General features: G+C 45.1%; 1 long non-coding RNA gene across 1 annotated transcript; it reads left to right on the top strand.

The window, feature by feature from the left end:
- The first annotated feature begins 42,151 nt into the window (after positions 1–42,151).
- On the top strand, positions 42,152–60,419 carry LOC147755248 (uncharacterized). The gene is made up of 4 exons (XR_015328948.1): positions 42,152–44,064; positions 44,304–44,356; positions 56,855–58,165; positions 59,237–60,419. It is a non-coding gene; the product is annotated as an uncharacterized LOC147755248 (long non-coding RNA).
- Positions 60,420–72,089: the final 11,670 nt, after the last annotated feature.

The raw sequence follows: 72,089 nt of genomic DNA, 5'->3' as shown, positions 1-72,089 counted from the left end.
GGGAATGTGCTTGGCGGAAAGCTTTCCTATAGCCTGGAGCTTATTTGATAAGAAAGCTATCAATATTTGAAAGCGATGCATCAAGCCATACTTTGTTAGGATACTATAGTGACTTCGGTCGACTGGATATCGGAGGATGTAGTTTGTCCTTTTGTAGACCTGCTGCATTTGGCCGTGTGTGTGATGTTTCAAAGAGTAAAAACACTGACAGATAAAAACGCTCGAGTGCTATTTGGGAAACGGGAACGTGTTCTTTTGCAGAAAGAAAACTAGTACCGCGTATTATATTTTTCTTAATTATGAACTAATGCCGTATTTGGCTGTTATTATATGTTAACAAGGAAATATTGTGTTTTCATTCACCTTTTTGATCGTATACAGCCGTGTCCAAGCAGCCTCAGAGCAGTTCAAAGATTCACGCAAGCTAGAATGACCTTGTTGTCGAACACGCCTATTATGCAGGATGAGGCCGAGCTTTGTTAGCAGATTGAACAAGGTCTCGTGTCAATTGGATAGTCTTTATCTTACATCGGTTGAAGTAACAAGAGGTATACAGATTATTGCAATAGAGACTGGACTCAACTGTACGACATGTAAAATACAGAGGTAACTTAACTACATTTTCACGTTCCTATCACACCATGGTGCCTAAAGTGCAGCATCTACAACAATAAAGACTGATTGATATAACCCAGTATAATTAAAGTATAGAGATGGTATCCGGGTGTCGCAGTTACGCAGTCTGACACGCGCATCTCTTGCTCTTCTAACTGGTGTCAAACGAATACTGCGCAAAAATGTCTGTCTCACTCTGTATATATAAAGTATTCGGGAAAAAAAAAAAAAAAAAAAACTGCTGCTATCAGTAAGCTACTCTTTGTTCTACTAGGACTTCAAAGTAGACGTTCTTGTTGTACATTTTATCAAATGCATTTTGCTAACGATCTTAAAGTGGCAATCTATTGCAGCCTCGAAGCTTGGTGGTTATCTCAATTATTAGTCAACGATTCCGTATCTGTCAACGTCTACGGCAAAATGTAATGTGCCATCGATAATTCTCTTTCATAACTTTTTTTCTTACCTGGACTACCCGTTCATTCGTTGAGACTTCCGCCATCTTCTTTAGTTCGCACCACCTCATCAAGACATCATCACCGTTCGTTACCACGTCGCCGCCAGCATCGACGACAACGAACCGCTACGGTAATGACTATCACCGGTCACCGTTGGTTTTGAGTCCGCTGTTTCTTCATATTCGCGTAGCCTCGAGAGCTCCTATGTGACAGCCCGTTTTCTAGGACGTGTACCTGCTCCAACCTCCGTAGATGCGTCCTTGCCGTGGACCTGCTTGACGCGACCCAACAATATCAAATCATTTCATCTCCATTTCGCTTTGAAGTGAAACGCTACGGGGTGTGCATGGGTCACGAGCTCGTGAGCACGAGCTTTGGGTTATGTTTGAGCAGATAGTCCCTCATAGATGGTCCAAACAAGCCGACCAAGCCGTTTCTTCCTAACAGCTTTTTTTTCTATGCGACGGTTCCGTTAGATGCGACGCCAGTGCTGTACGTCGTCCAAATCCATCGCGGTCAAATGATGCACGTATGATTCAGCAGGTCGTTTGCCAGGCCGCCGGCACTCTGGGCGACAGCGAGTCCTGCGCAGGACGTGAGCGGAAGAGTGAGTGATACTGGTCAGCGACTCACATGCGATAAAAGTGGTGACATGGCAGCGGACCTGGGCGACAGCGAGTCCTGCGCAGGACGTGAGCGGAAGAGTGAGTGATACTGGTCAGCGACTCACATGCGATAAAAGTGGTGACATGGCAGCGGACCTGCCGGACGCCTGCTTTGAGGCAATTTTAAAATCAAACCGGGGGGCGGTTCTTAGCGCTCTGAAAGGCGTTGCAACAACACCGATTCGACTTTTTTCTTTTCTTCTCAAATAGCGTCTGCGTGGGCTTACAAATCAGTCCCTGCAAGCCGACTAGTTTTAGGGTTGAAAATCTGGGCGGCCAGGGGCGGCTTTTTCTCGGCGTAGCAGTCCAGAGGGCAAGTAAGAGAAGCAGATAGAATTGGGGGCGGTGGCGGAAAATTTAAATCTTTGGTCGAGTGCCACGCTGTAACGTTATCCGTGATTGATTCTCGCGGGTGGAGTAAGTGCAGCTCAGGCTTACTGGCGTCGGACAGATCCGGATTACCTGGCAGCGCACGACGGTGTCGGCGATGGCCGACGACTCACGGAAGTATCAGCGTCAAAACGAGATCCATTGGCTTCTTCATTCGTATTAGTCGGCTGGCTATTACGCATCATGCTCTTTATTTATTCTACTACTCTAAAAATCAACTCAGTCTACCAGTGCGTTATATGGTAATTTTGGAACAGTTCAGTAAAATTCATTCTTTTTTTGATAAATACAACAAAACAAATTTTTAATAAATACTTGGTATTTATTTAGCATTGTTTCTATGGGAAAAAAATCTTAATAGAAAACAAACTATTGGATCTTTATTGAATGATTAGATCTCCTAATAGAATGCAAACATTTTAAGTCGGCTTACGGCTTACACCGAGGCTAACGAACTTCATCCAATTCTTGAATGGAAACAAACTTAAAACACTCGTATAAACAGCTTTAGTGTGCATAGACTTTACGATATTTAAGACGCACGATATCAGGTAGGATATACAAACGCAAACAGAAAATATATGTATATAAAGATTTACTCTCGGAGGAGTACGATTTGATCATTTCTGTCCATATTGATCAACTTGATATACAAAACTTGAGAGAAGTTTTGTATATCAAGTTCCGTTACTAAGAATTGTTCGCGCTTTAAGATTTTTAGCGGAAAACACTTTAACGCTTACTTATTAGTCGTGGCCGGCTGTCGTCCGTTAACCGTTGCGTGTTCTAATTGCAGGCCACTTACCCGCAACGATTAATACGAATATCATATTTATATGGTGAAACTAGCTTATACCCAAACATACTGATCCACACAATTACATAAAAAGGAACAAGCGTCCTGGCACCGATGATATGTACTTCTGTTTAAGAGAGAAGAACTCTTCTCCATCTGCTTGAGCTTTTATGATTTCGTGACGCTTTCAAGGTATCGTTTGTGAAAGTCTGATAAAGTAACTTTTCAATGCTAGAGCTTACTAACAAAAGGATCATAGAAAGCACCGCGACGATAAGCATCAATAGAAGTAGATGTAACCAGACGACGATCGTTAAATCAAAATAGTGATGAAAATCTATCTAGAACGGCAACGTCACCGAACAACTACAACTACAACCTTATGAACGGATAGTAATAGTGCGACGCCACGACGCACAACAGAAGCCTAAACACGCCCGTGCGTCGAAAAAGCCGCGTGAACAACATTATATATAAAATGTTTGTCTTTTTCTGTTCAACGTCGTAGGTACGTGGCTGAGCCTAACGCGATATTAAACGAAAGAAAAGGCGAAATTAGCGGACGCCACAATAGGCCCGCATCAGATGTACTCATTTAGCATAAAAAGCCATAGCTATTCTCCCTGTTCACTCCTTACCTATCTCTTAAACAAACTATTGCTCGTGCAGGTATTACAGAGAGAAGTTATCGTAGAGCGAACGCTGTCCAACGTTGTGGTAATAGGACAGGGCGTTGGACTTAAGATATAGGTGGCTGACTAATGCTGGACAACATTGCACGAACCGTATTGCCATTGGAGACACACCGACTCTACGGAACACCCATATGCGATGTTCTATACATCAGCATAACGCAGAATCGTCATCGCGATCAGCAGTGTTAGCGGTACATGGTGAGCGTTCTGCTTAGTTTATCCATCAGTTATACTAATCCTATTGCCTACATAGGATCCTAGTCAATATAATTGGTTGCAGAAGGCCAAGCGGCCTGTCTTCGATGTTTGTCACGTTGTGTATGGCTGTGCGTGACGTCATTTTCGGATTTAGCCTTTTTTGCCAGCCGCCCGTTCAATCCAACATTTGATTTTCATGGTCGCTGATTGGTTCACCTCGTGTTTGCTTCAAGTTGTCGCTGCTATTGTAGTCAAGCGTCGACGCTCGATGGAACGACGCTACGCTGACTGCTGCCATCTTGACAGAGCCACCGGCGAAGCTATTACATCACAGCCGTCGAGTTTGCCAGCGATGATGTTTACAATTATTCTGATAACGAAGGTAGTTTGAAAATAACATAATATTTTTATGGTTGATGAACCACAAAACCTCATAGCTCCATGTTTAGACGCCTGCTGGTGAATGCTAAGCGGTGCGACGCATTTTAGTTGGACTAACTTCAAGTTAGATTATTCGATAACTTGTTTGCAATAACAAGTAGAGTTTGCAATAATAATATTGTACCAGGGTATGATGGCTGCTGCTAGCGCTCCTGCTACAGATTACGTCAAGACTGTGCCTTATCTATTAGCGCGCTACAAGTATAAACAGACAAGGCATACTCAAGTTAAACGGCTCGTTTATATCTTCGTGAGAGGAATACTCACGTAGCGCAGGTTCTCAAGTGTCAAGTCTAGGGTGAATTAACAAGTATTTGTCCCTGGCATTTGACTTTTAATCGACACAGACAGTAGGTTGTTTTTATCGCTTCGACCCGATTCGATAACCCGGTCTGCCGGTACAAAAAATCCCCGAAAGTATCAAAAGACCCCCACGATATTCTTTCCACATTCAGGCGAAAATATGCCTTCCTGCCAGCTGGTGTCTTTCTAATTGGCGGACGCCTTCCAGCGCACTGTGGCTTCATTTCAGCAACAGGGAACTGCCTGCCTCAGGGCAGAAGGCCCTTAGTTCTAAGGCAAGCGACTTGTGCCACACCGGATGCGAGGGAGGAAGTCACCAAGGAAACAAGGCAGAACGGGCAGCGGTAAGACACTTGTGAATCGAAACATGATCTTTCATTCAGATCCCGCCCGTTTCCCAACGCGAAATTTCTCTACTAGTGTGTCCCATTAGGCATGTGTACTTTTGCACGATCCGCGATCAGCGCTGCTCTGAATCAACATCACCCTGGATTGCCGGTTTCCGCCAAACTCAGCGGTCGTCAGTGTGACAACGCCAAAATATATTAAATATACCACATCGTAGACACGTCTTTGGGCCGAATTAACGAAATCTCTTACAACGTAATCTGTCAAGCTCAAATAGCTAGAAAATTGGTCGGCTACGTCCATAAGAGAGCTGGCCGATAATAGGGTACATTGATTCGTGCTTCTCAATGATTGGTATCTCGTCAGAACTTCAAGACTCGGAAGGAATCACTCGTTGAGGCTGCTACGCTATCTTCCACTAGCGAAATTAACTTTAGACAGCTGGATGCTAAGTTACGCCGAAGAAAAGCTGTGTAATAAGAAGGCGTATTTCTAAAATGCGGACACGGCATTTTTTGACGCCAACATACGAAAACATTATTTGACATTTCGGCTCCAACCAAAAGCAATACGTCTACGCAGTTGCTCAATATCACTCTACGTTATCCGTATCGTAAAGAAATGAACTTTCGTATCCATTGGATGTAAAAATAGTTACGCATTAGGTAAATATTTTGTCTTTGAGCTATAAACATTTACACTGCTACGAGCTGCTAGTCGTTGATATATTAGAGGAAAAACTGGTCGATTAGCAGCTTCATATCGTAGGGTGATGATTTCTAATCTAGAAAGTGTCTGTGTAAACTATATCTACTACAGAGTCTACGAAACAGAAGCCGACTCAAGGAGACACACGACGACGCGTGGTTTGCAAAGAAGGATCCACACATCAACTCTCAGTGGGGTTCCATTGTGAAGACTGCTTAATAGGGAAACCCCGGGGTGTCTGACGCTCAGTAGCACCTTAGTTTAGCACGCGTAGCGGTTGGTTTCCTTCCTGCTTTCGTCCATAAAGAAAGGTAGCCAGCACCTTTTTACAAGCGCTTAGCCGTTTCATCGCCGAGCGGCGATGCTAACACGTCTATATGACGACCAGCCCTGACTGACCTCTGATGTATAATCACATGTTTCCGTGCAATGATTTGCCCTGCCACAATGGGTTTTCTCTTGCTTTTTGTGGCCTGTATAAAAATATGTGGGTGATGATGATAGCCATTAAGCATTGCAAAAACGCATAGAGGAAATATGATAATACAAGGTGTGTGCCAGCGGATTACCGAACTGCGCGGCAGAGTTCATTTATTGTGATCACGAAATGAGTAATATTGCAACAATATTCAGAGGCAAAATTCTATAAAATATTTGCTATTTTTTAAAAAATTGGGTCGAAAATTTCCCATGTGGAAGTAATTACTATAAACTTTATTCTCTCACAGGGACGCTGTATGACAAGGGGGAGTGATTCCAGCAGCTCACGGAAGAGAAAAACTAACTAGAACATAGTATTATATTGGATGATGATCGATTGTATAATTTAGAGCGTGTAATGATACAAGGTCAGACGAATATATCAGACAAAACTGTGCAGCAAATCTAACAAATACGACGGCTGTACTATTCAGCTTAAACAGGCTTGTGCCCATTTTTTAAAGCTGAAGTAATCTAGCGTTCTTCTTCCAACACGTAAAGCTTGAGATACTTTAGAATCGTCATAATCGCCTACGAAGATAGTATTCCATTGTTATGCAACGATAGAGATATAAAAGGTAAACAGCAGCTATTATTTTTTGAGGATTTGAGCTATCTTTACATTAGCCTAACCGATCACTGTCGAAAACGTTTTCCTTATGAAAGAGGATGCATCACTTCCACATTGTACTGCAAATGTATGTATGCACCCTCTATTATATCATACCTAAATTGTATAATATATACCCTCCCTTTGTACCAATGTGAACTAATGTCACATTATATTTATCACTGGATAGGGAACGTATCCCTATGCTGGTGCTTTTGGATGTATATTCGTATGGGGCTTCTGCCCAGCTGCATGCGTAGGCATATATTCAGCAGCAGAGGCGGCGGCGGCGGCGGCGGCAGAGGTATATAGTCTGCCCTTTCCTGTCTGACTGACCCCCGAGCCCCTACCTTGTTCGTTCGTTGCTCGCTCGGTCCCATATTCAAAGTCCCATTGCTTCGGGCTCGCGTTTTCGCTCAATTTAGCTCCGAGTCAACTGAGTGTCGCTTATTGCCTTAGCCCGATTTGGCCGGCCTAGCTTTTCTCTTCTGAGGTACGCAGCAGATTCGAGGTTGAACGGAACTCTGAGCTTAAACAGCTCCTGAGTCGCCTGGGGCAGTGAGTCGTCTTTTCCCCATTCTGCGCTTTCAAGCACTCATCCGCTACCCACCTCCACGTTTACTCCTCATACCGGTACCCGCCGGGGTGCCGGCAATGCCTTTCCTCGATAGTGAAAGCATGGACCGAGAATTTAGGACACTTGGACTCGCTGGCCAATTTCTAAATTGAACCTATTTACGAATGTGTTTACCGGAAGAGGATTGACATGAGCTTGTTCATCTGCCGTGAACGGCTGATCCGGAAGAGACGACAGAAGAAAAAAGCTGATAGTGTCACTGACCAATACCAGATACGTTCGTCGTGACACCAATCGCTACCTAGTAGCTGTATTGGCGCTATCTATTGAGCAGCGGTGTAATAGTGTGCAGTGCTGGTGGCGATATAGACGACGTCGTATCTTATGCTCAGTTCGTATTCGCGTCCATCCACTCGGCTTCAATGTCCTAGGGGTTCGGTGACGCACGCCAGGAACCCTGTGACGCTGCGGACTACGTCGACCTTTGCTCGTAATTCGAGCTGACTGATCCCATCGCAAAGAAGGGCCTAGGATTAGGAGGCTACGAGAGACGAATCAGAGGACTCAGTACCAATACATTCCAGTCAACAGACAAGCAAACAGGAAAACAGAAGGCAGCAATCATCACAGATTGAACCGTCGGTCGACGTAGAATATCTCGGGGGCTTTTAGGTGCATGTCGCTTCAGGTGGTGTTCGAGAAGTTTTTCTTATACTTCTATTGTCGTAAGAACTTTTAATAGTAGAGTAGATACATAAATCGACGGTGTGTGTCAATCCGATCGCAGTGAACGAACCTTGCAAAACGGGATAAAAAGACTTGTACAAGCATCTACCATTTGGTGGTTTAGGCATATTGCTCCACTCTTTTTTAATATAGAAGGAAGCTAGAGCTAACGCACGAAGGAATATGATAGTTGAGATACGATATTCGTTTGCCCTGATGGACAATGTGCATTTTTCGAGCATATAGTCACAAAAGTGACCAGTTCATCCGGATATCTGCGTCTTTCGGCGATACGGTGAACAGGAAAAATAGCAGTACCGCTGTGGCTATCATTTTTGCCTTTGCATTTGAAAATAATAAATAATTTGTACTTTTCTAATAAAGTACTAGCCAGTTTGTTGGACTATACAGCTAAATAACAAGCGCGAACCCTGCACCTCTCTCAAGATTCATCTATCAACCAACGTCCCTGTTAATATATAGTTACCTACTTTTTCCCTACACACATATTCCTCAGTCTTCATAGTTCTCATAGTTTCTTAAATCATAAATGCTCTATTCAGTTCAAATGGCGTACCTACCGACTTCACATGTAGACAACACATATACAATAGAACCCGCGTCATACGTTTGTCGCGAAAGTTCAATCGGCATAAGTGGAAGCAGGATAAACAACGAATACACCGAAAGAGAAACAGAATAGGAAAACGTGAAACAGCAGTTGCAGCAGCTATAGTGTTAGAAGCGGCAGTCAATTGAAGAAGCAAAATGGAGGTGGATAGAAACTGCAGGAACAGGACGATGATGATGCCAGGAAGGATCGCCTGATCGCCGTCATCGGGTGGCTCTTTTGGGTCTCCTTCATGCGCGTCAATGGTGTCATGATTGACAGCGCGCTGATGCATATAATAAGCTTATAGTCGAACAGCATCTATACACGGGTGCTGAGTGTCCCTGCGCATTTATGCCAAGCTAAGTACATGTGCTGTACAGCATATGCTCAGTTCGTGCCAAGATGTCCTTCTTATACACACAGTTGCGCTGCTTCGCCATTGTGCGTGAAGCCTGGGATGGGTTCCTGCTGGCCGGCCACCCTTCGTAGAGTTGGCGGTTCTCATAGTGCTGCTGCTGCTGGTTCATCGCAAGGTTGTGGTGATCGTCGCTCGTTCTACCAAACTGTGTTTGCCTGCTCCGATAACTCTGAAGTTGGAACAGCTTCTGAAAGCAGTTGTATCCAACTCTACTTAAACAGTTTTCGGAATTGTGGCGCTTCGCCAAGCCGGCCGGGACGCGTCCGCCCGTCGCTATTACTCTCTACCGACGGTCTTTGATTTCCCTGTTTGCCTATTCTGTTTTGGCCTAAACGAAAGCGAAAAATGTCTACACGTCCATTCTGTCCGCACGCATCTAGTCGTCAACAACAACAGCATTAACTCAGCGTAAAAGTAAAGGCCACAGAATGTATAGATGATATCGTGGCTGTTAAGACCGTTTGAATGTGTGTGTCGATTACTATATCAATGCGTATGTGTGGGATGTGAGCAACCTTTGAGTCACATCTACCTCGATACATAAAGACCCTGCGACCTCGTCAACAAAACGTTCGCTGGAATGCATCCTAATATCAATTTTTTCCTCTGCTCCAATGTGTATGCATGTGTCTCTAGGTCTGCGCGTAGGTGTGTGTCTGCCAACCAATACCAGAGATGCGTCCTGCACTGCAGTATACCTTCGTTGCTTTTACAGAAACAATAGCTCTACGGTTGGCGTTTACCGAATAGTAAACAGGTGAACGTTGGGCGAACATTCGGACAACACGTACGCACAGACACGCTCCCATACATATACACATGCTAGAGCGTCAAGTTTATTTATTTTTGGTACGTCACTCGCCTTTATGGTGGCTGGTCGAAATGATGGTGCTGATGTCGCTGGTGCTTGTGAACGACAGACAAGATGCTTGTGCTAAGAAGATGCATGCGCTCTTCTTTCTATACCATCTATCCATCCATGGCGCGCCTTGCATCTGTCTTGAAGCAGTCGGCCTTTCGACTCGAGCAGGCTTTGTTGTTGGCCAAACGACCAGCGACGAATGGCCAGAGGTCGCCATGAATGACATGCTTGACACCGCACCACCCTCTAATGCTGCTAGCATTCAGAGGTACAATAATTTCACGCTGATCAGCACACAGTAGGGACTCGAGACGGGCAGGCAGTTTGGATAGACCAACATAAGTTGATATGGAAAACGCATAGGACCCATCATAAATATGTTGAAAAACTTTCGCCCCTGCATATTTACATACTGTATTTATTATATTTCATGCAAGAAATGAGCCCACAGAGGTTCTCATTCATCAGCAGGTACAATTATTCATTTCGCCTATTTGAAGTCTGGGCGATTAAGACGTTGAGAAAAAATGCATTTTTTAAAAAATATAACCGAACCACATTCGAAGGATCGTACACGCGACATATTATCCGAATAGAGAGATTATCAAGTTCACGGTGCGCGATGCCTGTTGTAAGACAACTATAGCAATAACAAACCCGGGCATGCACACGTCACTCGTCAACACCAGTGCAGGAGATATTCTCTTTTTTAAGAAACTCTAATTTTGAAATTAAATTATTGTCCAGCATGATCACTCAATATAATTGCGCGATCGGCCGTTACGGTACGGGTCTATACTCTGTGCAGAGACCTGCCGCTAAGTACCTTGTTAGATAACTTCGACACGCTAAAGCAGCATGAGCGTCGCATCGCTTTACGCGACCCACTCATCCTAGACCATATTCGAACAATTCGACGAGTGGTCCCGATATTTGCAAATAAGACTACTCTTTCCTGCACATACATATGTACCATATCGCTGGTGGTGCATGTACACTCCATCGTTGAACTCCCCTCTCGCCCCGTGCCCCACATAACAATCAAGTACGGCTACATACATACACATACACACCTACACTGATGGCAACATATGATGCATTGCGTGCCACTGAAACCGCTCTTCCTTGTTTACTTGTGGAAAGCGTGACGTCCAAATGACCAATGAGTCCAATTTATTTCCCATTTGATCAAAAGAAAACAACACCAAAGACAGAACATGGTCTGTGTTGAATAACACGACGCTAAAAAAGCAGCTTAGAAGAGCCTTTAATTCTGAGGTGAGTTCCTTCATATAGACATATATATATATATAAGTAGGGGAGCGCTGGGTGCGATATGTGCTTTGTTATAGTTTTTGGCGACATAACACAGGACGCTGATAGTCAGGAGGTAGTCGTTCAATAGTTACGGTTAGCAAGATCCCATCATTCTTCATGCAAGTATCAGTCGATGAGCCAAACTGGTTATCAAAGAGCAAAGGACGGGCAACGAATGGAACGAAGGCAAGGGAATAGGGTGGACTAGGCAAATGAAACGATACGTCCTGAAACGTTCTGCGTCTTTGCAGCCCAATCAATACGCAAAACGTTGTTCGACTTAGTATGCAATAGCATATGCGACGTAGCATTCGTACATACAAATACATACTATTATATATTTAACCTGTCGAAGTAATATAAATTTGGTTCTCATGTCGTATGTGAAGTCGCTGAAAAACTTGATCCACTGAATTCGCAAAGGCCAACAGTCTACGTTGTTCTTTGAGACGATGCCTAGATTTACATTATTTGGCCTGATGATATTTAACTAGAAGCAACAGTTGTGATTCGGCTGTATCATCATAACATCAGTAGTCGAGTAATCTTTCTTTTTCTTCGATTCTTTGTTCTGCCAATGTGACGCACGTCCAGCGGCACATTCATATCTTTCGGACTAGCTACCGTAGCTGAAGCTTATCTTTTGTTCTTTTACATCGATTTCATACACGTCGTGCAGTGTATTCTGCTACTTAGGGACATTTTGCTCTGGCTCCAGCAAACCCAGCCAAATCGAGCCTGTATAGCAGACATATGAGTATGACGACGTTTTGCTTAGAGTGCATCGCTGATTTATTTAAGTAAATGATTATTCTTATCAGCTTCGTGCCTGTAAACCTGAACTGAGGGATGAGCGGAAAGGAGTGGGTCTGAGGCGGGGGCATCGACATCAGCAAGCATATTCAGGCTGCTGTTGCTGTTACACAAACAGAGCAACATAAAAGCCACGAAAGTTACACGTTGCAGAAAGGAAAAAATCTATGTCCGCTAGGCCATCAATGCCTGTAGATGTTCCAGCATACAATTGTGCAATATAATAATGGTACCATTATAATTCATTCTATTATTGTTATTATCGTGGCAACAAAAAAGCAGCATTTCCGAGGGGGAAGGCCGGTCTGGATGAGGGCGCATAAAGCAGCAGCACTGGCTACGAAGGAAAACAGGGAAGGGAAGCTGTCGCCGCTAGCAACCGACGAAGGATCGTGGGTGTATAAATAATTCATATATAGTGACGAAGATCGAAGAAGTAAACCAGCAAAGGCTCATACTGCTTGGTGTTATTCAAGGTTCTACAGAAATATAGGCCTAGGCATACCAACTGGCAGCGACTGCGCTCCTGCCTTTGAGATCGTGCAACTTCTGCTCAAAGCGCTTCGTTAACTCAAGCAAATGGAAGTCTCCATGAGGGCGCTCGATTTTTATCAATTGATAGGCAGTCAGATAATCGCACAAACAGTATATTCTCTTATTTGTAGTGTCTGTGTTTTACGCGCTAAGTCACTGACTTTACTATTTTTCACTGCAGTGGACTACGGTAGCAATTCTTGTACGGGCTCATTCGAGCACAGGCGGAACACAATGGTAGAGCTTGGCTAACTTCGTCACGCCACAGTCGATAACGTGTACTTGCCCACGACTTAGCGTACTGTAGCCCCTCAGGGGCTGCAGTACTTCCAAGACTTTAAAAGCACTTTCGTTCGTCTCTTGTTGGCGTAGCGTCTACCAACAACTCGAAGGAACCTGTCTTACCTCAGCGTCAGCGAGGTGACAGCGAGACCCATCGTATAGCACTTTATCTAGATTTGCACGTTTATCACGCCCCCATTTGGCCATTTGAGAACAGGAATTGACTCGGTAAAACGACTTTAAGGACGTCCTCATGTAATATAATGGAGTCGTTGTATTCTTCGAGGACATATACAAAATGTAGAAAAGCAAAATGTGCTTGTGTACACTATGTTCTTCCACGTGTGTCATCTATCTTCAGAGCATTTCTACATGATAATTGCTTAACAACAATTAGCTTCAATAGGTATTATTGCAGTGGGATTTGCTTGTAGGGTTAGCAAATAGATGCTCGTCTCTAACGCTGGACTGGCTTACTTGGATGCAATATCACAATACATATATAAATACCTAACGGTATTCGTAGTCTTATCTCCTTGCCAGTGCAGGACAAATGTAGGTATAAAGGTTAATCTGTGACTTGGATTGTATTTACTAAGGCAAGCATACATAGATGGCACATTATCTACTGTCCTGATTTGTTCGCTACGCCGTTTCCGTAGCAGCACTAAGGCGTTGCACGCAAAGCAAGCGATACGTTGCACTACGAGATCGATCCTGGTGTTCGTTCTCCTTATGGGCGGGTTTATCCTTTAGATTTATGGTGTTCCACAGGATTCTATCCTTACAGGCCGTACCAAGCGGTGCGCGTACACTGCCAAAACGATTTCAGGCAGTTCTCGCGATGTTCAATTCAATCTTTTTTGGAGGGCTCTAGGGAAACGTTGATACCGAGTTCCGCGATTCGATCACAGTCCGATCGAGGTGCAGGCCACAGTAGGTCTATTGCGAATTCGAGTAGTTCGCCGAAAAGAGCGAAAAGTGATTGCTTTCGTCGGCTATCGTCCAAATATTGTATTAGGCCAAAAGACTATTTTGACAATATGCTGCTGGCACGCTTGTGTAGATATTTACCCATAGCGCAATTCAGTCTTCGAGCCTTTCCGCTGAACAACAAATACACATCTAATTACCACGCAGTGAATCCTGTATCATAGATTGGGGCTGTTCGTTGCTACCCCTTCATTGCTCCAAATGCTATTCAACTAAGAAAACGGAGTAATTATTTTCGATTGTGCCTTCAATCGGGTCGATCGGTTGTCCTTAACAACTGTCGGCTTATAGATAAAATATAGGTCGCTTTAGTTTTTTTCGCCTTACTTTAAATCGTTAGTACCTATATTCGACTGGCTATTTTATTGCCAGGCCAGATGCATGTCATATGGTAATAGCTATTGTATGGACATTAAGTATATTTTTAATTTAGGAATGAAGTCTGTCTAGATGTACATGCAGGACCAAGATGTTGTTCGCCTAATGTTAAGGAAGAACACAGCTGACTCCTCTCAATGTAACCTATACGAAATGGAGTCTTAAATAGTATATCGTATAAGATACACGCCATAGAGTTCAGTACAATAACTTTTGCCTGCTGTCCTTACACGCGCACCTACGCAACAATGGAAAGCAATATTGCAAAAGGAGCTGCCGTAGGCTAAGCGAAGAGCTCTAGTCCAGTAAATGTAATCATGTTATCATCAGCATCGACATAATCAGCATCCTCATCTCCGTCGCCATAAGTGAAGGTGTAGGAGAACCTAGTAAACTTATAAGGAATAACTGGAGGTGAGGGGACATGCTGCGTGTGTGCGACTGCGGTGGTCCGCAAGGCAGAGATCTGCTGACATCAGTACATAGAGATGATGCGGCAACGAAATGAACAGAGCGGCCTAGTAGGGGGTAAAGGCTGTGGTGGGGATGGTCGCGTGCCGTGAGTGAAATGGGCTTGGGGCTTGCGGAGGTCGCTTAAAGCAGGCCAGGATAGGTATCGTCGTTTTATTCGTTGGGGACAGCTATACCCACCCATAAGGTTTGGTGAGAGTTCAAGGGGGCAGAATGGAGAGAAGCGGAGAGCGTTATTAAGTTTTTGGGGGCTGGACCGTGGGGGTCCCAGCCGGCGCGTGTGTCGCCCGTTCACGTGCACACCACTCGCGCGCGCTCTGCCTGCTTCTGCTACTGCTGGCGCCACCACCGCTGCCGCTAGGCGCGAGAACTTAGCACAAGATATCTGCGCGCCTGTCCCCCTCTATACAGAGTGATAAGAAGGGCGATCTGTGAGAAGAGTGCGGTCGGAAGGGGACCACGGCTGAGCGGGAGGAACAGGGTAAGGGGAAGTCACTCCCATCCAATAAGTAAATCCGAAACATTCAAATTCACCCTCAACTTAGCGAGGGTGTTTCAAGGGATTTCGCTACCGATTTAACTTGAGCTGCTACTACTACAAGTATTCTACTTATAGAACATTCGGACGCAACTTTTATATAAAGAACTAGCATAACTGATGATCCGTTAACTATACGGTGGTTGAAATAATGATTTCAGTTTTTGTGGAAGAGAGATAACAATCAGCACTTTGATGCATTAGCAAACGCGATTTGTTTGTATAAGTGTTCCTTAGTGAAATGCCGGCCTGAAGGACAAGTTGTCTTTTCCGAGCACTAAAAAACACCATATATCACAAAACGCGTATAACCGATCACTAAGCTATTTTGTGCGAATTAATCAATATCCTTAGTTTAAATTTCTGTCATTTAAAATCTGTCAAACTCAAACCATTTTATCATTAAGTTAAATCACCTACTTAGGGATAAACGACTACGTTCGTTTTTCCTGTTTACGTCCTGTTTTCGTCGAGGACGTCCTCTATGTTAACAGCACACACCTAAAAATATATGGAGGCGATGGGAACTCATACAACTAAGAACTATTCGTCAAGCCTAGACCGAGCGAAATCAAGTTCAGGAGCCCCTATAATATTTCTTCAGCAACTGTACAAATATGCTTTATTTATGCCAGAAACATATATGTTTCTGAGGTAAATACGAATGATTTTAGAAGCATTTGTGTGTGTATTCTGTATTATCAAGTGACAATAGCATATTGAGTATCTTTTTCTTTGTCTGCTAGCGAAAAGCAGCTAAGCGTTATGTTTGAAATGTACCTTCGAAATTCGATAAAATTGGTTTCATGGTAATTTTACATAAGAGTGCCATATACAAAAGGACACTCAAATCACCACCTCCATTTTCCCTATGGGCTTCAACAATTAAAGCGAAACGCTTCACAGTGTTCGGTGAGTTGTTGTCTTCTTATTTAAAACGTTTGAAGCTCAACCTTATTGTTCTTCACAGTTAAGAATTTCATTTCAAGCACCAAAACGTAAGAAGGACTTGGTTGATGTTGTTGGCCTGTTGATTGCAAAAATAATAATCGGCTCTTCCTTATCTTTCAAGTTGACAATCACTGCACCATGGACAGGATTGCACTCAGGTCGTGGCCGGAGGCACGGGCGGATGAAGACGAGGCGCACGCACCCTCTTACCGGCGCCGACCTCTGATCCTTTCAGATACCGCGAGCAAGCAAATAGATAGCTAGCTAGCTAAGTAGATAGGTGGTAGCTCCGGTCGTGTCGCTTTCGTCCAACTCCGCTCCTTTACCTACTCCCCGGTCTTGCCACAGTCGGTTGTGGGCCTTGGCTGGTATACTATCACTTCTACAGCAAGAACTCGTACAACGCTGATCCAGCTTCTACGACAACAGCCTGTTACCTCTGCTTATCTCAAGGGTCACGTGGATAGCGATTGCGTCGACAATGAACACCCAGTTACTAGACTCCTCCGCTTCAGTCATAGCATAAAGAGGGAAGGGATCATCTAATTCTCATACAGGCTATCGAGGAGGAAAGCAGAAGGAAACCTTGATGTACCAACAACTCGCTACGGCGCTATAGGTATTCACTCGGGACTTCATCCGATCAGGTGTGCGTGTTTGCTTGCGGGAGATGTGCGTACATGTCGGTGTGCTTCTATCTGTCTGTGTGACTGTGCTGCATGACGTCAGTGACTGGCAGCCTTTCGTGGGACGACTCGTTACAAGTAGCATCGTTTCGTCACAAGACCCACATCATACAGCGACACCTATGTATATATACGCTTAAGAATACACATGTGCGACACACTCCACTCCAATGTCGCAGTCAGACGCTAACGAAACGATCCAAGGGGTCCATCAAGATCAAGCCCTCGTCGTTGACAGCGATGATTGCCATCACTGCCACTGTGAACGAGCCTGGAATCTCTGAATGTCGTTTGCGATAGCGAAACATTGGCATTGCGGCAATCTATCTCTCCTCCTTACTCAAAGAAAAAGCCAACAGGCTCGAGCGAACCGGCCTAGCTTTGGTGGGCCTACACATCATATCCAGCTGGCTTTGTGTCCTCGATTCCGTCGAACAAGAAGATTCGGGGTTTACGAAAAGGTATCGCTGGAGATGATATCATAAAGCTTTTGTTATTGATTAAATTTGTTCCGGGCTGGCTTACGCGTCTCAGTGTATGGAATGCAAAAAAGGCGCTGACTAATAGTTTTTTTTCTATAACTTTAACATGATATTAAATGCAGACATCTCAGATATCATAGGTATCATCGCTAGAAAGTGTTGCTTTGCCTGTATTTTCGATTTTTCTCTCCCAGGACCACCCGGGTTGTTTTTATAGACGGTGTCCCTTGTTGTTGGTTTGTATGTTCGTGGTCTGAGCTTTTAGATTGGTTCCTAATTGAAGTTTATTGGTACGTTCGTTCGACATGTGTAGTAGCAATTGGCTAACCTTAACAAACCTAGCCTGACGTGCAACCGCGCGTGGTTAGGTGTTGTAACCTCGGAGCCGTTACATGCAGAGTATAAATATCCCGAACAATATTAAGAATAAATGTAACTCGATTGGGATGTTGTTGACATTGGGTGATGGGGTAGGCTATGTTAGTGCACTTTGCATACCATTCGTCGGCATTCCTTGCATACACGCGATGCTATCTTCCGTCCCATTGACTCCATAGATATAACTCGTCTCCTGAGCGCTTGTTACACTTCTTGCTTCGGCTGTTCATTTCTCGTACAGGTTAATGTCCAATGCTCGTCTGTGCGACCTCCCGTACTGCGCTTCGCTGGGTGGTCGCTCTCTAATAGGCTTCACAATAGTACAAGCGCATAGGTGCGTGTAAGTGGAGTACGGAACTTTGCCGAATCGCCTGTGCCTGTATCGGCCTCAACGTCCTCACGGTCATAGCTTGATCTAGTTGGCGCAGCAGCGGAAGCTGGCTGACACGAATCCGAGCTAGGGTCAAACTTACCCGTTGACTTGTCAAGAGTAACTTTAGTGCATATATATAATTATTGATGTACATAGAGTTTGTATAGTGTAAGGGTTTCTGGCGCAACGCATCAGTGCTCACCTACATATCTCAGCTTATTAGTACCGAAAGTGGGGAAACACGCTGCGTAAAAAGGCTGTACAGTTATTGTGGCCATGAGAATTCGGATCCCCTGGTCAGAGCGAATAGGTAAGGCTTTAGGCCATGCAGTCAAGCAAAATGTTGGTGTGCATATGATGGAGCTAATAGATTCCGGTTGAGTGTTAACTAGATATGTGTGTGTGTGTATATATATATATATTTACAGGCATCCACAGTGTAGGCTGTTCGTTAAATACTCCATGTACTGGTATTATTCAGGTGGCCTTCTTAGGTTTGATACGGTCCTTGAAAGCATCGCTTCTCTTGCTCGGACGTAGGCAAATATACTGATTATGCACAGCGACAGGGTGCGGTATCGTTTGGCTTGGAAATTGTGCTACCCCAAATTTGGCGTAGGTACCTTTTACTACCGTCAAATTCATCGTGTCTAATTACCGCATCGAATTTTTGACCTGCTACCCAGCATCATTCTCGTTTTCTGCAATAATAAATGTAAAATTCAGAAGATGCGCTGTTTTTTAGATTTTAGGAGTATGCACTCATGTATAAGGATTGAAATCTCAGAGCAGAGCCCCTTAATGCATCCGAATTCCCTAGTAGCTTGAGCTTCCCTTTGATAGCATTGTTCGCCTTACTTAAATGAAGAGGGTAATTCTTCAAACACGATCCTGTAGCTAATGTTGCCTCTTCCGGGGCAGAATTTTGCAATATAAAGCGAAACATCTTTACTGTCAGGCAGTGGCGGAAAGTTGGGGGCACTTGGGGTCTGCTGTGTGTCGAATCTCGTGCTGGGATCGTTATATCCCTGCCATCGACATACACTGCGTAACATGTGCGATTAAATAAAGCAAGTTTAAAAAGCTTTACCGTGCCACTAGCTTTGCTGGATGTAGGGGCTTGCCATATAGTCGTGTTCGTAGCTGCTGTTAGGTGTGCCTGATCGATGCAAAACAACAGTGGCATATCAGTGAAATGCAGTAGATGACGCAACCATTCTTCTCTTTCAGACAAAGGCAGGCAGAGGCCCATTCACTTGGCGGATTGGAAGTGTGTCCCAACCCGACAGCCATCTCTGTCTCGTAGCTCCTCCCCCGCCTACCCGATCTAGAAAGAGTCAGACGAGTCTGTAAACCCCGTTGCACGCACGCCTCTCTAACCGTCTCTTACTCTGCCCTTCTCACGCCACTGGAGCTAATGCGTTTTTCATTAGGCGCAATTAGCGACAAATAACAGCTCTGTCGCTAGTGGTGCCTGACTGACTCGAGCGTTCCACGGAGTGGTCTGGCAAAAACACATTTTCTTCAAGCGCTGTCCTGCTTTACTTCGTTGAGCGACAAGTCCCTCAAGTGGCGGCCATAACGATGATAGTTTTGACGATGACGATGCTGATGATGACAGAGTGCTTCTGGAGCGCGTGGAAAAAGGTGAAGACGGAGGAGGCGCAGAAACTCGATGGTAGATGTTGAATCCTGGGAAGGTGGTACTGGCAGAACAGCTTCTTCTATAAACCTCCACTAGCGACCAAGAAACCAGGACCATTTGGCCATTTTGAATGGACTATGAAACAACGACATTTTGAAATGGTGTTGTCGTACCACATCAGAGTGCACCGGCACAAACGATCCAAATCGAACAGTGTCTGTTGGATGTACTTCGAGTCAAAAAATTGTGCTTACCATGTAAAAAGGACAGAAAAGCACGTTCCATACCTTTCCGTATATATTTATACTCTCTTGTTGTATGTTTATGTTCGCATGGCACCTCTGAAGTATTATGGATTCTATACTTCAGTATTTTCTAGACTGGTTCAGCTTGCAAACGCACCACCGAGCAAACTGGCGTCTCTCAACTGCGTTCTTCGATGTGTTCCATAGCGGTAACCTGGACGGCCTTTGTTGCAGAAATAGGATATTTTCTGTCATTTAGTCTTTCATATGATTATCATAGTTTAGAGGATAGAAAAGTGGCGTTACCATATCGTTTATAACTTAGAAGATGATGATATCTATCTACTAAGGTGTTTCCAGAATACTTGTACACAACTGTGCAAACTACTTCAATATAGTGTTATACTCATTCGCAGCATGCACCCGCAACGTATTGTCTTGAAATTCATGTGTTGAAACACAGTTCCAATCAAACGCTTGGGTGTCCTCATGTATTACTACTTGCCTGCAGTGATCCACAAATAAACAAACACATAGATCTTTTACAATACATACACAATGTGTTAGATAGCTTATGGATCCGGATCAGATTCTGCGGCAGTATAGTGATATAGCTACCTACAGGTGTGTCCCGCCCAAGACCTCCCCCGTACTTGAATGACCACTGTTCTGCTCTGTGCTCTGCTACCCCATACGAAGCCAGAAGATCATGGATAAACAAGTGAGCGTGTGAGTAACTGGGTCTGCGTCTACATACTCCATGTGCCCGTATACACATGTGCACGGACAATAGAGACAGATAGACAGACAGAGAAAGAAGGACAGAATGACCGACAGACAGACAGACAGACAGACAGATACAAGCAATAAGGCAATAACAATTGCTTCTCATCGTGCGAATATCGTCTGCATAGTCACTGTCGTTATCGTAGAAGAAAAAAAGATGCAGGAAATGCGATCTGCGTTTACTTGCAAATATAGGCGCACACAGGCACGCAGGAAAAAGCGCATAGGCACCCGGTAGAGTACAGGCGTCCATAGACGTAACTGACAGACAAACCAGCCTCTCTCCGTCTGCGCACGTTGATAGTGTTTAGTTTGGTGTTCTTCGTGGAGGTCCAAGTAACAGCATACACACGCAGCAGTGCATGTGTGTTTGTATGAAATGGTTACGATACACCAGCGGCATTGAGTACAACTCTACCTGCATTACGTAGCAACAGTAGGAGTATGCTTTGACGCCCGGGGCCTCCGGAGTAAGCACAACAGTGCACACACATACATTGGCACGCAGTGTGGCAATGTCGCAGTGAAAAAGGGAGAGAAAACAGGACAACGCGTTTGTGTCCTGTATTGCTTCTTCTGCTGTTGCTACCGATGGTGCTACTAGCGTGCTGGGTGGCATTTCTCGTTCCATTGTTAAGACTCACTGTCCTCATCGCCTTGAAGCCGTACTACTTCGTCGACCGTAGCGACCGCCACTGCTGTTGTAAATATGTAAATAGATCTATGGAGAGAAGAGTGGAAAAAAGCTAGAAGGGATGTCGTTCGTCTATACATTACACTCGTACATAGTGGTAATACAGCGGAGTGCACATAGAAAGAATATAATGCATCACGATGCTCTGCGTTCAAATTAAATAAAGCAACAACAAGCCAAAATAAAGCGTATTCATTCACACCCAGTGTACGGTCGTTGCATCTTTTTGCCGTAGTTCCTACCGCCCGCTCGTTTCCTTTCAAACGCGTCGTCGCTTTCTGCTGTTTGCCGTGTATTTGTGTTGCCGTCATTGGCGTTGCTAGCAGGGATCCATCTAGCGATAACAGCGGCAGCTTATTTAGACGGGACTGGGCTACAGCGACTGCTGCTATAGCTACCGCCATTGTTCAGAATGACCGAGCTGCCTATCTATCTTCGCTTTCGTATCTTCAGCATCAGAAGCGTCATTATAAGGGTTAATACAGTAGTTATGTGTCTTCTATGTCCCATGTCGTATATGTAGCTGCGACGAGGTTTACATGCGTGTAGAACGGCCGTGTGCAACGTCAATAGCAGAACACCATTGCAGATGGAAAAACTGCAGCGGATATGTGAGCAGTACTATCATTCCAGACTTTTCCTCGTCTGTTGAAGGTACCCTTGCAGTATGCAACGGCAACAGGTAACTGAAAGGAGCCTGTTGCACTTTCCGGCATTTTGTTTATTAGGTTTGTGTATGTGCCTATTGGCCTCTATACGTTTCTGCCGAATTCAGTGATGCGAGCGAAGTTCAGAAAAACCTACGCAAGAGCTGTGCGGTCGGCAAACACTTTTTAAGTTACTGACACGTATTATGAAGTGTGGACGTCGAGGGTAACATAACTTATGGGTCTAGGTCTAGTATTAAGTAGTCGATAATAGCTGGCTTAATGCAGACATAATAACGAAAACGAGTGGGATAAAGTATGGCTGAAAAGGCAAGTGCTAATCGTTGATACTGATTTCAGTTGCAGCGTTTGAGGCTTGGAGCGATAATGCTCAGGATACGTAACACATGGCTACGTACTTTTAGACATATTGTTGTATCTCACCTATAACTTCCGCTTAAAAAATAGGTGCAAACTTTATTTGGGCACTACAGATAAACTTTTTTTGTTAAATTTAAACATTTTATTTCTTTTAGGAACACTTTGATGTTAGACAAAGATTATAGTGTTTGTTTGCTGATGACAATCTAATTTTAGAAGCCGACCTTAGATCTAAAGCGAGATTGGAGAAAACATTTATTTTGAGAATATTTACGGCGGAGGTCCTACTCGACATCCTAGGAAACATGGTTAGTTAAACCTTCAGCTTGATTACTTTCACCCGGTACAGTTTACGTTGTTGTAAAGGGTATAGGACACAAATTTTAAGGTATACTTAATTAACGGACATTGATACAGCTAACAGACACAAATAAACATTTGACAGAAGCTCTGGGCCAGACGCCCCTGATGCACCATAGAAAACGTACGTATTTTAACGGAAACGAAATATATTATTCACACCAGAGGAAAAAGCATAACTGGAATCTGCTATGACCAACTTTAAAATTGTCAATGATTTCTCTTATTCCTTATAACAATGTATGTTTAAGCTTGCCATTCCCCTATAGTCATACACATGTGTGTACATAGCTGACTCAGTTTAAAAAGAATGCTTGTTATTTTGGTTGATGACTGCAAGCTTATTTAGCCTGTAAGAAGTAAACAAGTTCAACGCGGTGCGATGTAACAACGTGCTCGTAGCTTCACTTATGTGACTTTTTTCATAGGGATCAGAATTGTGCTCTTGCAAGAACACCACGTGGGTTTACATATGTGCAACCACGGATCTGGTAATGAATCGTTGTTATATGTAAGGCTTCATACGATATATAGAAAACTTCGTCTCGTTAGAAACGGTTGAGGTCTTTCCCTGTTTACAAATATACCTCCCATATTACTTATTCTCAAATCGACCAGTGGACTGCTATCAATATGGGCCCGGCATCTGCAGGGCAGCCCACATTGTCGCAGAGTAACAGCAACCCCAGCCCTCAGTTCCTTTCTAAAGTTGAAAAGTCTAATCCTCGTCGAACGAGCGAGCGTCAAGCTAATACTATTGCATGAGCTAAGGGTCGTAAGGGAAAATCCTATGCAAACAGTGTTGATTGTTTGAGCTTTCGACCCTCCAACTCGCAGGCCCAGTCTCACAAACAGTTCGGCCTGGCTGCCAGGAAGTCAGTTAGCATCATGATTGGTTCGGAACGTGTCTACCAGGCTCATCGAAACAGCCGCTTAACTAATCCACTGTAAAAATTCTCCCATATAGATAGATTGCCTTCATAGTACCACACAGAGATTTAACCAAGAAGTACAATGACGGTAATAAATTAGAAAGGAAAGATTACTCGAAGGTCTTCTGAGGTCTTTCTAAGTCTATCTTGAATGATCAAATTCGGTGTCTTCAAGATGCACCACGCCTACCTCCTTCAGAACATGACTGAACACATTCCATGGGGACTTAACTTAGTCGTTGTTGTTACACTCGGGGGTTGTTGATCATCTAAGTAACAAGAATTGCGTCGTCCTTTAGCCTGGGTTACGCTGGTAAAATGCAGTGTATTTGTTGAAAGGTGAGAAAAGTCCAGAGAAGGTGGTGTTAACGAGAGTGACAATTCAACAATGCCCAGTGAAATTCGATTCATATGCAAAGACGACGGATCGCATAGTCAATACACTTTACGAGTATTTAGGTAGATATAGCATCTAAATAGTGCAGAAAAATTTCGCCCCGCGCAAATATGGTGTGCACGTTATTTACGGGCTAGCGCCATTCTAGGCTCCCCCGCAGCCAAGAAGTCGTGCTCGGAGTTGTGGTCAGTTCCTTTGTTGATTTTGGCGCAGCCGGATTATCCGACTTTAGCTTAAAGACAGGACTACCTTTTTCATATCAGTGAGGGGGGAGGGAGGGGGGGGGGGGGGTCAGCCAACTTCTAGCGCCAGTTGCAGCGTCTGCTCGTATTGGCTCTGCAGAACGCGAGTGGGGATGGTGATTTCCGGTTTGTCTGGCCACTACAGATCTCTCTGTGTCTCCACTTGGCCTGGCCTTTTAGCAAACACAATCTGTGGCCAACATGTGTCGTCCTTAATTTGGTTTGCTGCCATTCAGTACCTTCATCGCTCACTCTATTATTATACGTCTATGCGCCAATGTGAGAGTACCTTGGAATGTCCATCCTGCGCTTCCAGTTACCACTACGTCCACATGTTACCGCCACAACGAATGCAGCTGACAACGAGACTTTAACCCTTGCCCTGTGCCCAGCCTTCCCTTAAGCCTTTCTTATTGCAGTAACACATACACACCAAATATGGATGATCTGTAGGTATTTGAATGTATGTACCGCCGAGTGTATGGGCCTTCTGTATATCTTACTAGATGACGATTTCCTCTACCCGGAGAGAACACCTAATTCGAATACATTTTGCTTAACTCAATGGACACTGGGAACAACTAAGTAAGTCTCGAGAGCTCTTCAGGGTGCTGCGTGCAGAAGCACCAGCAGCATAAGAAAATACCTCACATGGTGGCACTGACGGAAGGACGAGGAACGGTGGAAGCGAAGTAACCGCATTAAGCACATGGCAGCACATTTCGAGATTGCTTAGACACCGTTGCTGCTGTTGCATAGATAGCAGTAGAGGCAGCCGTGCACACAAGATATAGACGCGCGCAGCCCTCGGGGGTACGGAGAAAGACGGAGTGTTTGGGTCAGGATCGCCGGCGAACCAAATACGAAGACAGCCGCTACCGTCTGGCTATAGTCCGTCCGGTTAAGGTCTGACCACTGACACTGCACCCAGCAGCAGATTACCACTATCAACTATCAGCTGTACGGGAAACAGAATAAGGCGCCAGAGGAGAAAGGGAAAGGGTGGGAAGAGATAACAGCGGCAGTTACTTCACAGCAGCTGGGGCTGGATGAGTGGTATTGTCGTTGTTTAATGATAACGCATTCACTCGGTCAGTCGGGTTTAGGCCCTATGTCCATATATGTATAGACTCAGCGGTTGCCATATCACTGCTGTTGTTCGTTCGGTACTTTCCTATTGGCTCCTGTTTAACATACAGAATGCGAGCGCGCGTGTGTCTCAAAGGCGCCACCTTGGATGCTTCGAAATGAATAGAGATTGCTGCGAGAGACTGATTCGCAACGAAGTGGTAATGCTTGATGACGATGGCTTGCAACGGACAACGAAGGGCAGAAGTAAACGATAACAGCAAGGACAATACGCCGCAGCACTGATAGTGGTGACGACCAGGATGGCGACAAACGCTTGTCTAAGGAAAGGCCTAGCCAATAACAGAGACGGAGACAAACCTACGAGGGTACAACCAACTATAATTGTAACTGTGAGGAAAGGCGCGACGCCGTGCAAGTGCACAAAGGGACAAAAACCAGGCCGATCTGATAGGAGAATACTGGCCAAGCGCTGTATGAGTCGCGTACGGCTTACGAAATAAGCAACTGTTTTACTTTGCTGGAACACTGACAACCTTCACTATTCCGTACGTATGTTATACAGCATATGGCGGAGTTCGAATTAATGACCTCTGGCCTTTTCCCAGATGATGGAGCCATATGATCCGAAGTCATATTTATATAGGAAAATACATTTGTCGAACAGAAATATCTTACGATGTCTCGTAGCCTTAATTAATTCTGGGCAGAACCCGCTTTTGCGTCGAATTGTGCTGATTCAATTGATTGGCTAACTGATGACTGTTTTTTTGTTCAATGAAGTAAAAGTTCTCCACTGATTTTCATAAGCTGCGTCTCTTGCGACATCTTTGAAAGCATGCGAACGTTATCAACTTTCGATGTGCAAAAAAGGCAGACAAACAAATGATTTCTAATACTTTGCAGTGAAATGCTCACCATCGGAGAAGTGGCTATAGTTTTCTTTTGAGAAGTAGTTGAAAGGGGTAGAGCACAAACGTATTTTCTCTGCGAGAGGCTGCAGTCAAAGCTCTCGATATTGATTGGAATTGTATAAAATAGACACACAAAAATTCATCAATTAATTGCATCAAAGCTTAATCGCTAGTGGAGCCACAGATCGTGTGATGATTGAGTCATTTTAAAAAATGACAGTTGAAGATGAAGCTTATTGTTAAAATGAGTGTTTTACAAAAAAAGAATGGGTGATTTTTAGGCGGAGCTAACGACGCAGACATCTGCCCATTTGTCAAATCTCAACGGTTGAACGAGCCACACGGGCTTAGTGAAACTTCAAGGGAAAAATAGGTATTTTTTTTTTAATATATTTATAATAGTGTACGGTTTCAGTGAGGATCGACAGGATCCCGAATCATCAATGGGATCAGTAAAGTTAGCAGAAGGGCTATGAGGGGCTGAGTGAATTATTTTAGGCTATTGAAGATAGGAAAAAGACTGTACAGTGTATTCTTTTGAGATTCCCACTTAAAATGCCCTCTGTTGCTTTCAGAGTCTATAAATATTGTAGAGCAAAGCCAATAGTTTAGACAGACGCCTCCTATTTGCGCTTTCAAAAACGTAACGGAAATCATTTAAATTGAAAAAGCCAACCAAACGTCGTAGATGAAATAGAAAAGCACGCTGGTATCACACACACATACATACATAATCGTATGAAGACGAAAAACAGACTGAGATAATATTGTCGTTGTTGGCCGTTGCTGTGCTTACAATTCGATTGGATTTAAAATGAAGATTACTGGTGGGCGTGTTGCTACTAAAATAAAGTTCAACTTTGAAATCTGATGTCATCTGATCTAAACGAATCTGATCCAGCCTTTCTATCGCTAGCTGCTCCTTCGTACCTGTAGTATTCTACAATTACAGAGGCAGGCACACAAAGGGCACTCATGCGCCGCTGCCGATCGCCGCTAGTTTCTCTGGCTTCGCTGCCTGGCTTCTGCTGCTCCTGCCGCCACCGCGATGCTCCACTGTTCAATAACGCGTGTCTAATGCGATCATTGTCAGCAATGCGTCTGTTGGCTGTCCTTCGGCTAGCGCTGCACTCTCTCGACGAAATTGGATAAATGAGTGGTGAGATAGGCTCTACTTAACTCAGGCATCACCACCGCTACCACTGGAGGTAGTAGACAGGCGCACAGAGATAGAGAGATACACATAGAAAAAGCGGACTAGCGTCGCCGAGGCCACGTAAGCTTGCGGGTGAATGACGACATCGCGCATCGAATGAGGATAGGCAGTGCTTGGTACACACGGCGTTCTTGGCGCTTGCGTGTGTCACCTCCAGGTGAAGATTTCCGCCATCTCTGTGGCTGTGTATGTCTAGGTGTGTTTGCGGGCAGCCGACATAACGGAGGAGAGGATTGTTCGGCCAGTAATGAAGGCAGCGCGAGCGAACAATGGGAGCTGAGCGTAGAAATAAAATAAAACAATTCCAAATGAGATTACTCATTTTTCGAGTTTAGAACTACGAAGCGCGTCAGCTTCGTGCCTTCGTTTTATAAGAGACAGAGCTCACCTCAGAACCTTGTGTTGTGTGACTCCGACCTCACATCCAGCTTCCTCGACTATCTCATCGCTGCGACTTCGCAAAGTCGGATAGTTGTGCCCACCCCGATTACTTTTTTCCCAGCCGACCCGGTCATTTGGGGGTTAGCCGCTAGCAGTTGGCGGCGCACATAACCACACATTCCACCATCACCACGTTCCGTATACAAAGAAATCGGTGGGGGCAGGCAAACATACCGACTCACTGAGACGCACAGGTCCTGGCCTCTGCTGCTAACACGTCTGCGGTGCCAGCTTTCCCCGCGTGATCCGCCATCATCCCAGTCATCATCAAAAGTAAATTCTGCGAAAAACTTGTCTCGAGGCTATTTGAAGTGAGTGCGGAGCCCTTTGCCCCATCGCTAAGCGCTTCCTCAGGCTTTTGTTCAGGAGATTCCTGAGCGATGTGTGTATGCGAAGATGTAGTAAAGCAATGAGTCAGCTGAACCTGTTCCACTCATGATCATCTCGTCTCACCACTTTTCTAGACACTTCTTTTTCTTCTATGTCATTCCAGCTCTTTCTCAATCTTCCGCCTTCTTTGCATGTGCTCCGCAACACTCTAATCACACTTCACGGTTCACCCACTTTCTTACACGTACTTTTCAACTTATCCTTTCTCTACCCACTTTTCCCGCCCTCTTGACATTGATCATATTCAGTCGCCCAACGACGAATTATAGCGTTGAGGAGCTCTAGCAGCGATGTAAAAGAGTCGACGAATGAACTATGGAGGGGAAGCTTAAGATGGGGAAATGTCAAGAGGAATATCACTCACTGCCAGTCCCTATCTATGCTTCCACCTCTGCAGTGACCTCTGGCTGACCTTCTCTTTATGGTCAGCTGCCCTGGCTTTTGCAGCGGCTTTAGCGACTAATGCGATTAGCAGCAAGCTGAGATAGAATGAGCGGGCTGAGGAGAACGTGGTCGAAATGGTGCCACCTCGAGATACTGGAGACGCAAGTAGTAATGCTGCAAATGCCGGCAGAATTAGGCGCAGCGGAACAGAGACGACCAGCAGCACAGGACAACACGATCCCGTTCCGATATTCTCTCAAAAGCTCTCGGATTGTTGAACGGGAATAAGAGGAAAAGCGCGCCAGGTCCTAAAGTTGTCAAAACAAGTATAGAAAACTAAAGAAGGGAAAAAAGAGGGACCTGTTAGACGAATTTGACAACGGCTTCGTATGCTCCTAGGCTCCATGGTGTGCAAAGAGACTTGAAACGCGTAGAAGAAGGTTAACTGCGACCACTACTGTTAGCGCCTTCATGAAGCTTCCATTGGGAAGAACCTGCCACCGAAGGCGGAGCAAAAGGTAGGATTTACTCAGCGGGGAGAGGCTCAGAGTTATCCTTCATAGTCCAGCCATTCACATGGGTACAGATGGCAGAACGTTGCCTCGGGGCGGCGGAACGAGCAAAGCTGCGAATGCTTTGGCAGTTCGAAGGATAATCCAAGAGAAGTGTTGTTTGCTGTCCGGCCCTATCTGTCGGTTGTAGATGGTACATAATGCTTAGATTGAGTTGATGCCGCTTCTTATCCTATCTTCGAAAATGACAAGAAAAATGCTTGCAAAAATCTCTTCATTCAGCCTGAAGCGTGCCCGAGGATGCTATCCGATGACAAGGCGGCGAAAAGGCGCTGCACTACTACATGTTAAACCGATCTGCTGATTTACAGAAGTTACTATACGTATGCGTATAAAGTACGAAAGCACTGAACGTTGCAATTTAAGGGTGGCTTGACGTGTACTTATTATTCTGGACTCTTCCTACCCATATATATATATATATATATATATATAAGTACCTGTGTTACTCATAAGGATTCATGAGGTAGCATGAGATTCAGAAATCAAGCACTACGTATTAATGACCTGGAAAATTTGCTTTTCTTTATATCTCTAAACCAAATATGAAGCTTACTTTATTATCTGTATGTCGTCGGCATCCTCCTAATAATTGTTGTTCTAAGACATATCCCATTTTAATCATACAGAGCCGCTGTGTAACCCTTCTCTGTGGGTTATGGGTTTCAAAAGTTAAATCCTTGCCGGCTTCGATCTACTAGATACCATTCCTAGTTCAGCTAAGCTTCGCCCCTCTAAGCGGTCATCCATTCTCAGCTCATTTTCGGGTCAGATCAGGAGAAGACCAGCTAGTATCGTAGCCAGGCCTCCAGCTTGCAGCGAAGGGTTCCGCTCAATCTCCTGTCCATTACCAAACGTCCGACTCTATAGCAAAGGCGAATACGTTTCATTCAAGGAGGATTCCCATAAACCCTCAGAAGGTAAGCTGTAGCTATTCGATCTTTACGCTTCTCTATTGCTTGGCGCTTCCTTGGTCGTGTCGATTTTATCTAGCCCACGTAGATGAACGAGGACTTCATGGGAAAGCCAGGACTAGATGGTCAGCGTCCATCTGTAGCGTCACCAACCGTAGTTTCGTTGTTACAAGAACCACCCGGATAGCCGACTAGTCAAATCGCAGAGGAGTATGTATAACTGACCCGATTCCCGCTCGTTGGAAAGCCCCCTGCGAAAGAACAGTAAGGTGAAAAGCACTCACGGAGGGTGCTCAATCCCCTAAAGTACGGGGCATCTTGGCTTCGGGGCCTTCAAGGACCACGTCGCCGGCCGTAATTCACAACTTCATCTATTCGCCGGGGGCGGGGGGGAGGGCTTTTACATCGTTGTGCGTTTCTCATCTGTTCTTCGTTTTCCTCTTCTTCTTTTCCCCCCTTCGTCCTGCTCGTGCTTCTCCCCGATGCCGCTGCTGCTTTTAAAGCTGTCCGGTCGTACTTTGTGCGCTCAATTCAGCTCGTTCTCCTCCGCTTAAATACGAAGTGACTTAATTGTCGCTTATTTTGCATGAGTGCAGTGACTCCATCCACCGTGAGAGTTAACTTGACACTCCCTGTTCCAACGTTCATTCCCGGCTGGGGGTAGTGGCGGTGTGCTCAGATTGTCGGGAAGGACCGAATGAGGCGGGGTGGGGTGGGTAAAGAACCTTACTGAGTGGCAGCGGTAGTGGAAGTCGTCAGCGATAGAATTGCTGCGTAACCTCACCAGCACGGCTGACTCTCTGGTTCCCCCTGCACGGTATCGTTCCGAGATTTAAGCACAAACTGTTGGAGGGACTAGCTCCTAGTCCCCGTCAGAGGCTACACACTATGCAGCAGATCGACGGGAACACATCGTCGATACTGCACTACGGTTGTTCGCTCTTGGGCAGTATGACATTATGATAGGCTTGTGGAGCTTCTGCTGCGACAAGCAGATCGGGGTGGAGGTATAAGCATACGAATATGCTGGCCGTCTCCTCCAGTGTCCGGAAGGTGCTCGAAATGAATGCGATGATCTCCAGGGAGCTTCGTCTTACCCAGTCTCGCCGGCACTGCCAAAGCTGGATACATAGGTTAGTGTAAACGCGTGGTGTCGGCCAGTGTTTGAAGTCTGCAAAGGTGCCAAAGAAAAAACGAATACTGCAGAGAAACGATCCCAGTGAGGAGCAGCAGCCACTGAGAGTAGCCGTAATGATAGTGATGAAGGGACTGCATGTCATTCATCACAAGGGATTAGCCTGCAGAGATCCTTTCTCTTCCCCCCCATCCCCCCAGCACCACCTTACGGAACCCGTCCCAAATATACTACACTCGTATACATCACGACTACTACCTCTACAGGCGTCAACTGTGCAGCGTCTATGGTCCGAACACAAAGGAAGAGGAAAAAGCTGCTCGAACGTCTGCTGCTGATGCTGCTGGACTGGCGCTGCCTGAACTCAAGAGACTAGAATTGATGAAGCCTGACGCCATAGACACAAGCTGCAACGTGACAGATATCACTGATTTCATTTTGCCCCACTCATGTTTCCCGAAATGCCCACTTAATTACTACACTCAATTAATGATACACCGCGATTGGCATTGCCTATGTGTCCGGATGTGAGTTACTAATAATAATGATAATAATGGGGCGTTTGATAACATGTTATTCCTCTAGTTAATCGCCTTGTCACAAAGATAAAAATAGATTCTAGAACTTTTTTTTTCTCTATAGGTTTGATGATAAAACTTTAAATTTGCTTCCTTTTCTATTTAACTTACGTAATGTAATGCTTCAAAATTCGGGGGGACGCTTGCTTATGGCAAACAGCGAAAGCTCATCATTGAAGTTGTTTCTACCATATATATATGCATGAATCGAATTAATACATAGTGAGCCTCGATCGACATACGACATCTTCGGAAACTGAAAGGAATCAATCCAGGCTGAAATGTGCGCAAGCAAGCTGACCGAAAAAATAAGCGTTATACTAATTGGACGAAAAAGCCAATCCAATACAGGCCTATCGATGCTTTCGAGCATATGTGTATTTGTGTGCTTATGTAGCGAACAACAGCAGTAATAGACGGAAAAAAGAAACAGCTGGCTTGAGATAATGTTAAAATCCTTGAAAACTACCACCCTAGAATCACCGACGCCCAAACCACCACGACAGAGGGGTAAACAATTGGGGCATTAGAGCTTAACGAATCGCCTGACGGTTTAGAGCGATGCCAACGATTCATTTAAGGCTAAATTTTCTTGTGAAGCCGGTAGCTCGTATGGAGCATCGTTAAACGTACAAGCGTCTTGGGATGCACAAACTAATGCTTATGTTTTGTTTATATTGAATAGCAGACCATTCACTCTGTTCCTGTGCAGAGGAAAAACACTCGACAAAATGAAGAGACGAAATTCAAGTGGCGGACTGCGAGGCGGCATTACGGTCAGGAGTAGACATTTACTCTTACGGCAAACCTAGGTCTCTTTCAACACATCATCACTATGTGCCGAAGACGAAGCCCTTCTAAAAGTCTAACGACAGTGAAATGTGCAGTTGAGATCCCATTGTGACTTGAACAGACGATAGACCTGTTGATTGTTGGAGTCTCTCTTTTGCTGCAGACAGACATTGTACTACGTTGTTAGTGCAGCCGGTCAAGGCAGCGCTAACGTTGAGCCATTTTACTGAATACAAAGAAACACGACTAAATTGCAAGGTCCGTGTACGCCTGGCATCCACCCACCTATTTATCGAAGGTTACAGCCCGTTCTTGTTTGAGGTCTTGTTGCTTAAACGTGCAGCTATGAAGCCCAGTCTAGTGTGTAGCAATTAAAGTATCAGTGTATTAGGTTTCTACATCAGTGGTGCATGCATTACGTGCACAATTTTGCGTTACATACACATGCATATTGACCTTCGCTGCAATTCACCCGAGACACAAGTCTACGCCGATTTTATCTCTAAAAAGGTTTCTTCAGGAGAGTCATTTTCATCAATAGACAGATACAGACGCGCAAACGCACTCGTGATTACAATGACAATATGATCAGGATCTTTGAGCAGTATATGACGGCACTTCGAGCCCATGACTCGTTCGCTTCGGTCTACTCCACATCGGCTGCTTTCTTTTTTTGTCTCATTTTATTCCGTTCGCTATTGTTGTTGCTGTCTTGCACCGCCAGTTGTCGTTCTATTACAATTGCTGTTTAACAACAAACATTGGCCTGCTCTTCTGTCAGGCCGACATCATGCGGTCGTCTAGGCCCGACCAACAGCGACGTTCTAGAAGACGTGAGTTTTGAAAAACAGAAGGAGGGGTACACAGTAAGCCTGCCATTCCCTGTTCAAGAGCAGCGTCCGGTGATCGTTAAGTGTTGATTCGATCACATCTCATAGGAGAAATAAGTAAAATCATGACATATACAGAGGTACAACACTAGCTGATTTGCGGGAGAACCTCATCATGGCAACGCTCGGCGCCTGAATTCTATAAGAAGCCAAATTGTACTACTTAGTAGTCAGTCTCGTCTTCAACTTCAATACCAAAATATGCTTCGTATCAGCATGTATTCGTTCACCTATTGAGCGGAATGTGCATGTAATAGATTTACTTCAACGGAAAGTTTTGCGGCCGTTATAGAAACAATAATTGTCGTAAAGGAAAGTTGTAACTGTTACCCCAGCTGCCGTCATGGGTTTCACGTGTAGCAGCGGCGACATTGACAACCGCAGAAGCGGCCTGAGAGCGAGCCTGAACCACGAGGCCAACTAGCTAGATTCGAACGAACGAACGAACGAACGAGAAAAGACAAGCGCGCAGACTTGCAAGGTTAAATTCTACAAAAATGACAAATTTCAAGAGCTCTCGTTCGTGTCAATCAGGCCGATAAGTGAATGGAGTGGGGTGCAGGTGACGAGATCGAGATTGACACTCCTTTCGAGTAGCCAGTAGAACTCGACAATCATGCTTGTTGAGCTAATGAGTCGAGTCCCTATCCTGTTTGTAGCAGAATAGAGCGCAGAGCAGCGTTAAGGTGTTTTTATGAATGCAAGAAGAGAGCTTTCGTTTCGATTACCCTTGGCATAGTGACTAACGAAATGTTGCTTTCGGGATAGGGCGAGAATGACAAATTAGTAATATAAACAGCTCGATACAAAGTGGACGTCTCATAGTTTTTCTATAGTTCTATGTTTTATTCGATTTGTTTGACACTAGTACTTGTCAGTGTACGGCAGTAAAGAATCGATGCGTAGCACTCAACCTGTGTTGTAGGAAGAAGTATCCGTCTTTTGTCAAATCGTCAGTGAAGTTATCCAACCGTAACTCCCTAAAAAACTATACTGCTATGACCTAGCAGGTAATTTTTCGCACAAAAACGCCAGCACAACCTTTTTCTCGTACGACGATACGATAGGACATTGTACGGTGCAAAATGTCTGCCTCCAGCAATTGATTTCGTTTAGACTTTGGTTCGCTCCTGTACCTAAAAAATATGCCTTTTTTACCCGATTCATTTATTTTCCTATTTTTTTTTGCTGTTAATCCGCCTGCATGAACAGCAGCTAGTGATAGCGTTGACTGCCTTCACCACAACGCCAATAAGAGAAGTTCGATCTGTCGCAGGGAAAGAGAGGATAGTTCGACTGCCTTCTAACTCAGCCGTAGTCTGCCTACGTCGGCCAAGGCATTAGGTCAATGCTGCTCCATCTCCGTCTTGCCTCCTTTCGTCAGTTCGTCGATCCGATATCTGCCATCGTTGGCCAACCGCGGGGTTATCAGCTCAATATAATCATCATCACCACAAGCAGCAACAGCTAAGACGATCTTATTGCCCAGACATCGGTTTTTGCTATGAACGGACGCACACACTGAGCGTGCACCATTCCTGACCATGGTGCCTCCACCTGCATACCTCATGCATACAGCGTCCGATATACAACGAAACTGTCATCAGGAAATCACTTGCTGCTGCTGCAGCCGCTGCCGCCGACGCCGCCGCCGTCGACGCCGACGCCGCCGCCGCCGCCGCCGCTGCGGCTGCTACTGTTGTTATCGCCATCAACTTGTGGAGTTCGTTGTCGGGCTCGCCAGACCGACGACGAGCAGCAAAACGCAGCCATAGCTGCGCCAAACGTCGAGCTATTTTCATTTTGATAGCGACGAGATTTCAATAGCGGGAGAGAGGGGGAGCGGGAGAGGGAGAGATGACAGATTGCGCTCACGGGCTCACCCTATCCAATCCCTTATACTCACATATACATGTCGATATACGCATGTGCACACATAGCCAATGATGGAGAGCGACCTAACCGAATGAGCATCGGATCGTTTGGAGTTCCTCAGGGTCTTTCGTTTCGGGCCGAACAGTCATTGTGTTGTCAGCGCAACGTGATGCTATGTGAGCATCATCGAAGCTTTTTTTTTTCTTTATTTCTATAATGATAGAGCAAGATCCGAAGGATCACTACAAAAGCTAGATGAACAGCAGCTATAGATTACGACGCCTTTTCTATGGAGTGTTTAGTATTATCCAACAGATATATATATATATATACATGTGTGTGTGCGTGTGCTCAAGTAGAATAGGTCGGTCCTACTCCTGAAGGCACGGGTCGATAGAACATGCTGCTGTACGGTGGTTGCGAGACTTATCGGTAGATGTAGAATGCGCTATAGGTTAACTGGGTCTGTGCGTAACCAGACTAAACTGTAGAAGCTGGTCAGGTGCCTTCTGTTCCTATTCAGCTCGTGTCTTCTGCTGCTTTTTACTTTTTCGTCTGCCTATCGTAGTTCGTACGTTTGCTCGAGACTCGGAACGATTCATTATTCTGAATAAATAGCAGATTATTATTATTATGGTATTACATTCATCCTATTCAACAGCTAGAGCGACGACGAGGTTGACGAGAGCCGCAATAACAATGGCGTGACTATTAAAAGTGGCAGCAGCTTCAGAGATTTCGTATTCGGAACAGCGAGGTCGCCGTGCGGGAGAGACTCAATCCGGGAGACTCCCCATGGTTAGCGGATGCTCACGGTTGGGATCTCGTTCATTTCAGGCCTCCCTGATCATCCAAGAAGATCGTCACCGAGCGAATAGGTCCTAGTTGACTATGCAAGTGCAGTCACTACCTCGGTAGTGGCCTGCGATGCATGGCATGGATAGCAACGCGAAGCTCGCAAGCAGAAAGCGGGATAGACCGCGAGACGCGGCGCGCACTGAAGAGGAGAGTATGATGCATGCTGAAATATATCGTCCGACTTCGCCAAATGCCATTCAAACAAATAATGTTCAATTGCTACATTGTGTCACAACAGCTAAAGCGACCAGAGCTCATTTGCTCTATTTCACACAAAATAATAACTGTCGACATCTATATGAGCTATCGCGTGCTCGATGCCATGCGGTAGTCTAATAAGAAAAAAAAAAAGTTAAAATACTCTTAGTCGTACCAATAGATGATATCCCAGAATTCAGAGATCGAAATGAGCCCGAAGCCACTGTCGCTCACGCCTCTCGTAGGAATATATCGAGCTGTTAAAATGTTGACCGAGTGATGAGTAAATATGTATATGCAATCCTATTAGACATCCTGGACAGCCGGAGTCCTATAGAAATTGTTCAGCTATCGATTACTTCCATAACTACGCTGGAATAACTTAACTTACGATACATACTATAGACAGGATTACAGTAAGCATAGCGAAGAAAATAGGTGATGATTTTTTTTATATTGCTATTATGAACTCGCAGTCAGTCTATTAGTTAATATATATGTTAGTTAATATATATATATATAATAATGGCATAATAGTTGGTTCAGTTTTGCTTGGATAATTTGGACTCGGGCATATTAATATATGACCTGACGTACTGCAGGTCTGACGTACGCAAGGCTAATTGCCATTTTCATTTGGTTCTTCGAACCTTCATATAGCTAGAAGACCTATCTTGTGCACTGTACTCATCCGATAGTGCCACTCAGGTTCTTTCTGGTCATGTTAATTTAGTGTACGGCATCATACCCAAAAATACTTGCCTCCAAAACGTATGTCCTGCTATATTATATATTTCGTAAGCCATATATGTACCACTAATTCCACCGGAAGTTCTTAGAGTATTCTCACAGTTCCTACCTTCAGCATTGCAGCCGAGGACGCTCTCCAAAGCCATCATCTCTGTCGTAAAGCGTTTTGCCGGTGTATAACGGACGGCAAATCATCGCAATTCTATATAAACTATGTCAGGACAAAAAGGTTCAATGGCTGTATAGAACCAGAGTAGGTGACTATCTGGCCATTGGTCACTACGCGGACAACGAACGAAAGAAGGTTAGTGACAGTACGAGTTTTTGTTTTTATTTTCTAGCCATTTACTTAGAGAATACGTTTATGAAACACTCGAAATTAACACAAATCAACTAATGTGGACAAGAACAAATAGTCATAAAGAATACGCTGAATATCAATAACAATCGTACTATTCTATTTTGATATAAGTGTTGATAAATTTAAATGAAAGCCGCTGGAATTATTTGAGCGTATCTGTCTTGGCATAAACGTGGCTTTTGTCCTTTTCAACACGAATCAGTCAAATGACAAATAGTAACGTACGAAGCGGACCTTTTTGGTGTTTAATGATACCACCTTTATGTCTGTATCCGTTTTAGCCCCCCTTCCTTCCCCCTGTGTGGGGCTCCGACTGAGCTATCCAATTAGGGTACAACGACAGCGGCGGCCACATCTATGAGAGACCCAAATGATTTGCCGACGGTTTTTACGATGTTCGCGTGTCGGAACGTTTGTTCGTCTGCTTTCTTGCTACCGGCAAAAACTCTTTAATGTCGCTTCGTCGTAGACAAATATATATTGGGTTGTGCATCACTATGATGATGCCGGTTGCAGCACGCGCGTTATTCTTTGACGTACTCTATATTTGGTCCCCAAAATCCTTTTTCGATGTTCAGGCCTTGATAGGATCGTACTTTTATCACCGAAACCAAATTCTGCAGGACGGTACATTCGAACGGAACACTTGTCTTTTTAAACACGCAGATATTAATTAAGGGACAAGAAAATGTAAGAACAGACGCGAGTATCCTCATATGCGTAAGGACATCAAAGGAAAGGGAACTGGCGCAGTCTTAGAAAACTGTTCTGAAGTATAACTAATTGGGTATGTCTCCAATGGAATTTTTAAGATACATTTAAATAAAGACATAGTAAAACATCTATTGGCGTCAAGAACAACGCAGGCAACGCACTAATTTAGCCACGTCATTGCATTGGTTCTATGTATATATATATATATATGGTTAAAAAGCCATAGGTTTTGTACGCCTTAATGAAAATCTCCTTATGTTCCTTTGTACATCAACACTTTGGACATTTAGCCTAGCATAGACCTATAGTTCTCGAGACGGCTGCAAATTGCGTCCTCGAAAAGATTCGTTGAGAGGTACCAGGCATCTTCGTCTCGAGTCAGACGGGACGGAATTAATGGACACTCTTCTGTCAGCCGCTTGCACAAACGACGGGGGTGCAGCAACTGGCAGACTGAATCTAGAGCGACAGGGCTGTTTCTGCGTGAATACTAGTGTTTTGGTCGTTGTCTTGCTTAGCTGGATACCTATGGGGGTAATATATTCATGATATCGATGTTAAGCTATATGGACACAACGGAGTGAGGAGAGCTCGAGTGTTGGGCGGGACTGGGAGTGGCCGGATAATCAGCAATTCGCTCTCTCGATGATAGACATCCGCGGCCCGAGTTAGGTTTGAACAACAAAGTAGCCTACTTCGCTGCCTATCGAATAAATGTCACCCATCGATGACTGTGCCAATAGTCCAGAGTGTGCTCGGTTTTCGAGACAACAGGAACTATATATATATATATACACACTGGTTTTTTTTTCTTAATCTCCGTGAATCGTCGCTTTGTCTGTCAGGAAAGCACGTGATTACTACCGAAATTTGAACATATTATACAAGGTGAGTAGCAGTGTATGTTCGGTCCTAAAAAATTTGCCTAATGTTAACACATTAACATTAGGCAAATTTTAGCAGATTTTTTTTACAATTTTAACAATTATAGCAGTTTCCTTAACACATATTTTTCGGTTAGAATAGACCGAAATTTGTTAACGCTAGAATAGGCCACAAAAAAGTTCAGTAGTAACATTTTCCGCTATTATCGATTTGGAATGCGTCTGCTAACCAGTCGTCCACCTAACCCGCTTCCCGACTTCCTGAATAGTATCCTTTTCTATCAGACCACACGCTTCCGACAATTCGCTCGATGAAACGCTGGGTTCATACTGTCTTCGGTTCCTTCATGTCTTTCCCCATTTACGTACGGAGTTTGCCCTCGTCGGTATCTCTCCTATCCTTCGGCTTCTTCCTTTGTCGCTTGATGCGGCGTTTCAGAACAAAGATCTGCCCGCCCAGTCTTTGCATTACTCTCCAGTCAACGACACAGCCAGTATCAGTGTCGACCGACCGCCAAAACACGAAAAACAGGATCCGGACGCGAACTGCCGAAGGAAGCTCGAGAGATTCGAGCGTCCTGTAACATGTCTGAATGAGGGCACCAAGCCAAAAGAGGCGCACGCAAACCCAAATACGTCTTATTCGCTTATTTTTTTCCTCTTCTTTTATTTTTTCCTTCAATTATTCGACAGGAACGCCTGTTTTCAGCTGTCGGTTGTTTTCTTTCTTTTATTCTCGCCGTATTTCCCCCTTACTCTTCATATCTCTCACTCGCTCTCTCTCTGCCGCTGTATACGGGTCCCTCTCGGCGTCCCGGTCTCGACCGTCTCCTTAGCGCACCCCCCACAGCCGAACCAGTTCTCTCCTTTGCTTTCACATCCTCGTGCTTATTTTCCACAAAAGAGAACAGTACGTCCCATAGCCCGTGGACTGTCTGACGAAACGACCGGGTAACGCCGGTAGAAGCGACTCCTTCCAAGGAGAACCCGTCACGAAAGCACGACACGGATTCGTTTGCTTGGAGGAAGAATCGTGGAAAAAAGTGCAGTCGCGAAGACGGCAGGCGTCAGCCGCGGAGAGCTTCGTAGGTTTTGAGGAGCAGGGGTGGCTACTAGCTTGTGCGTGTGACTCCACTCTGACTGGGGTGGTTGAGTGGGCAAACACATAGTTACTCCGCAGAAGGATAATAGTGGAGCAATCAGTGGAAAGAACGACGACAACAACGAGGGGTCGACAAAGGCGTCGATCGAAGGCCTTCGGATCGCTTACTTCGGGTTTCTCCTCGTACTTGGGGGCTTCGACGACTTCTTCGACAAGCAGCGGCCGCAGGAAAAACTGGGCAGAAAAAAGGGAGTGACAGGCTGGGGGGAAGAAGGGACGACAAAAGAAGCCCGACACGACAATAAGAAGCGTGTGCAAAGCCAGACCGTGCCCATCACGACGAGTCCAACAACGGAAGAAAAGTGCTGCGTCCAACCAGGCTGCATCAGAAGAAGACAACGGTACATCGAGTCTGAAGCAGTTGAAAATAGAAAAGCTAAACTAAACAAAATAGATTGCGTACGTGTGTGTATTTTGTCGAGCGGGGACACACGTTTTTGGATGCGGTCACATTTGCAGCTGCTGCCGTTGTTGTGCTGTAGCGTTGCGTTGTAAGACAGAACATGGAGGCTAATGTTCACAGCTGAGGCAAGCAATTGGGTACGCAGAACATGCATGAGCGCATACGATGATTTTACCTATCGTACTCTAAGTGTGAAATCTGGGACGATCATTTTCTCTTTGTTTCATTGTTAATGTCGAACCACTTTGCCTTGTGCAGGTTACTTAGTGTCATATAATAGTAGTAGCAATAATAAAAGACAGTTACATGCCACTCGTGTATTACAATATGTATGAACCTATCTTACGCGCTGGAAGATAGGTAGATACTATGAGAGATACTCTACGAGTATCATACATCGCATGCAAGCGATAAGCGTAAGCCAGTCTAAAAGATCGGAGAGCGGGCGAAATAATCAAATACCACTGGTAGTAGCGCGACAATCTGCACGCGATTAACGTGACATACTAGCTAATACGACGACTAGCAACGACACCGCTACGCGATGTCGGGCAGCGCGTCGTTTGTGGGACCTGACTACCATCTACGCGACTACATATCTGTACACCGAACACGTCGCTATCTCCATCCGAAATAAACCATTGCGAGTACCCTACCCTATTCCCGCTCTCGCCAAACGTAGCCTAGAATACCGAATTCATTGGTTCTCTTTCAACTGTTGCAGGCCAGCATTCATGCTTTGGAGTTGGACGCAGTAATGCTGAAGGTGAGAGGCTCCGCGTCCCATCTGATGTGTGCCATGGACGACTATTTCAAGACGCCACTGAGTGGGGGCTGCCGCCCGACCCGAATCACTACTCTTAGCCGATTGCTTCTGCTGCTTGGGGTGACCAGCAGCTTCTGAGGAAGCAGGCGAACGATCTGCTTTGCATAGCTAAGTCATAAAAGGGTACTTAAGTTATTTTCGTAAATTAACATACAGTGCCAATCTGCCAGCGTAATCTCTATAACCCGCCCTCGCGTTCCGCGCTGCTCGGAAATACCGTGCGTACGGCTCGAACCATTGAGCCATATATCTATATATGTGTACAGTAGCTACTGGTGTGTTATAAAAGTTTCTAACGAATACGGTCAGCGTGAACCACACGTGCACGCTCGTATCATCGCCTTAGCTTGAGACTCTATCAGTTTCATTGGGAGTGGCGTTATAACCTTTCATGTAGCCGTTGCCGATAAATAGATGTACATGTAATAATAATACGATAATACGTAATTGAACTCGTTCAACGGCTAGGAATATAGAAAACTTTTCGAGGAAAAGCGCGGCTTTGTTGCTAGTCTCCATATGTTGTACAGTATGACAATATGCGACACCTACCTAGATGCGATTGCTGATCGTCCTCACACGTGCAGGACTTTAGCCTGACCGTTTCTGCCATCCATATGATATGTGTGCATCAACTGTTTTGCCTATCTACAAATACTAGCATTCCATTTACGCGGACACTCTGAAGTATCTGCGAGCGGGAAACCCTCAGTTCATTTCAGTGAAAAGTTAACCTTGCTGCTGCTGATTTCTGAAGGGTGAATGAGAACAATACAGGCTAGGGTCGTTGGTTGGTCTTTCTACTGCACAGAGGAAGGAAGGAAGGAAGGAAGGCAGGCAACTTGGCAGAACGTCAGGGCGGCGTGTGGGGATGCGCTCTCTGCGATGGCCGATGGTTGCTTTGCTGATGTCGGTGCTGGTATAATAATAGTGGTCGTCGTCATCGTCGCGTTGGCGATCTACGGCAGTTTGGCGGTTGATGGTCGGTGGTTAGCAGTAGCGGCGGGGGATGTTAGTAAGTGAGAACGAGGTCGCAGGACTTCTCCAGTGTGGGCTGTTCTGAGTGTTAGTGTGTCTGTCGGAGTATCTCTGTTCGTGTATGTGTGGTCCCGCGTGTGCGCGCGTGATGTTGAACAGCAGCCCGGCGGCGAACACCCACGGCACGGTTGTTCGGGGAGCGGCGGAGGCAGTAATGGCAAAGGGAGAGGGCCGTCTTCCGTGGCAAGAGTTGGTTTAGGGGCAAGCAGAACGGAACAGCGGGTGCGTCGCCTGACTAACGGCCTGCTTGCTATGGCCTGGCCTTTGCTTGCTTGGCCTAGTCGACTTCAGGCCTGCTGCTGCTGCTGCTGCTGCTGCTGCTGTGCCTGCTGGTGGCGGCCAGCCGGAGACTGGGGACCGCCGCGGGAAATTGGCTGCGCTATTGAGCGAGGGCGGGCACCGAAGCTCCTCCCCCCACCAAGGCAACGACTCCCGCTCGAACAGAACCAAGCCCCGCCGAACCAAACCGGGCCACCAGAAGAGCGGCCTAACCGCATCGCATATGGCTCCCCCTTCCTACAGAGGGACAAAACAGAGCATGGTCAGCAGGACCCCATCAGCCGCAGCAGCACACATACATCCCCATACGGCGACAACGACTACTAGTAGTCGTCGTTGCGCCAGAATACGAAAAGGGCCACAGCAGCAGGCAACAGAAACGGTGACGACGACAGCAGAACTGCAGCGGGTACCGGCAAACAGGGAGCGCATAGCCAGAGAGCGAGCAACGGAGCGAGTACATCACGATGACGACTACACCGAGTTCCGTAGCGACACTGTCCCTTCTGTTCCAGGGAGCAGTCAGCAGACGAGCGACGGCTTGCCAGCCGATCGACAGCAAACGGGGAATGTCATCAGGAGGACGCGAAGATGGGAGGACACGGGCAAAGAAGCATTATGTGATGCCTGCTCCCCCACCCCAATCGGCGCACGTCCCCGCCTCTACACAACCTAAGAGCAGCCAGCCTCGACGGCAAGTACAAAGTCATGGAGTTCTACATTGCATTGGACATCAGAGACGACCGGCAGTGACGACGAGTCTAGTATGCCCTGTCGACACTGCTTTCGGTTCAAATAGTCCATGGATAGATCTACGCTCTGTGCGCTACCAACACCATCAAGCATCGGATTGAGTGGTACGAAAACTGCGAAAGTCACGATGAACGAAAAAGAACATAGTTCGCTGTGCTTAGTCTGATTAACAACGGTACCGCATGATCATAAAGAGTAGAAGAATACAAGATAATTAAACGTGAGTATGCAATAATAAACTGATTAAAGATCACTTCTGTCTACATGAAGAAAATCTGTTAAATCGTTATTATACATCTATGTATGTTATAATATGGGTGTACCATACTCTCGGTTTAAATGAATGTTGCGATTTTCGCTTGTATATGTATATATATATATATATATATATATACGGCTGCACAGTAAGGTTTGCAAACGATTACGCAAGTTCTAAGATGTTTACGGCTATTACTTTAGGAACAAGATCCGCAGACCACGCGTTGCACCACTGCAATGCGTTAGAACGCGAGGTAAGTGATATGCTTGTATGGGCCTGGATTGTGCTAAGGTAGAAGAGGCCAAACTCTGCCCGATCTCGTTTGAAGCGTTGGCAGTCTGCATACAATAAACCCCTAGGGAAGTCTTTCAACACCCTGCCACCAACTCGACAGTCTTGTACGCCTGAGCCGAAGTGCGCGGTGAGGAAGGAGCTAGTCGCAGCCTTCAACCTCACCAGCTGCTGCTGCTGCTGCTACTATTTTGCTGCTTCGCTCACTACTATTCGTGCTATACGAATGTCTTCTAGTATCAGAAAGGTGGGAAATGTTGAGCGTGCGCGTTGCACCTTTGTTAGACCACTCAATTGACCGCAAGGGCTGAACAGTCGTTTCTTCTGGGTTTTTAGAAGTCGGGCAAAACTTTTACATACGCAACTAGAATATATTTTTTCGAAATATTTCACACCCTAACCATACCTGTACTAGCAGCTATTTAATGTTTATTTTCTCAGCCATCATACAAATGTCTGTATGTTTTTTTTCTTTAATTGCACTTATCATATCATCTATCTCATGTGTATACATACATTCAAATGGGGCATTTAGATTCGGAAACATTTTGGCGGGTTGTTTGTTATGGCGGACATGCATTCATTCGTTATTTTTTGCTATTGAATGAAAGACACATTTTTTATAATAAAACACCAAACGAATTTTTGTAAAACTAGTGCCTGGTCCTCGAAATCAGCTATCATTCAAGTTTTTCGCGTTGAACGAGTAAAAGCTTTTTTTTGTTCGCTAGTTTATAAATTCGCGAGGTTTCGCGCGAACGACTTTTATGAGGCAACAGCGAAGATCCTCAATAAGGCTTAGATTAAAAAAAAAAACTCTGAAATGCACCAAAATAACTTTAACCCATCTTTGATAAACCATTTTGATATATCCTTAGCACAGAAATTAACGGTCGCTTTAGAGAAAAGAATATTAGTATTATGCTTCAAATAAGCTCCTTCAGCTAGCCTTTTTAGGACTATTTATGCCTTACTGCACCTTCCTAGTTTAGTGGCCTGCCATATATGTATATGTCTTATTTCGATGTCTGTACAGTATCCCGCCTGGTAAAGTTATAATATTTCATTGTGTTTAGCGCTATGAATAGTTATATTGAAGTTTCTAGTTGCAAACACAAACGTGCAAAATAGATTGGTTTCATTGTTCAATATAAACAGGCAACTGTGGCATCTAGCAAAGCGATAGGTTGAAAAATATAGCTGCACTTGAGATGTTTATCATTCTAAAATATATTTAGAGATTCTATTACGCAGATGGCAGTGATTGTCGGCTAGCCACTTACATAATGGTGGTCGAGAACTGAGTGACAAACTGTAGTTCTTAGTGTTGCAACCAGTATGTAGCCTTACTTTAACGGAGCGAGTAGAGTCCAGCGCCCCGACAGGTGTTGGAATGGCCTGAATGATCTACATCTAGTAGAACTAAAAACAGCCACCAGTTGGACGGTGTTGGGTACATTATTGCGAACCGACAATTAACCATAGATGTCTTTGATAGCCTCTTCCGATATTAGATAGATAGCGGTCCATTTCTGCTACACGTATTACTGCATATTACTCTTACGACATCAACTACTATGACAACCATATATTCTGTACTATGCGTTTTGTGGGAGCTTTACTTGAAGGTCGGTTCCTAAAGAAATCATATCTGGAAGGGCTTATGCTTCTTCCTTTCCATCGTTTGCTTCTTTTCGGCTGGCCTCCACGTTAAGATCACTGGATAGTCCTAAAAAGCGGGAAAACACTAAGGGCAAACGAATCAGCCGGTGAGAGGGCACGAAAAGAGAAATAGAGGCGAAAGCAGTTTCTGGGGATTTAGCAGACATCTAGTCGGTTCGGTTGGGTTGTCTGCCTGTCTGTCTGACCGACAGACGGACCAGGCGGGCAAGCAAGCGATTCCATCATCCAACCCGTATTTTCCTGGTTAGCCTGTTTGCCGAACAGACAACGAGATCGGATAGGACTAGTTTTCTGGGTTGTAGCCGACAGCATAGTAGTAGTAGTAGTGGTGGCAATGGGAAGAGTATCCTTGTTAGCGATAAGTCCCCTGCACATCCGGCGGTGCCGCCAACGCCGTCGTCGCCTCGCTTCTCGTGTTCGCTCTTCTTTCGGCGGCTCTTGTCTTCTGCTCCTCCTGAATGGAAGCACTCCATCCATTCGAATTCTGTTTGCAGGCAGGCAGGCAGACCCAAATACTTGCTGCTAGCTCCTACTGGCCTCAGTTTCCTTGCCCAGTTTTTTTGATAGTCAGTTGCAAGGCTAGTTTCCGTTTTGCTGCAGTACGAGCACAGTGGTCCTGTAATTCGTCCAAACGGCCCGTTTACAGACCAAGAGCTTGGCATCGTCGATCCCTTTCCTTCGTTGTTTAAGCATTGGCCAGCCAGGAGTAAGGAAGGAACGCAGGCAGGGCCTGCACAAGCAACATTGCAGCCCCTGGGTGCTTGGTTCTCTCTTGGTAACAACGGCAGTGGCAGTAGCAGCAGCCCTCCCTTCCCTTCACTGGCTGCTGATGCTTTTGCTCTTGGCCTGCCTGCACCAGTTATTCTACTTCGGTCGGTCCCTTGCAGCTTGGGGCTTGCCACTCTTCGTGCGTTGCTGGCAGCCTGCTGCTCCTAAGGGGCAGTCAGGAGTAGCTGCTGCTGCCGCTGCGGCAACGGCGGCCGCGGCTACTAGTCGGAGCAGCAGTGACGGTAGCGCCGCAGGAGGAGCAGGACCCCTTTCTCCTACCAGCCATAGCAGCCCCCTCCCCTAACCGTCTTATTATGTACACCAAATTACGTACAAGCCGCGACGACGACGACAACGACGGTACCGCTTGTGCTGCCGCTACTTTACAAGAGAAGAGGCAACGGGGCAGCGGGGCAAACGAGCGAGAGCGCGATGACTGGAAGGAGTGTGACAGAGGCGGGAAGGGGAGAGAGAGGCAGAAAACGGGAAAGGGACAGGCAGGCTCAGCTTAAAGGACAGGACGGGGGATGACGATGGTGGGAATATCGGCACACACCGCCACCGGCGACGAGACAAGATGGTGGAACAGGATCAGCAGCGGTCGATGGGAAGAGGGCAGAGAGGAGAAGACATAAGAACGAACGGAGTGGAGCGAGTAGGAAAAAGAACACATAGAGATCGAGTGGAGCAGATGCAGCAGCAGCGGCGACGGCAGCAGAGAAAGCAGCAGCAATAGTGGAGTCGCTGAATACTTAGGGAAGGGTCAGGGGCCAAGAGAGGACGAAGACTCCTATGAGCGCCACAACGATGAGGGTCCTTAGGGGAAACGGGGCAAACTGGGACTGGTGTTTCCCCAAAGTTGCGGTAAAGTAAAGATGGAGGGGTGGAAGGCGCGAATCCTGGAAGACCTTCTACTTCGATGTTGGAGGCAAACGCGGAGAGGGGGGCAAGAACCCGGCCGAAGAAGCACCGGAAGCGGATTAGACTGAGGCGACGCGACAGCCAAACTCGGCAATGGTGCGATGACCTGCTGGTTGCCGACGTCTGCTTAAGCATTGGCTACCTCAACAAGCTGTGCGGTAGCCAAAGCTTAGCTTGTTGAAAACGAATGTCAAGTCAGATAGCAGTTATATCGACAGTAGGCGCCAAGGAAGCAAGAGATTGGATAGCACTAGACAGGGAAACATGAAAATTAACGGCTAAAAAGTTTTACAAATGCTATGTTGTATAATATACAGCGTAACATTTGTGAAACTAATATAATATTTGAACGATTGGTTGCACATCTTACCAGCAATCAGTTTTCTTTCTACGAAAGGAAACGCTGCGGTTCGACAAATTGAGCGTTTCAACACAAACTGTATATTCTTTCCTTTGGCAAAAAGGCCTAGTCAGCAGAAGTGCGACGCACCGTTTACACAGTGGGTTTAGTTATTAGACAAATCTCCCAGAGCAGCGTACAACGAGGTATTAGATCTTCCTGACATTTGGCTCCGCAGGATACCCTAGCGCTATTTTCATATGATCATAGTGTCCATGTTAGTTAGTGATGACGATTCCGTCGTTGAGGCTACTCCTGAGTGGCTTCGGATATATTTGCACCTGAAATGAAACAACGAGCATACGAAGGAAAAGCTGCCAAGATTCTTATAGTCGGTCGACAGTCGGGATTCTGCTGGTGTTGTTCACAATGGTGAAAGCAAAAGAAAGTCTTTCTCAAGGAAAAGCCTGCGGTCGACAGCGCTGTAACTGTGAGAGAAAGGTCAGGACTTTGGGTTGGTGTTTTCGTCGTTTGCTGGACGAAGGGCAAAGCCACAAAAGAATGAAACAGGGCAGACCCACCCAAACGCCAAAGCGACTAGACCTTGACGGCCATCCAGACTAGCCAATAGAGCTGGGAGACCAGCTGACAGTGAATTTGGCCGGCTAGTGCGTGGCGGCTGGTCCAACAGCGAAGCAACCGGCCTGTTCGGATCAGCCCCTCAGTCAAGCTCCTCTTCTTTTTCTGTGTGTGCTCACGTACGCTTACTCTCGGCTGACAGCGCTTGTCATAAGTTTGCCACTTTTTCATCGATTTAGCCATCGTCAGGGTGCGGTGCTTCGGCTGCTGCCAGATCTCCAGGGAGTTGCATGCCTCATCTGGTCTGTCCCAAGCCCACCCGGGTCCTGGTCGTCGGCCTGATTGACGTCAGTTCCCCCTCGCTTTCCCTTCTTTTTCTTTACGCCCGTCTTTTGCCACTGCTTCCCTCGGCACCCTCTTTCGGCTTTCTCTTCTAGTTGAACCTCCCATAGTGGTGCAACTTAACTACTGCTGCTCTATCACGGCGCGTGTCCTCTACACATATTTCCCCCAAAGTCTGCTAGGTGTCGGCTGTCTCACTGCTGCTGTTGTTGTGCACGATTCATTCACGAACGATTTCCATAGAGCACATAATGTGGCAACAGCACCAACAGTGTCGACGGTAGCAGTGACTGTGAACATGTTGATTTTTGCTAACGCTGTTGCTGGCAAAAAAGTTCACATATGTTAGAATTAACTGAAACCGGAACATTTCTTTATTGGAGTACTCTACACTTAACTAGCATGTCTTCCGCATGCAGTGAGCAGAGGAAAACATTTTTCATATAAGTTGTTCAGTAAATGCTTGCAATCCTTGAAGCGCATGCTTTCGTTAATTGAAAAAAGAGGTGAAGATAGGCCTAAATTGGGCTAACATCTGGTTTAGTGGTCTCGCCTGCCGCCTTTCCTCTCAAAATAGTCCACAATTCAAAGAAGTGCGGTAGGAGATAGCGGTAGTGAAACGGAGATTCAAAGCAATTCGACGACGGGCCAGCAATTTATCTGAACACAGGTCGGGATAGCAAGACGAAAAGGACACAGTAGTCAATAGGAACAGAACGAGAGTGACGAAGTGACGGCGAAGGCGTGTTGCAATGCCGATGGCCACGTATCTGTCTATCTCGTTGTCTTCGAAACCGTTTCACTTTATCCCATCTTCGCAACGATATACAACAGGCTATAGTGGTCATCGAGATACTAAGGGTGGCCTCGGTTTCATCATTCGTCGCTTCTTTCGTTAACCAAAGTGTTCTCGGTTTGCCAGGCGATGCGAGTTCCACTGCTGCACCGAAGCTCGAAACGACGTACATCGCTGCCATGCCTAAGCTGGTGAACATCGATTCGGATGTTGTTATCCGCAAGCCGCTCCCCTCAACGGGCTGTTGCCGATGAAGTGCCTTTAGTTCCGAGCTGATTTGAGCTGGCTGTTCAACACGATCTTAGTATCTAGTTGCTAGTTCGCTCGAGTCCTGACCGAGACCATTGCCACCGTCGCGTTGCCGTTGGAACAGGTAATCTATTAGATGGAGAAAGGCAGATAACAGATACCTAGAGAGGTAGCTATAGGAGAAGAAGCAACAGTAGTATACTCGGCCGGGAAATAGAATGTTCACTGCCAGCGAGACAACCGCACAGGTCTGCGGCTGGCCCTTTGCCTGTCGTCCTAAAAGAGACTATACAGACACCCCATTTCTGTTTTCTTTCTTTCCCTCGCGTTCTATGCCCGCCTTCTTCTCTGTTACTCCACTAGCAGGCCGGTGGATCGCTGGTAGAAGAGGAATCGGCCCTGCGATAAGGCTTATCTATGCCAATGAGTACTCACTCCCATGCATGTGAGCGCTTTCTATGTTGTCCTAGTTTGACCAAGCTGCAGGGGAAATGGGGAGAAGGAGGAGGAGACAACGCTTCATCGTGGCAGGGTTTTCTAGCAGACGAACGAACGACGGCAGACGACCCCATTCCTTTCCCTTTAGACGAACGCCTTTCGCAGACATGGCGGATCGAAGACCAACATCCAGGAGCGGCGACTAAGAGCCACACCGAGAAAATGCCAGCGGTAACCAGAGAGCCCTTATTCCACTCTATTACACCGAATACGGTCGATGCTTGAAGTCAGTGCGTGTGTGCAGTAGCCGAGATGCGGGCGGATCACAGACCAACGTCACAGATATGCACTCGAAATGGGTGCAGACATAGCGGGGGGAGATGAGGTGGGGCAGAGGTACGTAGATAACAGTCAACTGATAGAGGAGCAGGGGAGCTGGAGAGGAACTGACAGCTGTGCCGAGGAGAAAAGGAATTCTGTCTGAATGCACAGGGACAATAGCAATGCTACTGTTGTTGTTGCGCCTGTTGTTGGCATTGCAAATACAAGCAACAGTTGCTTGAGATAATGCAACAACAGCAACAACAAGTTTTGAAGCGAACAAGCACCTGCCGCCATTCAGCTAGAAATTATATGTTCACAGTATTGGATCTCGATTGCTCAGCTATTCATTTTCGTAGTTTTTCTTGTTTATTCTACTTATCTTACGTTCATTATATACGCCTACAGGACTTTCGGGTATCTTGTAAATGATGAAGAAAAATGAAGTCAATGGCAGACCATGACTTTACGTATGCTACAAAAACTATTCTGATACTTTTTATCTTTATCTGCTTCCGCTATTAATCCTAAGTTTCAACATCGCCTGTATTGCAAGGCTGATCGAATCCCGATCTGGTGGGCGGTGCCTGCTTCACAATACATTTGCGTTCTGATTTTAATTTGGTTAATTAGAGGGAGCAAGACGAGATAAGAAAAGCTAAGAGGATCCAGTTTCGCTGTGCATGAAGGCTCGCATGAGGGGCGTCCTTGTTTCGCTTTTCCTACTGCTTTACTTCGTGTGGAGTCTTTCAAGCCCCCAGTCGCTTCCCTACCACTCTTTCCTTTCTACAAACTTGTGATTCGAATTAGAACCAGAAAATCCTAAGAACGAAAACTAGATAGGACCCGGCAGATGCTTGCGCTTCGCTCTTTATTTATTTACACGTGAAGGGGAACAAACACACCGAACTTCCCTTTCGAAGCCCTGTAAGTGACTGACTTTGCAACAAAGACGAGGACCACCCGTCTTCAGGGGTTCATGGTAGTGATTTAATATTAAGAGGGTCATTCTCTACGACCTGAGGAAGGAAATACGAGTACGAGGCCGGACAAGGGCAAGAATCGCAGAAGGAAGCGAAAGTGGAAAGCCAAGAATCTGTAGGAAGACACATCTAAGTACAGCTGCACTGGCTTAAGTGGCCAGTTCTTTCTCGGACAGCTTCGCAGAATTCATCGTATTGTTTACGTCATCAAATTTCAGCCGCTTCCTGCCTCGCGTAGCTTCACTGAGCAAGCCCCTTTTCCAAGTGCAGGAAAAAAGGCCGCTGCGGGAATGTGCTCGTAATAATATCAGTATTTATTTCGAACTAACATCTGATAAGCTAGCATCCTTCAAGTGTGTTCAAGCAAGTGTATTTTGTGGTAAATGTTAATCTGTTCTATTTATCACATTGCTAACCATTGTTGTATCATTTGGATATCCTTTTTGTTTGGTTGTTGTTGTTGGAAGCACAGTCATCCATCTGATCAGCATCGTCTGTTCGCCTTTTCCACCGTGGCCGATGCGATTTCATTGATCTCGTTGTCGACTGCCACACTATAAGTGTGCGAATGGATGTGTGTGCTACCTTCACGCAGCATGGAGGAGTGGCGGGGCGACATTGATTTTCTCTGCTCTCGCATTCTCGGTGGAAGTCTCGATCGCTTCCTGTTTCGTGTCTCCCATGAGTTCTTCGAGCCGTTGTAAATTGGGGCCGCTGCGGGGCGCACTAGGAGCAATCGGTTCGTCGCCAGTTGACTCTCGGTCGTGTGAGCTCAACGAATCTCTGAGGTTACGAGAAAGGCGGGCCCTAGGCCCACTACTACGAGCACCATCAAGTGCCGTGTGTCAGAGAAGAACCAGCTGCCAAGCCATTGGAGTCAGCAGCAGAACGAACGAGCTCCAGTAACGTACTAAGCCAGAGCGGTTCGGGGCGAAGCCGGCGCAGCATCAGCGGTAACGGGATGGAGCCTGGATCATTATCTATGATCAGCTGTATCATTTAACACCCCCGCTAGCAGCCGTAGCACCGAGGCATCGCTAAGCGTGGAAGGGCAGGCCGACAAGGCGGCAGGGCAACTAGCTTGCTCTCTCGCTCACCCGTTTGCCCCATCACTCTTAGCCACTAGACACCCGCTACTAGCACCGCTACTGCTATTGCCACCTCTCGATTTTTTTCCAACTTCGCTAGCATACCCGCCCACCCCTACGTCGAGAGACTCCCAGTTCCTGGGTCCTGACTCTTAGTTCTCCTTACCGTCGTTGGCTCGTTTCCTGCCGGCAGCAGCCGCTACTGCGATGGCTGCGACGAACGTTCAACATATGGACGACGGAGAGCACCCAATCCCCAAACGTCCCTTACACTCTCCACACATGGTTCGGAGTGAAGGCTCTGCCCTTGAGTGTTGGTAGAAACGGCCGGGAAGCGGACTGTGTGGGCGGCTTGCCCTTCGGACTTGGCCGTCGATCCCACTAGTGGCTACCAGTGCCCCGATTGCTGCCCGTTTGCCTTCGAGTTTCCCAGGGACTTGGCCCCCAGAAACTGCTGAGGGAGAGAAAGAAGCTGGTGGCTGGATGGTTGCCTGCTAGCCGGGCGCCAGACCGCCAAACTGGGTGAAACTCAGGATCGGGCAAGTTGCTGTAGAGTGAAGAGCCGCTGCTACCGCTAGGGGCCGCACGCATTGGGGATGAAAAGGGCAGATTTAGGGGCAGTTTCTATCATTAATCTCTCGATTCTCCATCATCTGCTCCTGCCACCGATGCCCGAAACGATGCTTGGCGTAGACTCCTTTGCTCCTTCATTCTCCGTCATCCTCTCTCTTTCGATCCTAACTTCGAGCTCGTATCCTTCTCGTTGGCGTCTTTATACACTTCAGCTCACAGAGACCGATCGAAGCCCCATTCGCTGTCCCTGCTGGCCTTGGCGTCCTCACAGACGTACGCGTTCACTACACCGAATTGAACTGAATTCGTCGAAGTCGGTCGGTGGTAGATGTGCAAACTGGTACACTGGCCTCGCCTCCGCTGACGTCGCTTCAGTTGTAGATGCAGCACACTGGCACGACCGGCAATCCCGTGATTCTAGCGATGGCAGGGCTTTAAGAACTTGACCCTCAACTCGACGTCAACTAACGTCCGAATCTACTTCGCCCTCTTTTTCTCTTATCTTCCTCCCATTGATGGTAATGTCGCACGGTACAGTGAAGCCTGCTGCCTGCAACACAAGTGAAACAAGTGATCTGCCTGATGCACACACATGACATCTGCGAGACGCTCAGTGACCCAATAGGCCGTCCAGTCAGTCAAACTTCAGTAAGATATTGGGCCAAGCTGTTTCGCTAACAAATAGAAGCCTCTGACGAAACGACGGAGGAAGAGTAAAAAGGGGCCAGATAGAAGAGCGTAAAAATTCCGCGCTCATGACGGATAAATATAGCTCAAAGCGAGTGCACGAAGAAGATGTGTTACACGAGAATGACCGATGCTGCTGTATTTACTTTGAGTGTATTGAACCTACGGCACGTTTGATAGCAGAAGGGAATATATATATAACGGTATATATGTCCAGTGCATTTAGGTTTCACAACGATTAGACGCGCCTTCATTTAGTAGCTTCAATAACTCAATGGTATTCGCACATTTTTTGGCCTTATCTTTTACATCTGTTATCTCTCAGCTGTCAAGGAGACTTCATTTGCATGCTAATAAAAGACGGATAGGGAATGGAGACGATAGTGGTGAGGTATCTTAATGAAACGCGCATTCGCTATCTTTTTGAGAGCCACTGTAACCCACGACACTTAGCGTCGTGCATCGCCAATAGGTACGACGCCATATATTTACATCTACTCGCGCATTGAGTATGGGAGTGAACAGATAGCGCGTGATGGCGCACTCCGTGAAGCGCGACATTGTTGGAGTGGGGTAATCATGGCTAGCGGTGAAAGCGGTGCTACTCCTGCAACTTTCTCTTTCTCCCTCTATCTCCTGTCTGTTCGTTCTGGCAAGTGGGCGGTAGGGGGATAGGCCAGATGGGCATCACGCGCAGAGTGTGTGCTAGTGTTGTCGTGTGCCTCCGATTGCCCACTGCCTGCTCTCATCGTGCCCCTAAATCGACTCACGCCCCTTCAATCAGGAAATGATCACTCATCAACTACTTACACCCGCAGCAACTACCTATGTAGCCCTCTTCATTTCGTGTTCCCATGCGGCAGTAGATGTGACCGCTGCCGCCGCCACCGTCGTCTTCCATGACGACCCAACTTTTTATAAGCGATTTATTGATTTTCTTTGAATCGAACAGAATTAACGCTTAATCGACGGAACTGAAGGTCTATTATTATATTCTTTATCCGTATGTAACTTGCATCTACCTATGGGCGTTTGTAGATCCGCATACGTGACGGTTCGTGAAAGTCGAAAGGAGTAATTAAGACATTAAGAAGAGAACGTACATCTTCATATATGGTATCTGTGTTTTTGTCGAAGACATAGAAATGGCTTTATAGCAGAAGGCTCGTCCATGTGATTGTTATCGCGATTTCGGGACCCTTCAGAGATACAAATCCTACATAACTGTTTCCAACAGCGTGTTACTCACGCAATACTGAATCGTCATGCAAACAATCGGTCGATTCTGAGTTTTAGCATGAAACTTGGCGTTTCGAAGAAAAAGTAAAACACATTTAAATTTTGCATTCGAAATCAGACTGCGGCCTACACTAGGACCAACTACTCAGACGTGCTAGTATACGGCAACTATACGTGCGAATAGATTATAATCGCTGATAACTAAATAGATGCAAGAATTGTCCTGCACTGAATCAAACTTGAATGATGCATGATATTTCAGGGGCTGAAAATACAAAAACTGTGTAATTGTGCTTTTCTGACCGACTACGTACACAGCGCATGTGGTGCTGCCTCCCCAGTTCATGCATAGACGGCAACATCACCAGTAGCAGCGGTGTGGCTGCCGGTGTGCCTTCGATGGTAATATGGTAATGGATCTGCTTAAAAAGTACCTCCGAAGCGAACGGTCCCTGGCCCCGTCAGACCCTCGCTGCATGATGCTTTCATAATCTCGTCCCGTACTCTCTTCTTGATATCACAGTCACAGCGACCCCCACCTCTCTAGCCGCCGGCCACCCGCGTCACGGCATAAGTCTCTCCCTGTTTCCTGCTTTGGGTGTATCGGTTACTTTTGCAAGCCATATCCATCATCTTTCATCGACTCTACACTCATTCAAAGACGGCATCAAGCAATGCACAGGTACACATAGACAGCACGCGGACATAAAGCAACTCACAACAGCCGTCATCGATTGCGACCAATAGCCAGCGAATCTACGAATGAATTCAATATGACGCCAAGACACGAGAATGTAGGTGTATTTGCCAATCGTTTTATGCTGTCACTGCGTTACCGCTCAACGCGTGCTGCTCATCATGACGATTATTTTTTGGGGTTCGTACTGTAAGCATTTACGTGCAATAACGTAATGGCTGATGAGAACAAACCCAGGTATATCTGTTCGCATTTCATCGTCAATCGCTTGAATATGCTCAGTCAAATGTATCGTAGGACGCACGTAGGATATGATCAAAGGGGTGCCAAGGGCGACAGTGATTTCTTGATTGATTGATTGATATGGAGATAATACCGAATCCGTTATATATATATACACACACACATAGTATACCAGCTACATGCAAGGCCTTATCTCTTATAGGCTAATGTAGCGATAATGTAAAAATTTACATCGTAAGAAGCCTGAGTCAGAGGTTTGAGTGGTTACTTCTAAAGGTACCTAGCTGTGATTCCGTATGTGATTTTCCTTTATTTCACTTACACTATGCCATAACACGTAAAGCCGATACCGCATTTAAACATGCGCTACTATGCGAAGCAGCACCGCACGTCGAATAGCTCAAGTATTTAAGATATGTCTCATAATACTTCAAACAATGCTTCCCAACACGTTTAGTTCGTGTTTTTCAGATGTATAAACTGAGTGTTTTGTTGCTCTCTGTATTATGCAAGAACAACCCATGCGAAATGTGTTATTGTTCCTCACGAAGACACTTAGAGAGATTCGACTTCTACACTCATCAATAACAAAATCACACAGTCTACGGCAGCAGTTACGGCGGTGTATCATCGAAAGTCAAAAGACCAGGCGCCCCGTAAGTGATGGGTGGGTGTATGTAAGAGAGACCCGTCCTTTTTCTCTTATTTCGTCTCCACCTCTCGACTGTCCGTTACTGCTGGGCACCAGCTGAATACGAAATGGCGTACGCTAGTCTGCATAAAAAGAGACAAACGGAAAAGCAGAAAAGATACAAGCTGAAGCGACACCAAGCTAGTCGTCAAAGCAAAAGACACAAATACTATAAAATTCAGTATAAGACATGAACGCTCAGTGGACAGTGTTCGGACCAAGCAACAGTGAGCTGCGGGTCTTCAGCCAATAATTGTTGCCAGCTGGGATACAATGATGAACATAGACCCGTATTAAAGCTATTCTTTTCTATTCTAAACTCTTTGTGGGAGGACGCAACTTGTAAGCGTGAAAACTAAAGAATCTCTTGGATCATCTGACCACGAACGATGATCTACAGGATCGAGAAACCCTACATTTGAACTTTACCCAGTAGATTATTAATGTATACATTATATATCGACCAAGCGACGAGCTCCTCGTTCGTATATTAAATGCTGCCTAGTTGGAGTTTGACACTCCAAGGAAAGGCTTTAGCGAATTATATACTTCTTTGTTCTTGCTAAAGTCGGTGTCCTATTGGTAACTTGAAGAAAGTAACAAAACCCGTGCGTTCAGTAATAGACTTGTAAGTGACCGGTTTGTGCAGCAAGCAGGCGCTACCTAGAACCTTCTAGGACGTGCACCGTATCGAGTACCAATAGTTGCACTAGTCTACAGAATCGGACGATGCTCATCGAGCTATCAAAAAAAGAGCCTAATTGGCCAATATATCCATACACTGGTGCTTCGGCAGGCAACTGGCTACAACGTCTGACTGCGCTAGAACGTTGAGGCACAGCGACGGTGAGGCATGTTCGTTCGATTATGAAAAAATGCACGGAGAGAACTCACGTAAACAACAAGTCAACCTGAGGTAACAAAAGGACTTCTATAAAAACGATTTGACAGAAGCGTCTTTTTGTTGCTCTGGCTACCGGATAGCGAAGCAGCAGACTATTTTTAGGAAAACTGAGACACTCCGCTGTAGAACTTCTTATCATACCATAGAACACATTTCATTCTGGGTTGCTGATGGTCTATGTCTACAACAAGTGAAGCAAAGCTGTACGTCCGCTGAAGGTGGCTTAGAGGTAAGTGATTGGCACCGCATTAGTCTAAATCTAAAGTCAATTACCACTTTTTAGAGGTAACATATACCGGTCGACGCCCGTTGCCATTATAAAATAATCTAACGCTCACTGCATTATAACAATGGATCGTCAAAGCAATTTACCAAAATGTAACATATCAGTACGTTTGTGAGTGCTGGTGTTTTCTAATTTCACAACAATAGCCAGTACGCTATTAGTTCTCGCGATAAGAAGGCATACACTCAAAGGTAAAGTAGCCATATTGCACCAAAGCGATATGGTGCTTCGCATTGGCCTCCACCAAGTTGGGAAATATGTTAATTATCAAAGTGTCTACTTTTATGGCTACAACCTTCTTGTACGCGAGATTGTTGTGTCGATAAACACTTATCTGAGAACGGTGAACGCCCTCAGCGCGCACCGGCACTAAGTTTCTCCAGAAAAATATTAAAATAAATTAATATCTCCAACGGTTATCCACTATAGGACAAACAAAACCACGTGTTTTTTTTTTTGGTATTTTAGTAACTTTATCTTTCCGAAAAAGGGTTAGGAGAAATTATATTCTATGTGCCAGTACCCATACGACTCAAGCGAGACGATACAATCGCCATAAACCAGTTGTTGGAATTATCGCCTAGCACTTTCTACCAACCGGGACATCATAGAAGAATTTCTAAAAATCTCTAGACAAAGTTGACGTCGTTAAGGTTTGGCAATTCTCTTTCGTACTCACTCTCTAATCTGAACATTAAGGGGTATAATATGTTTGATTCTAATATTATTTCATAATATAAATGTGTTATTTTCTTCTCTCTCTCTCTCGCTCGCTCTCTCTCTCTATATATATATAGAGAGAGAGAGCGAGAGATATATATATCCTAGTATGGTAGAAAAGCACAAGATGCCCCATTTGTGCAGGCCAATCGCCGACTCGTAGCCGGATTTGTGACGACCCACTTGCTTGATATTTACTATTTCGAATGCGAAATTTCAAAGCGTTCGGATATCTGCGTTTTTATTTTGAAAACACTTCGAAGTGAGTAACTTCCGGCCGATTTTCTTTTGCAGAAAACAAAAATGGAGTAGCAAGCATCATGCATGTGAAATGCTATATTTGGTTTTTACGTACTTAACTATAAGTCAATGCCGGAAAGTTAAGTGGCGAGCACCCAATGATGCGCTTAATGACAGAAATATTAAAGCAACTCTCTTTCCGCGGATAAGGACGAGAATGTCAGGAACAACGAGTTACGCTGGAGGATCGGCAGATCAGCTTCAGGATAAGGATTCGAAATCTTACACGGGTCGTATTGGAACGTTCTAAGAGATCAGTTGTTCTCAAGAGGACCTACAGCAAGGATTTTACTGAAGAGTTTGAGATTCAAGCAAATGCGGTTCCATCTATAACAATTATAGGAAAGCACAAACGTGCCCAAAGAAAAATCTAAGTCCATGTATTTACCAAATCTAGTCTGTGCAATGTTTCCTCTTCCCAAAGTCAAAGAAGCGCCGGAAAAGACAATGGAGGAAATAAAAAAAAAAAAATGAGAGAAGAGCCGAGGTCAGTTCTGTACTTTAGATTTTCACAACTACTCTACTGACTGGAGAAATTCAGTGTTGATTATTTCCAAGAGGTTGCAATGACTGTGGCACATACTGAGAGAGCCGGATTGTGAGCGTACAGATACACACATAGATCAAATGGAAAAACATTTTGGTACGCGCATCTATTTACATCTGTGTCCCCGCATTCTTTCTCCGATACAGGTGGGAATAAAGGATCCTCTGATACGTTTTATACTATCAAATTGCATACCTTATATATACATACTTACTTCATGCAATTTTCGAACACAAGTGCTATACCTGTACGATTTGTTGAGCAAAAGTGCGATCGTTGTATTTGTTTCCTTTCTGTTTTTACATAGGGTATGACTACCTCGGATCTAACATGAGAGCAAATGGAGGTGTCAACAATTTATTAGACGACAGAGAACTCAAGGACACTTCAGTTCTTTCAGACTTTACCCAAATATTAATATGGTGTTAAAAGTAAAAATTGAATAATTCAGCTGAACATTTGTGGAACCTGTTTCCGCACACACCCAGGTCATATTTGAATTTGAAAACGCATCATAAAGCGTATATTATATCGTACTTCACAGCAGTACACCCATTGTTTAATACGAAATTTAAAACACTTCATTCTAATACTATTCTAGATAATACAACGTGTTCACAATGCATAAATATCTACATTAAATTTGTGCCTTTACAACAAATTCCCATAATTTTTTTTGCAAAACTAACTTTTTAGCTGAATTTTAAAGTTTGCCAGCATCAGACCAGAGAGCTTGTGAGTTTTGCTTTGTTCCTGCTAGCCAACCTAAAGGCAGTGATCCTTTTTTCTATCGCTTATGCTTCTTTTAGTGAAAATAACACCTATTAGGAACTGTTAAACTCAAGCTCACCTTGAATGCCTTTCCAGGCAATTTCCAATCTGGAACCCTTGTTAAAGGCCCAATACTATAAGTTGTTCAGCGCCTTTTCGAAAGGCCTATACTTTTCTTTTATGAATGCTTTTCAAAGTTGGACGAACGCTCTTCTAGGCTAGAGACGTCTCTCATGTTATGACTAGTCGAGCCATCGCAAACGACGCAAGTATATTTGGCATCTTCTAGATTCATGCACTTAAACTTTATTACTCCTATAACAATCAAAAGGGAATATCCACTCAGTTACTTTTGAGTGCGTTGGTCAATCCCGTAAATCTACAAAACCCAAATTAATTGATGTTGCTTCAGCGGCTGCTTCTAGATATGAGAAAGGAAGTATTTACCCGTAGGATGGAAAGCGTTCTACAGTACAGGTTTTGGCTTCCATGCTTTTGTCTATATTCTTTGAAGCAACGACGCCTACTTGTGAAGCTATTGCATCACTTCGATGACGCGCGAAGGTGTGTTAAGCATATATGTTTTGAAAAAACAGCTTTGCTTAGAACGCGAGCTTTAAAGAAGAAGGAGAACCACCAAACGGCAGAGATCGAAAGCGCGGGGTCTTTAAAAGTATGTCACAAATCTAGCGTAGAAGAAGCTCTGTAACAACTGGACAGATCGCTGTAATCAGTCTCGGCTTTGATGACTTATCTTCACATAAGGGTCTACGCAGACGTAGGGAGTAAAGCGTGTCGTGGCCATTTTTACTGGCTTTTAGTACAACACAGGCAAATGCATCGTAGCGCTCGAGCGACATATGTTTTAAAGCTAAAAATTTGCTTCTCGTTGAAGAAGGTCTAGACGAAGGCGCAAGTACGTTCTGCCCGACAACTTTTAGGTGGAGAATCCTCAAGGGATCTGTGTTGACGCATCACAAACTAACAATGCTGGTTTCTTGCCTAGCACCCAAACGTATACGTAAATATAACATTTATGACCCTGTCCTCCGAGGCAAGCGAACTAGCAATCATTATGGAAAACTAAACAAGCTGCTGGTGAATTACAAATGTAAAAAAAGCATGTCACCTATTATTAGAAGTGTTTGCAATTACAGATATACATACAAATTTATCGATAGGTTTCATATACACATAACATTCTACAAAACTCGAATCTAGTCTATGTTGGTCCTCTTCTATTTCTCACCCCTTTCTCATTACATTGAAGAAAAACGGTAAACTGCCAGTACTGGTGCTAATCTGGTTATGTTTCTGTTAAACTATCCGCATGGAACCTGTTAATCAAGTGTCTAGACGGGACACCTTCATGCGGGAGTCACCAAAGGCCAAATGAGTCTACTCTCGGGGCGTTTACTCCACACGGCCATGTCGGCGCCTGTCGCAGCCCATGAGTCATAGACCATAACCCACCACCATTTAAGCTATCTAACATGTCGTCGTCATCATCCTTGTACACATTTCGGATAACTACCATAAATCGACATCTTTTGAGTGCCTGTCTATGTACAGAGCGGCGCTCATGTTTGTATAATATGTACGTGTGCAGTTTCTGGTTTTGAGGGCCTGGCGAGGTTACGCGTAGGTAGAACTATTGTGGTTATTCGATCTTCAGTTTCCTTGTAAAGTTGTTGAGTCTCGAACTGAGGAACGTACAGACGGTCAGTACGCCGAGCAGCGACCGAGTGACCGGTGTCGTATCTCTGCCGATACCGCCGAGAGCAGCTATCCAGCTTCAATATGGAGACAAGTATGTCTGAGAAAGCCTTTTTTTTAAATGCTTTTTTGGCCGTCGTTTCTTAAAGGCCTATACATTCATCAGCCAACTAAAAGGACAAGTTGATTGGACTTTAACGTCATCTTCCGTTTCCGGTGGTAAGTAAAGTCGTTTTGCGCTCCTTACGATGCGACTACTCGGCTTGACGCTCATCCGTTCTGAGCTCTCGTTAACGACGGTGTAGTATCCCTTAAAATGGGATGATTTGTGTAAAAATATAAACAAGCCCAACTACTTCGTTAGAGACTCGCGTTGTTGGATCGGCTAATATTATATCTAATAATAGCTAATATAATATCAGATTTTTCTGGCCAAATATTTAGCAATACCTAGGACAGCGCTACACAAACAGTCGTTCCTCTGTGCACTGTCCGTTTGTTTCTAGCTACACGCGGACTTTCGGGTTGTCGAGCTTTAATTAGTTAACTAGAATTAGCAATTGACGAAGTTTGCCCAAGGGGAAAATACTTACTTTATTATATAATGCAATGTCCATAGTATCAGCTGGCCTGGAAACCAGCGACTGGGTACAATGAAGCCATTTTCTCTCTCTCTTATCAGATTTGAAAAGCTTTTGTTGGATTGGCTTTTCCTTATTACTGTGAATAGAATAACGGAATCCCTAGTTTTAAGTATGGTTCCCGGCACATTCATTAATGCATTTCATGATTCCATGAAGCCCTCCTTAATAGCTCTGTCAACAAAACACGCAGACGCAAAGTAGCAGTGTAGTCGTCCAGGCTTTAGGTCAATAGTAGGCCTAATGATCAGTTATCCTGTAAAGGCTCGTATTTGTTGACTTCGCTACTCATTCGGATCAATGAACATAAATAAAAATAATGTACACTCAGACTTCAGGAATTTTGACGACAAAGTAGAAAATCAATAACAATTCGATTTACGATATACTATCTATCCTGGTGCGTCCGTTCCGCAACTCTGGTCTACATAAATCATTTACCGTCTATTCCTAGCTTAGGCATAAGGACAACTTACTCTGTTCATCTTTACGTCACACGATTAACTTCATAAAGTTTCGGCACTCCAGACCGCTAAAACAAGCCCCCGAATAGTTGTGCATTAATCGTATACCTCCTAATTACAATGACGAGATAAGACAGAAACGGCAGGTTCAATAACAATTATAATTAAACTCAAGACAATTTGTGATTTACCGTAAAAGTTTGGATGGTACCACATGCATCTATACACGATGTTCATAATAAAATGTCGCTGATATGACGGGACTCGTTCACGATTACGGCAGGTTATGAGAGAAAGATTATACAATAGTAGAGCTTTGATTTAGCCTTAGTGAGCTATACATTGGCAAGAACAAGTGTTTAATGTGTCTCGTTCTTATTATTATTATGTATGAGGTAGGTACGTGTTGAGAAGCGCCAGCTAAAATGAACGAAAACTAGCCAACATTAGGGGTGGTTTGAAGCTAGTGCTTCTTATCTCCTGTCTGTTCGTCGTTCTGCCTCCAAATGCCTCGCCTGTCAACAAGCGCTAAAGCTTTCTCCCCGACATGATCTAGCCACAGGATAACCATCGTTGAAATCTCCATTCACAAAGTCAAATAACAATATAGATAGATAGAGTTTTTTTTTTCGGCACAGGCTCACTTACAGACAGATGTCTTTTGCCAGACGTATCACATCCATGCTGATGCGACGGTCGACGTGACAGCGGTTATCGCAAAACTAACAGAAGTCAAAGCAAGTTCTGGCAGAATTTAAATACAACCGATCATTTTTACGAGCCGAGAATGCGACGCCCAAAGGCACCTAACACTTTAGCTGACATTACGAACAGTACGTCTTCATGGGGGCGGTCGTTTCAATGAGCATCAAACGGCAATGACGACACCGGCATGTTCGTTTCACCACTACTACCCCCTCCGCTATTCTCCCCCCTCGACCTGACGGAACGGGAATAATTTAGCACAAAAAGCTGACTACGAATCAGCAGCAGATCAAGTTCCGTCTGACTCGGGAAGGCAGTTATACCCCATATCTGAAGTCAAGTCCAATTTGGTAAACGATCACGGACGTATTCGCGAGCTTGTTCACCCCGGGTCGATATTTACCATTCACCGAGGACGAGGTCTAACTGAGAGGTAGCTATTTAGGCCTTTTACGCCCTGCTTGAGCCACAAAGGCTGGCCAACAGCTTGAAAAGGTGCCATGTTATTGCAGGCATGCTCTCCCGAGGACCCTTCTCGCCACGTAGGCTGGCTGGTTTGCAACTATATTTGACACTTCGAAGAAGTTGCTATTCAAATCAAATTTTGATCATCCGTATCATTACATACCGGCGCTCATCTGTATTCGATCGACTGAGAGCGTGAGTTGTTACATGAAGGCGTATTAACAATAAGTATAAGTGGAAGCCGCTGCAGTACAGAGACAATAACACAGACCTGCTCCATATGTTGAATTCTCGATTGATCCCTTCCGGCCAGCTGCTGCTGCTGCTGCTGCTGCCACTCCTAAGGTAAGTAGACAGGTCCCTATTCGCCTGGTGCGATAGATGAGCGGTGAAGACGATCTTCTAAAAGGGAAACTTTACCACCCTCAGCATTTCGAAGTCACGCTAAAATCGCTGTCGAACGATATTCTGCGTTCGGCATTATCGCCACGTCCTGGTAAGAGAAATAGTGGTAAGCGACGACCCGGTAATTGGCATGAAATTGCCCCTATTTACCACCCTACGGATCAGGGGTAGAAATTTACGACACGATAATTCTTTATGTGAATGAAATATAAGGGCGGAATTTGCAAGGCAGCAGGAGCTCGATCGAAGTTGGATAACAACAACGCATAAGCAAACCACTGTAATAATACATCTTCGCAGTTGAGACGTGGGCAAACGTCTGCAAACTTCGACACATGTCCAAACTAAACCGTACTCAATTTCTAAACCTTGTATGGAAGACAGACCATTCATTCGAATATAAAATTTGTTAATTAGTATTATAATTCGAGGGAAATCAAGAGTCATTGTCTATGAAGCTCGCTTTTCTAAACCACTGGTACAATTCGGAAGTGACAGGTATCATTGAAATGACCCCCACAGCAGGGAAATCCTCCGTACACTGTCACAGAGGCAAACTAGAGTGTTTTTATTTTCATAACTTGAAAAGCACCTGTATCTCTCTATGTACATCTACAATAAAGATAGTTCACGCAACCCAGTACGAGAGGCCACCATTAAAGAGTATGAGGCACCCAGCACTGATGTCCCCTGATGCCAACGTAACTAAGGAAGTCCTGAATCCCAAGGGACGCAACTCTGTAAGCGAATGGTAATCGTGCAGCCACAAGCAACGGTCCAGGTCGCGTTTCGAGGCTCTCTTACTTAAATGTCTTAGCATAGGTATCACTAGGTCTATGCCTGTATCGTCTCAGGGATGCAATAAAATATTCCATATGACACTGTTATTACTTGGTTAATGGACCCTTTTGAGTCGCTAAGGATTGTCCGGTCCTCTGTAGCAGTATAGGGGACAGTCGAGGGCCTTGGGCTGCTCTTTGATACACCACCCCTTCGGTGGGGTTTTGCCAGGAATGGGAAAAGAACTTTTACAGATGTTACGTTCACACATACGCGTACTTTTTTGCATTTAGCGTAAAGTACTTGCTACAGCTGCAATCGAACGGATCACTATGAACGGCTAGATATCTTGGATGATGATTGAAGGATCGTTAATATGAGTCCCGTCTTCATTCCAGTCACCACACATATACGACATAATATGATTTATTTATGTTTTGATCGGTCATAAGCAAGCTAAACAGCACAGAATGTGAACTGATGTCTAACGTGCCAGATTCAATTGTCATCTTTTTTTTTTTTTTTTAGTTTGCACGTTTCGCTTTCCTTGCCAAGTCGCTCCAAGCTGCTTATCCGACCGCTTAGCGTAATACAGCTTATACCTTTATTCATTCCGGTGCGGTACCCTCGCCATTTGCGTGCTAATTTATTCATCGGAAACCGTTCGGGAATTGCTGCAGTCGGTCGATCTGCTTACCGCAGGGATCCCATTAAGCAGAAGTCGCCTGGATAGTGTGGGATGTTGTGTGTCTTGTGTAATGCTATCTCTAGCATGGCAGATTCATGTAAACGGCTTTTTCACCTTCAATCACCGCGTGACGTCTGCTTATTTGTATGTTTGCGCATATATAACGTGTATTGAAAACGCGCTGTTAAAATCGTACAGTGTCAGGTACACGCCACCCGCTGAAAGCAGATCTTCAGTTTTTACGCTTAACGACACCCAAAGGACCATAGCGCTGCCCACGCCAAACCAAACGGCGGCGGCAAATGACTTCGCCCGTTTCCCACTTCCTCTTTCTTTTTCACTGTCTGTTTTCCCTTTCTGCAGTCGATCATTAAAGGTTAGGTTTGTCGTCAAACGAATTACCGGTGCCTTCCGATGAGGGTAAATAAAGCCTACCGCTTCAAGGGCTAACAACGTTTGTCACCTCGTTGTTGTTGTTGTTCTCAGATAATCAAAAAAGCTACCATTTCCATTACAGTTACTTCAGCTATGACTTTGATGTCCATTTATTCAAACATCGGTTTAGCAACCTTCCAGCCACTTAGCCCTCCTTTGCATCTTAATCGTCTTTATTTGGACGTTTACGAAGCCCGAACGAACATTACCGCTTTCCTGTATCAGGGCGATGAGGTTTTGGGGAAGGGAAAAGGGGGTTAAGGCTCCGTTCTTCGTTCCCTGAACGCACACGGTCACTGGCACCGCTCAGCAGCTCCACTATCATACGACCCAATCGGTATCATAGTGCACAGTGCCTGATTGTATGTGTGTGTGTGTACAGCACAGAGTGCAGGGTAAGCCCAAATGAGAGTTAGTCTTTAAGCAGACAACAACAACGCCGACTGCAGTGTCGGCTGCTGCTTTCGCTGGTCCAATGACAGGGAGAGTCAATCAGAAGTAAATTAATAATAAACTATTTAATTAGCCTTTAAGCACACTTTTTATATGGGGGGCTCAAGAGTCCGCCCACCCTACGCACCTTCTGTACCACTACCAGTATAACCATCAACATCGTCACCAGCGGCAGTCAGTCGACGTTCGGCGCGCGGACCCAAGCGGAGCACCGAACGAACGAGATACAGGAAAAGATATACCGGAGGCTGTGATAACGGACGGAGGACGGCAATGCGAGCAAGCAACGAATCGAGCAGCAGCAGCAGCGGTGGGAGGGGGCTTCTTCTGCCACTAACGTATCGCTCTCTTTCTCCATAGCCCACTTTCATTTTATGTCAATCTCGTACTCTGTCGTCCCTTGTGTTATCTATGCGTCCGCTACAGTTAGAGAACACGTCGAGGAAAGTAACCGACTAGAGGGTGGCAACGCTGCAGCCGAATATCGCGCTGAGCTTCCTACCCAAGACAAACTTGAGCCATATAACCCCATAGGGCTGTAAGGGACTCAGAGGGAGAAAAGAGGCTGATGAAAACAAGGAGAGATGGAACGAAAGCTTAGGAGCCAGCTCTCTTTGTTTAGAAAGCGACGCAACTTTTCCATTTAACGCAGATCATCACTAACATTGTCTAATATCAGCAACCGGCCTAGCTCCCTAATCATCATCATGTTCCGATGTCTCGCCGAGACGTCTTTTTCGCTACGATAGTGGAAGCAGTGGCTGTCCAGGCCGCTGACTAGTCTAATCGGGCTCATGTGTTCGACCCCTACCAAACTTTCGTGGGAAGCGTCGGCCAGCGGCAGGATCTATGTGGCGCCGTCGCTGCTGCTGACTAGAACAACCGTAAGTTGTTTATAACAATACGAAGTATGTGGTACCGGCAAATAACGAAAGGAAAGTTATTTGTCAAGCTACCGCCAGCAGAATGACCAACTTAATACCAACCCAGTTAGATACGATGATAAGATTAATAAAAAAGCAATGACGGTTGTGACTGGTAGAAGGGTGTCACGGTTTTGCGTGAAGCAGCTACATATATTTATATATAGCTGTTTCACTCTTCATTCATCACCATATAGATATACCATATATATATGGTGATGAATGAAGCTTGTGCTGGGCACGATGTGCCCACTCTAGTCAAAGTATTACGTGCGGGATATCTAAAGTTATTCCTATATACAGAAGTTTAATGTGCAGTACAAACAGCTCTAACTTCAAACAACGATTACATTAAGATGATGATATCAATGCTATTCTAACATTGATTTGTGGCAACAACACTTTTGACAAATATTAATATATATTATTTGACAAATATTAAGAGCGTTCAACATACTGTTCGTCTCAACTTGACTAAATCATCGTAGCGGTGTTATGCATACACAGATTTACGCAATTTCATTGGACATTTATAGATGGGAAGAAGTTGACAGGTGGTTAACGAAGCTACAGATACATTCCCAAGTATTCATAAGCGCATATCCCGTAGAGAACCGTGTAATAACGGCCACGTTGACTTACCATAAAGACCAGCACTGAATAGTGCGCTGAGTAGTTTTATCATTGTCATCTCCCAGCTCTACAAAGCAGCAACAGACGCAAAACGGAAGGTATCAAAGGACAAGAATAGGGGTACGGGGTGGACCTTTCATGATACTGTGCATAATCTCCACGGTGATGTACAATACAACAACGTTGCTTCCATTATCGTATAGATGTCATGCTATTTTAGTGTATAACAACGAACGGTCGGACAACGAAACCGGGCGTGAGGTGCGCATGTGGGGCGGTGTTGAGAGGTCTGTCCATGATGTTTGCTTCCCATTGAACGATTTAAAATTGACACGGAATACATTAGTTCCTGATACGCTGTCCGCAAATATAAGTGCAGATTGCTCAACTTAAGCTTGGCTAGGTTACAACTCTATATTTATTTAGCCAAATGTTACTTTGAGAAGTTGAGGTTTTTGCCGGCCTAAGTTGTGTACTCCTTCAACAACGCCCCGTCGGTACAGCACACACACTCAGAGGTGATAGTTATCGGGATACTACATTTAGATCCTGTAGGTCCGACAGAGCTGAGACGGGGAGGGGTATCCGAGCCGTCTCCATATAGCTGAGGGATTTTGCACAACACTCGTTGAGAACAATTCTATGGCTGGCCAGTGACCACTAGTTCAGGGTGTTGTTTCTCGCTGTTCCGTGCTTTTAAGCATTAACCTAAGCAGGATCTGTCTGAATACTACTACCAAGTAGCTAGTTACTTCACATCGATTTCATGCTGCTGCTGAATTAATTACGCTCAGGAGACATTGTCAGTCATTATAATATCGACGCGTCGTCCTATTCTAGGACCGCTGTTGGACATGCTCTTGAGATGCATACTTACCCGTAAGAACATTGCTCAAATTTATGTTAAATTCAAGCAAAGTTGTGGCACAAACGAGTTTGACACTGACAAATCGCTTTTATTACACAGCTGCCTCTTCATCTAGGAAAAATAAACTTAAATATACTATTGCAGAGAAATAAAGCTGCAAATTATAATTATGTAACAATATGCCGTAGTTTAGATAGTGCAATACGTTACCGTTACGCCTCACGCAAAAATTCAAAGCGAATTTTCTTAGCTAATTTTTACGATCGTATTGTCTCACTGTTATTTGGAGTTCAAAACGTGTCTATAGCACATCGGAGCTTAACGATTATTCTATCGCAGGCTCGCATGATACGTTTTGAAGATTTATCCGGTTCCAATCCTGATCTGATAGCTCGTCCTTTGGGGAAAACATAATTTTTCTTTTCATAATTTTTTTTTGTTATCGGAAAGCTTTGTCTTGTTGAAAGCAGAACTTTTCTGATGAGGAATCACTCGCACGAATGCTATCCCTGCAAAAAATACAGTTAGCTATCCAACAGTCACACAATTGGATCCTTATACACCATCACGAGGATACACTTGCATTCTCTGCTGACAAAGATATATAATGAAAAATTTGTTTGTTTTTTTTTTCGTTACTCGAATCCACGTTACGGTCATGATAACTTACATCACAATAAAATAATACAAAGCATCATATAATAGTGCTGTGGAAGCTGTGATGACGAAAATGCATTGTATTCCTTATACCTATGTACAGAAAAAATGTACAATACATTCGTATTTATTATTCCCAATCGACGTCGACATCGGTTAGAAACGCAAGATTTTTCGCCTTTCGGCTATTCTTGCCGACGAGTGTCCTATCTTTTAGGACTATAATGCAACGACTGTCGCCTGCAGTTGTAGTCCATATCACTCTGTTCGCTGCCGCTGCCGCTGCCGCTGCCGCCGCAATAAATAGTTTAATCTGACTGCGTTGATCTGCCTTAATTCGATGTCGCTTTTTTTCTGTCAATCTTCTGTTGTTACGTTCCTCCCTCCATCACTAACTCGCTCGTGAATTCTCGTCTGCTATCGGTCCTGCGGCTGCCTCTTGATCGGTCGATATGTCCACCGCCTCAGCTAAAATCGGCGGATCTGAAGAAACAAAACCGACCGTCCCAGCGCCTCGAGTGGTGGTATATTATTATAATTGTATAAAAGTTGACTCCACTTTTCTTCATCGGCCGTGGCTTCATGTAATAATCGAATGTCGACCAATCACAACAGATTTCACAGCGAACGACAACCACGAAGAGGGTACTTGACAAAAGAAAAATCGTCGATGGTAGCGTAAGGCCAGCAATAGAGTTTATTCATCTACATACATAGGACTTCTGCGGTTATATCGGTGCCAAAATTGATGTCGGTATTACGGTTGAGGTTATGCTGTGCTTTTCTGTTGTTGTTATTATTATTATTATTATTATTATTATTATATGCACGAAAACGAATCGCTTTTGTTTGTTATCTTCTGCCAGTGGTCGCGGCAGCAGTGGCAATAGGCCTGTGTCCTTTGTGTAACCGACATCTCCAATAAGGAGATGCTGCTGCTGGTGTTGCTGTTACTGATGAAAATGCTGTGGTAGCATTCGATCAGCAACTATGTATTTACTATCTGACATTCTGAAGGAATTCAACCGACATCATCCTGCCCAAACCTGGGCAGCGTTCAGGGATGTTTGTCCGCCGTCAGCCATCCATCGACCAGCAGCGAAATGTGGGATCACTTACAATATAGACGTGTATTCGTATCTAGCGCCTCTATATCGAGTGTATTGGCATTTGTAATATCATTAATGCATCCAAAAACAAACAATCGCAGTCGGGACGTTGGTCTGTTTATATTTTGCGATTCGTGTGTGTGTGTGTGTGTGTGTGTGTGCGTATGTGTGTGTGCGTGTGTGTGTGTGTGTGTGTGCGTGTGCTTATAACACATTCGATATGTACTATCTGATTTGACATGCAACAGTGTACCATTTGAGCGTTTCCCAGGATCACTGCAGCTTTCTCTCTGTCCATGGCTCGTTTTGTTCGCTGACGCCTATGACTATTTGATGTGAAAATTATCAAAATTGACATATTTATCCTTGCGTATTTTCCCTTTATATATTCTGGGACTCTTCGATGTCCACTTTTTCTCTTGGTTTGCTTGTTGTTGGCAAGGAACTTCTGCTTTAGCTAAATAACAGGTGAAGAACTGTTTTGTTTTCATCTTATCTTTTGGTAGTTTATCGCTGCTATATGCTTCCGCCATTTAGAGACTTTTTACTTTGTCTCTGTTTCGAAACTCTGATTACGCCGATGCCGA

The sequence above is a fragment of the Varroa destructor genome, unplaced genomic scaffold (assembly GCF_002443255.2).
Source record: "Varroa destructor unplaced genomic scaffold, Vdes_3.0 BEIS01000005.1, whole genome shotgun sequence".
Lineage (NCBI taxonomy): Eukaryota > Metazoa > Arthropoda > Arachnida > Mesostigmata > Varroidae > Varroa > Varroa destructor.
Note: the sequence above shows the minus strand (reverse complement) of the source record. Positions and strands in the feature narration are given on the sequence as shown.